This window comes from Dama dama, chromosome 8 (genome assembly GCF_033118175.1).
Source record: "Dama dama isolate Ldn47 chromosome 8, ASM3311817v1, whole genome shotgun sequence".
In the NCBI taxonomy this organism is placed as follows: Eukaryota; Metazoa; Chordata; class Mammalia; order Artiodactyla; family Cervidae; genus Dama; species Dama dama.
In genome coordinates, this window is record NC_083688.1 from 66547542 (window position 1) to 66619630 (window position 72089).

Here is a 72089-nt window from a genome sequence, read left to right on the forward strand (position 1 = left end):
TCCTATTTTTCAGACCGTTTCATGCTCCTCATATTTTTGACACCTCTTTAAGCTCTTCATATTTTTCACACCTTTTGAAGCTCTTCATATTTTTCACACTTTTTCATGCTCTTCATGTTTTTCAACACTTCTTCATGCTCCTCCTGTTTTTCAGAGCGTTTCAAGCTCCTCATATATTTCACACCTTTTGAAGCTCTTCCTTTTTTTCACACCTTTTCAGGCTCTTCATGCTTTTGAACACCGCTCCATGCTCCTCCTATTTTTCAGACCGTTTCATGCTCCTCGTATTTTTCAGACCGTTTCAGCGTGTCCATGTTTTTGAACAACACTTCATGCTCCTATTTTTCAGACCGTTTCATACACCTCATGAATTTCACACCTTTTGAACCTCTTCATATTTTTCACATTTTTGAAGCTCTTCATATATTTCACACCTTTTCAGTCTCTTCTTTTTTTTCAACACCACTTCATGCTCCGCCTATTTTTCAGACCGTTTCGTGTTCATCTCATTTTTGCCACCTTTTGAAGCTCTACGTATTTTTCACACCGTTTGAAGCTCTTCATATTTTTCACACGTTTTCAGGCTCTTCATGTTTTTCAACACCGCCTATTGCTCCTCCTATTTTTCAGACCGTTTCATGCTCATCTCATTTTTGACACCTTTTGAAGCTTTTCATATTTTTCACACATTTTCAGGCTCTTCATATTTTTAAACACCACTTCATGCTTCTCCTATTTTTCAGCCCATTTCATGCTCCTCATGTATTTCACAGCTTTTGATGCTCTTCATATTTTTCACAGCTTTTCAGGCTCTTCATGTTTTTCAAACCTTTTGAAGCTCTTCATATTTTTCACACTTATTCAGGCTCTTCATGTTTTGAACACCGCTTCATGCTCCTCCTATTTTTCAGACCGTTTCATGCTCCTCATATTTTTGAAACCTTTTGAAGCTCTTCATATTTTTCACACCTTTTCAGGCTCTTCATGTTTTTGAACACCGTTTCATGCTGCTCCTATTTTTCAGACTGTTTCATGCTCCTCATATATTTGACACTTTTTGAAGCTCTTCGTATTTTTCAAACCTTTTCAGGCTCTTCATGTTTTTGAAAACCGCCTCATCCTCCTCCTATTTTTCACACCTTTTGAAGCTCTTCATATTTTTCAAACCTTTTCAGGCTCTTCATGTTTTTCAACACCGTTTCATGCTCCTCCTATTTTTCAAACCGTTTCATGTTCCTCATTTTTTGACACCTTTTGAAGATCTTCATAATTTTCACATATTTTCAGGCTCTTCATGTGTTTGAACACCGCTTCATGTTCCTCCTATTTTTCAGACCGTTTCATGCTCCTCATATTTTTTACACCTTTTGAAGCTCTTCATATTTTTCATACCTTTTGAAGCTCTTCATGTTTTTGAACATTGCTTCATGCTCCTCGTATTTTTCAGATCGTTTCATTTTCCTCATATTTTTGACACTTTTTGAGCTCTTCATATTTTTCAAACCTTGTCACGCTCTTCATGTTTTCGAACTCTGCTTCATGCTCCTCCAATTTTTCAAACCGTTTCATGACACTCATGTATTTCACAACTTTGAACCTCTTCATATTTTTCACACCTTTTCATGCTCTTCAAGTTTTTCAACATTACTTCATACTCCTACTTTTTTGCAGACCGTTTCATGCTCCTCATATTTTTGACACCTTTTGAAGCTCTTCATATTTCTCACACCTTTTCAGGCTCTTCATGTCTTTCAACACCGCTTCATGCTCCTCCTATTTTTCAGACGGGTTCATGCTCATCTCATTTTTGACACCTTTTGAAGCTTTTCATATTTTTCACACCTTTTCAGGCTCTTCATGTCTTTCAACACCGCTTCATGCTCCTCCTATTTTTCAGACGGGTTCATGCTCATCTCATTTTTGACACCTTTTGAAGCTTTTCATATTTTTCACACCTTTTCAGGCTCTTCATGTCTTTCAACACCGCTTCATGCACCTCCTATTTTTCAGAACGTTTCATGCTCCTCATATTTTTGACACCTTTTGAAGCTCTTCATATTTCTCACAACTTTTCAGGCTCTTCATGTCTTTCAACACCACTTCATGCTCCTCCTATTTTTCAGACCGTTTCATGCTCATCTCAATTTTGACACCTTTTGAAGCTCTTCATATTTTTCAAACATTTTCAGGCTCTTCATGTTTTTGAACACCGCTTCATCCTCCTCCTATTTTTCAGAGAATTTCATGCTCCTCATGTATTTCACACTTTTTGAAGCTCTTCATATTTTTCACACCTTTTGATGGTCTTCATGTTTCTGAAAACCGCTTCATGATCCTCCTATTTTTCAGACCGTTTCATTCTCCTCATATATTTCACACCTTTTGAAGCTCTTCATATTTTGCACACCTTTTCAGGCTCTTCATGTTTTTCAACACAGCTTCATGCTCCTCCTATTTTTCAGACCGCTTCATTCTCCTAATATTTTTGACAGGTTTTGAAGCTCTTCATATATTTCACACCTTTTCAGGCTCTTCATGTTTTTGAACACCGCTTCATGCTCCTCTTATTTTTCAGACCGTTTTATGCTCCTCATATTTTTGACACCTTTTTAAGCTTTTCATATTTTTCACACCTTTTCAGGCTCTTCAAGTTTTTCAACACCACTTCATGCTCCTCCTTTTTTGCAGACCGTTTCATGCTCCTCATATATTTGACACCTTTTGATGCTCTTCATATTTTTCACACCTTTTCAGGTTCTTCATTTTTCAACACTGCTTCATGCTCCTCCTATTTTTCAGACCGTTTCATGCTCATCACATTTTTGACACCTTTTGAAGCTTGTCATATTTTTCACGACTTTTCAGGCTCTTCATGTCTTTCAACACCGTTTCAGGCTCCTCCTATTTTTCAGACCGTTTCATGCTCCTCATATTTTTGATACCTTTGGAAGTTCTTCATATTTTTCACACCTTTTCAGGCTCTTCATGTTTATGAACACCGCTTCATGATCCTCCTGTTTTTCAGACCGTTTCATGCTCTTCATATTTTTGAAACATTTTGAAGCTCTTCATATTTTTCACACCTTTTCAGGCTCTTCATGTTTTTCACACGTTTTCAGGCTCTTCATGTTTTTCAACACCGTTTCATGCTGCTTCTATTATTCAGACAGTTTCATGCTCCTCATATTTTTGACACCTTTAGAAACTCTTCATTTTTTTCACACCTTTTTAGGCTCTTCATGTTTTTCACACGTTTTCAGACTCTTCATGTTTTTCAATAACGCTTCATGCTCCTGTTATTTTTCAGACCGTTTCATGCTCCTCATATTTTAGACACCTTTAGAAACTTCATATTTTTCACACCTTTTTAGGCTCTTCATGTTTTTCACACGTTTTCAGACTCTTCATGTTTTTCAACACCGCTTCATGCTCCTACTATTTGTCAGACCGTTTCATGCTCTTCATATTTTTGACACATTTTGAAGCTCTTCATATTTTTCACACCTTTTCAGGCTCTTCATGTTTTCAACACCTTTTCATGCTGCTTCTATTATTCAGACAGTTTCATGCTCCTCATATTTTTGACACCTTTTGAAGCTCTTCATATTTTTCACATCATTGAAGCTCTTCATATTTTTCACGCCTTTTCAGGCTCTTCATGATTTTCAACACCGCTTCATGCTCCTCGTATTTTTCGGATCGTTTCATGCTCAACTCATTTTTGACACCTTTTGAAGCTCTTCATATTTTTCACACCTTTTGAAGCTCTTCATATTTTTCATATGTTTGAAGCTGTTCATATTTTCACACGTTTTCAGACTCTTCATGTTTTTCAACACCGCTTCATGCCCCTGCTATTTTTCAGACTGTTTCATGCTCCTCATATTTTTGACAGGTTTTGAGGCTTTTCGTATTTTTCACACCTTTTCAGGCTCCTCATGTTTTTGAACACCGTTTCATAATCCGCCTATTTTTAAGACCATTTCATGCTCCTCATATTTTTGACACCTTTAGAACCTCTTCATATTTTACACAGCTTTTCAGGCTCTTCATGTTTTTCAACACCGCTTCATGCTCCTCCTCTTTTTCAGAACGTTTCATGCTCCTCATATTTTTGACACCTTTTGCAGCTCTTTATATTTTTCACACTATTTCAGGCTCTTCATGATTTTCAACACCGTTTCATGTTATTCCTATTTTTCAGACCGTTTAATGCTCATCTCATTTTTGACACCTTTTGAAGCTTTTCATATTTTTCACAGCTTTTCAGGCTCTTCATGTTTTTGAACAGCGCTTCATGCTCCTCCTATTTTTCAGAGAGTTTCATGCTCCTCATGTATTTCACACCTTTTGAAGCTCTTCATATTTTCCACACCTATTCAGGCTCTTCATGTGTTTGATCACCGTTTGATGCTCCTTCTATTTTTCAGATCGTTTCATGCTCCTCATATTTTTCACACCTTTTGAAGCTCTTCATATTTTTCACACCTTTTCAGTCTCTTCATGTTTTTCGACACAGCTTCATGGTCCTCCTATTTTTCAGACCGTTTCATTCTCCTCATATTTTTGACACCTTTTGAAGCTCTTCATATATTTCACACCTTTTCAGTCTCTTCTTTTTTTTCAACACGACTTCATGCTCCTCCTATTTTTTAGACCGTTTCATGCTCATCTCAAATTTGACACCTTTTGAATCTCTTCATATTTTTCACACATTTTCAGGCTCTTCATGTTTTTGAACACCGCTTCATGCTCCTCCTATTTTTCAGAAAGTTTCATGCTCCTCATATTTTTCACACTTTTTGAAGCTCTTCATGTTTTGCACACCTTTTCAGGCTCTTCATGTTTTTCAACACAGCTTCATGCTCCTCCTATTTTTCAGACCGTTTCATTCTCCTAATATTTTTGACAGCTTTTGAATCTCTTCATATATTTCACACCTTTTCAGGCTCTTCATGTTTTTGAACACCGTTTCATGATCCTCTTATTTTTCAGACCGTTTTATGCTCCTCATATTTTTGACACCTTTTAAGCTTTTCATATTTTTCACACCTTTTCAGGCTCTTCAAGTTTTTCAACACCACTTCATGCTCCTCCTTTTTTGCAGACCGTTTCATTCTCCTCATATTTTTGACACCTTTTGAAGCTCTTCATGTTTTTCACAACTTTTCAGGCTCTTCATGTTTTTCAACACCGCTTCATGCTCCTCCTCTTTTTCAGAATGTTTCATGCTCCTCATATATTTGACACCTTTTGAAGCTCTTGATATTTCTCACACCTTTTCAGGTTCTTCATGTTTTTCAACACCGCTTCATGCTCCTCCTATTTTTCAGACCATTTCATGCTCATCTCATTTTTGACACCTTTTGAAGCTCTTCATATTTTTCACATTTTTGAAGCTCTTCATATTTTTCACACCTTTTCAGGCTCTTCATGTTTTTGATCACCGTTTCATGCTCTTCCAATTTTTCAGACCGTTTCATGCTCCTCATATTTTTGACAACTTTTGATGCTCTTCATATTTTTCACACCTTTTCAGACACTTCATATTTTTCAACATCACTACATGCTCCTCCTATTTTTCAGACCGTTTCATACTCCTCATATTTTTGACACCTTTTGAAGCTCTTCATATTTTCCACACCTTTTCAGGCTCTTCATGTTTTGCAACACCGCTTCATGCTCGTCGTATTTTGCCGACCGTTTCATGCTCCTCATATTTTTGACACCTTTTGAAGCTCTTCAGATATTTCACACCTTTCCAGGCTCTTCATTTTTTCAACACCACTTCATGCTCCTCCTATTTTTCAGATCGTTTCATGCTCATCTCATTTTATCACCTTTTGAAGCTCTTCATATTTTTGACAAATTTTGAAGGTCTTCATATTTTTCACACGTTTTCAGGCTCTTCATGATTTTCAACACCGCTTCATGCTCCTCCTATTTTTCAGAACTTTTCATGCTCATCTCTTTTTTGACACATTTTGAAGCTCTTCATATTTTTCACACCTTTTGAAGCTCTTCATATTTTTCACATTTATGAATCTCTTCATATTTTTCACATGTTTTCAGACAATTCATGTTTTTCAACATCGCTTCATGCTCCTCCTATTTTTCAGACCGTTTCCTTCTCCTCATATTTTTGACACCTTTTCAAGCTCTTCATATATTTCACACTTTTTCAGACTTTTCCTTTTTTTCAACACGACTTCATGCTCCTCCTATTTTTCAGACCGTTTCATGCTCATCTCATTTTCACACCTTTTGAAGCTCTTCATGTTTTTCACATCTTTTGAAGCTCTTCATATTTTTCACAACTTTTCAGGCTCTTTATGATTTTCAACAGCGCTTCATGCTCCTCCTATTTTTCAGACCGTTTCATGCTTCTCATAATTTTGACACATTTTGAAGCTTTCATATTTTTAACACCTTTTCAGGCTCTTCATCTTTTTCAACACCACTTCATGCTCCTCCTTTTTTGCAGACCGTTTCATGCTACTCATATTTTTAACACCTTTTGAAGCTCTTCATATTTCTCACACTTTTTCAGGCTCTTCATGTTTTTCAACAATGCTTCATGCTCCTCCGATTTTTCAGACCGTTTCATGCTCCTCATATTTTGACACCTTTTGAAGCTCTTCATATTTCTCACACTTTTTCAGGCTCTTCATGTTTTTCAACAATGCTTCATGCTCCTCCGATTTTTCAGACCGTTTCATGCTCCTCATATTTTGACACCTTTTGAAGCTCTTCATATTTTTCACACCTTTTCAGGCTCTTCATGTTTTTGAACACCACTTCATGCTCCTCCTTTTTTGCAGACCGTTTCATGCTCCTCATATATTTGACACCTTTTGATGCTCTTCATATTTTTCACACCTTTTCAGGCTCTTCATTTTTCAACACTGCTTCATGCTCCTCCTATTTTTCAGACCGTTTCATGCTCATCTCATTTTTGACACCTTTTGAAGTTTGTCATATTTTTCACGACTTTTCAGGCTCTTCATGTCTTTCAACACCGTTTCAGGCTCCTCCTATTTTTCAGACCGTTTCATGCTCCTCATATTTTTGATACCTTTGGAAGCTCTTCATATTTTTCACACCTTTTCAGGCTCTTCATGTTTATGAACACCGCTTCATGATCCTCCTGTTTTTCAGACCGTTTCATGCTCTTTATATTTTTGAAACATTTTGAAGCTCTTTATATTTTTCACACCTTTTCAGGCTCTTCATGTTTTTCACACGTTTTCAGGCTCTTCATGTTTTTCAACACCGTTTCATGCTGCTTCTATTATTCAGACAGTTTCATGCTCCTCATATTTTTGACACCTTTAGAAACTCTTCATATTTTTCACACCTTTTTAGGCTCTTCATGTTTTTCACACGTTTTCAGACTCTTCATGTTTTTCAATAACGCTTCATGCTCCTGCTATTTTTCAGACCGTTTCATGCTCCTCATATTTTAGACACCTTTAGAAACTTCATATTTTTCACACCTTTTTAGGCTCTTCATGTTTTTCACACGTTTTCAGACTCTTCATGTTTTTCAACACCGCTTCATGCTCCTGCTATTTGTCAGACCGTTTCATGCTCTTCATATTTTTGACACATTTTGAAGCTCTTCATATTTTTCACACCTTTTCAGGCTCTTCATGTTTTTCAACACCTTTTCATGCTGCTTCTATTATTCAGACAGTTTCATGCTCCTCATATTTTTGACACCTTTTGAAGCTCTTCATATTTTTCACATCATTGAAGCTCTTCATATTTTTCACGCCTTTTCAGGCTCTTCATGATTTTCAACACCGCTTCATGCTCCTCGTATTTTTTGGACCGTTTCATGCTCATCTCATTTTTGACACCTTTTGAAGCTCTTCATATTTTTCACACCTTTTGAAGCTCTTCATATTTTTCATATGTTTGAAGCTGTTCATATTTTCACACGTTTTCAGACTCTTCATGTTTTTCAACACCGCTTCATGCCCCTGCTATTTTTCAGACCGTTTCATGCTCCTCATATTTTTACAGGTTTTGAGGCTTTTCGTATTTTTCACACCTTTTCAGGCTCCTCATGTTTTTGAACACCGTTTCATAATCCGCCTATTTTTAAGACCGTTTCATGCTCCTCATATTTTTGACACCTTTAGAACCTCTTCATATTTTACACAGCTTTTCAGGCTCTTCATGTTTTTCAACACCGCTTCATGCTCCTCCTCTTTTTCAGAATGTTTCATGCTCCTCATATATTTGACACCTTTTGAAGCTCTTGATATTTCTCACACCTTTTCAGGTTCTTCATGTTTTTCAACACCGCTTCATGCTCCTCCTATTTTTCAGACCATTTCATGCTCATCTCATTTTTGACACCTTTTGAAGCTCTTCATATTTTTCACATTTTTGAAGCTCTTCATATTTTTCACACCTTTTCAGGCTCTTCATGTTTTTGATCACCGTTTCATGCTCTTCCAATTTTTCAGACCGTTTCATGCTCCTCATATTTTTGACAACTTTTGATGCTCTTCATATTTTTCACACCTTTTCAGACACTTCATATTTTTCAACATCACTACATGCTCCTCCTATTTTTCAGACCGTTTCATACTCCTCATATTTTTGACACCTTTTGAAGCTCTTCATATTTTCCACACCTTTTCAGGCTCTTCATGTTTTGCAACACCGCTTCATGCTCGTCGTATTTTGCCGACCGTTTCATGCTCCTCATATTTTTGACACCTTTTGAAGCTCTTCAGATATTTCACACCTTTCCAGGCTCTTCATTTTTTCAACACCACTTCATGCTCCTCCTATTTTTCAGATCGTTTCATGCTCATCTCATTTTATCACCTTTTGAAGCTCTTCATATTTTTGACAAATTTTGAAGGTCTTCATATTTTTCACACGTTTTCAGGCTCTTCATGATTTTCAACACCGCTTCATGCTCCTCCTATTTTTCAGAACTTTTCATGCTCATCTCTTTTTTGACACATTTTGAAGCTCTTCATATTTTTCACACCTTTTGAAGCTCTTCATATTTTTCACATTTATGAATCTCTTCATATTTTTCACATGTTTTCAGACAATTCATGTTTTTCAACATCGCTTCATGCTCCTCCTATTTTTCAGACCGTTTCCTTCTCCTCATATTTTTGACACCTTTTCAAGCTCTTCATATATTTCACACTTTTTCAGACTTTTCCTTTTTTTCAACACGACTTCATGCTCCTCCTATTTTTCAGACCGTTTCATGCTCATCTCATTTTCACACCTTTTGAAGCTCTTCATGTTTTTCACATCTTTTGAAGCTCTTCATATTTTTCACAACTTTTCAGGCTCTTTATGATTTTCAACAGCGCTTCATGCTCCTCCTATTTTTCAGACCGTTTCATGCTTCTCATAATTTTGACACATTTTGAAGCTTTCATATTTTTAACACCTTTTCAGGCTCTTCATCTTTTTCAACACCACTTCATGCTCCTCCTTTTTTGCAGACCGTTTCATGCTACTCATATTTTTAACACCTTTTGAAGCTCTTCATATTTCTCACACTTTTTCAGGCTCTTCATGTTTTTCAACAATGCTTCATGCTCCTCCGATTTTTCAGACCGTTTCATGCTCCTCATATTTTGACACCTTTTGAAGCTCTTCATATTTTTCACACCTTTTCAGGCTCTTCATGTTTTTGAACACCGCTTCATGCTCCTCCTATTTTCAGACCGTTTCATGCTCCTCATATTTTGGACACCTTTTGAAGCTCTTCATGTTTTTCACAACTTTTCAGGCTCTTCATGTTTTTCAACACCGCTTCATGCTCCTCCTCTTTTTCAGAATGTTTCATGCTCCTCATATATTTGACACCTTTTGAAGCTCTTGATATTTCTCACACCTTTTCAGGTTCTTCATGTTTTTCAACACCGCTTCATGCTCCTCCTATTTTTCAGACCATTTCATGCTCATCTCATTTTTGACACCTTTTGAAGCTCTTCATATTTTTCACATTTTTGAAGCTCTTCATATTTTTCACACCTTTTCAGGCTCTTCATGTTTTTGATCACCGTTTCATGCTCTTCCAATTTTTCAGACCGTTTCATGCTCCTCATATTTTTGACAACTTTTGATGCTCTTCATATTTTTCACACCTTTTCAGACACTTCATATTTTTCAACATCACTACATGCTCCTCCTATTTTTCAGACCGTTTCATACTCCTCATATTTTTGACACCTTTTGAAGCTCTTCATATTTTCCACACCTTTTCAGGCTCTTCATGTTTTGCAACACCGCTTCATGCTCGTCGTATTTTGCCGACCGTTTCATGCTCCTCATATTTTTGACACCTTTTGAAGCTCTTCAGATATTTCACACCTTTCCAGGCTCTTCATTTTTTCAACACCACTTCATGCTCCTCCTATTTTTCAGATCGTTTCATGCTCATCTCATTTTATCACCTTTTGAAGCTCTTCATATTTTTGACAAATTTTGAAGGTCTTCATATTTTTCACACGTTTTCAGGCTCTTCATGATTTTCAACACTGCTTCATGCTCCTCCTATTTTTCAGAACTTTTCATGCTCATCTCTTTTTTGACACATTTTGAAGCTCTTCATATTTTTCACACCTTTTGAAGCTCTTCATATTTTTCACATTTATGAATCTCTTCATATTTTTCACATGTTTTCAGACAATTCATGTTTTTCAACATCGCTTCATGCTCCTCCTATTTTTCAGACCGTTTCCTTCTCCTCATATTTTTGACACCTTTTCAAGCTCTTCATATATTTCACACTTTTTCAGACTTTTCCTTTTTTTCAACACGACTTCATGCTCCTCCTATTTTTCAGACCGTTTCATGCTCATCTCATTTTCACACCTTTTGAAGCTCTTCATGTTTTTCACATCTTTTGAAGCTCTTCATATTTTTCACAACTTTTCAGGCTCTTTATGATTTTCAACAGCGCTTCATGCTCCTCCTATTTTTCAGACCGTTTCATGCTTCTCATAATTTTGACACATTTTGAAGCTTTCATATTTTTAACACCTTTTCAGGCTCTTCATCTTTTTCAACACCACTTCATGCTCCTCCTTTTTTGCAGACCGTTTCATGCTACTCATATTTTTAACACCTTTTGAAGCTCTTCATATTTCTCACACTTTTTCAGGCTCTTCATGTTTTTCAACAATGCTTCATGCTCCTCCGATTTTTCAGACCGTTTCATGCTCCTCATATTTTGACACCTTTTGAAGCTCTTCATATTTTTCACACCTTTTCAGGCTCTTCATGTTTTTGAACACCGCTTCATGCTCCTCCTATTTTCAGACCGTTTCATGCTCCTCATATTTTGGACACCTTTTGAAGCTCTTCATGTTTTTCACAACTTTTCAGGCTCTTCATGTTTTTCAACACCGCTTCATGCTCCTCCTCTTTTTCAGAATGTTTCATGCTCCTCATATATTTGACACCTTTTGAAGCTCTTGATATTTCTCACACCTTTTCAGGTTCTTCATGTTTTTCAACACCGCTTCATGCTCCTCCTATTTTTCAGACCATTTCATGCTCATCTCATTTTTGACACCTTTTGAAGCTCTTCATATTTTTCACATTTTTGAAGCTCTTCATATTTTTCACACCTTTTCAGGCTCTTCATGTTTTTGATCACCGTTTCATGCTCTTCCAATTTTTCAGACCGTTTCATGCTCCTCATATTTTTGACAACTTTTGATGCTCTTCATATTTTTCACACCTTTTCAGACACTTCATATTTTTCAACATCACTACATGCTCCTCCTATTTTTCAGACCGTTTCATACTCCTCATATTTTTGACACCTTTTGAAGCTCTTCATATTTTCCACACCTTTTCAGGCTCTTCATGTTTTGCAACACCGCTTCATGCTCGTCGTATTTTGCCGACCGTTTCATGCTCCTCATATTTTTGACACCTTTTGAAGCTCTTCAGATATTTCACACCTTTCCAGGCTCTTCATTTTTTCAACACCACTTCATGCTCCTCCTATTTTTCAGATCGTTTCATGCTCATCTCATTTTATCACCTTTTGAAGCTCTTCATATTTTTGACAAATTTTGAAGGTCTTCATATTTTTCACACGTTTTCAGGCTCTTCATGATTTTCAACACCGCTTCATGCTCCTCCTATTTTTCAGAACTTTTCATGCTCATCTCTTTTTTGACACATTTTGAAGCTCTTCATATTTTTCACACCTTTTGAAGCTCTTCATATTTTTCACATTTATGAATCTCTTCATATTTTTCACATGTTTTCAGACAATTCATGTTTTTCAACATCGCTTCATGCTCCTCCTATTTTTCAGACCGTTTCCTTCTCCTCATATTTTTGACACCTTTTCAAGCTCTTCATATATTTCACACTTTTTCAGACTTTTCCTTTTTTTCAACACGACTTCATGCTCCTCCTATTTTTCAGACCGTTTCATGCTCATCTCATTTTCACACCTTTTGAAGCTCTTCATGTTTTTCACATCTTTTGAAGCTCTTCATATTTTTCACAACTTTTCAGGCTCTTTATGATTTTCAACAGCGCTTCATGCTCCTCCTATTTTTCAGACCGTTTCATGCTTCTCATAATTTTGACACATTTTGAAGCTTTCATATTTTTAACACCTTTTCAGGCTCTTCATCTTTTTCAACACCACTTCATGCTCCTCCTTTTTTGCAGACCGTTTCATGCTACTCATATTTTTAACACCTTTTGAAGCTCTTCATATTTCTCACACTTTTTCAGGCTCTTCATGTTTTTCAACAATGCTTCATGCTCCTCCGATTTTTCAGACCGTTTCATGCTCCTCATATTTTGACACCTTTTGAAGCTCTTCATATTTTTCACACCTTTTCAGGCTCTTCATGTTTTTGAACACCGCTTCATGCTCCTCCTATTTTCAGACCGTTTCATGCTCCTCATATTTTGGACACCTTTTGAAGCTCTTCATGTTTTTCACAACTTTTCAGGCTCTTCATGTTTTTCAACACCGCTTCATGCACGTCCTATTTTTCAAACCGTTTCATGCTCATCTCATTTTTGACACCTTTTGAAGTTTTTCATATTTTTCACAACTTTTCAGGCTCTTCATGTTTTTGAACACCACTCCATGCTAATCCTATTTTTCAAACCATATCATGCTCCTCATATTTTTCACACCTTTTGAAGCTCTTCATATATTTCACACCTTTTCAGGCTCTTCATGTTTTTGAACACCGTTTCATGCTCCTCCTATTTTTCAGACCATTTCTTGCTCCTCATATTTTTGACACCTTTTGAGGCTTTGCATATTTTTCACAACTTTTCAGTCTCTTCATGTTTTTGAACACCGCTTCATGCTCCCCCTATTTTTCAGACCATATCATGCTCCTCATATTTTTCACACCTTTTGAAGATCTTCATTTTTTCACACCTTTTCAGCCTCTTCATATTTTTGAACACGTCTTCTTGCTCCTCCTATTTTTCAGACCGTTTCATGCTCGTCTCATTTTTGACACCTTTTGAAGCTTTGCATATTTTTCACAACTTTTACGGCTCTTCATGTTTTTGAACACTGCTTCATGCTCCTCCTGTTTTTCAGACCGTATCATGCTCCTCATATTTTTCACAACTTTTGAAGTTCTTCATATTTTTGACACCTTTTCAGGCTCTTCATGTTTTTCAACACTACTTGTTGCTCCTCCTATTTTTTAGAACGTTTCGTACTCATCTAATTTTTGACACCTTTTGAGGCTCTTCATATGTTTTACACCTTTTGAAGCTCTTCATATTTTTGACATTTTTGAAGCTCTTCATATTTTTCACACGATTTCAGACTCTTCATGTTTTTCAAAACCGCTTCATGCTCCTGCTATTTATCATACCGTTTCATACTCCTCATATTTTTGACACGTTTTGAGGCTCTTCATATTTTTCACACCTTTTCAGGCTCTTCATGTTTTTGAACACAGCTTCATGCTCCTCCTATTTTTTCTACCGTATCATGCTCCTCATATTTTTCACACCTTTTGAAGCTCTTCATATTTTTCACACCTTTTCAGGCTCTTCATGTTTTCAACACCGCTTCATGCTCCTCCTATTTTTCAGATCGTTTCATGCTCCTCATATTTTGACACCTTTTGAAGCTCTTCATATTTTTCACACCTTTTCAGGCTCTTCATGTTTTTGAACACTTCTTCATGCTCCTCCTCTTTTTCAGACAGTTTCATGCTCCTCATATTTTTGACATCTTTTGAAGCTCTTCATATTTTTCACACCTTTTCAGACTCTTCATGTTTTTCAACACCGCTTCATGTTCCTCCTATTTTTCAGACCGTTTCATGCTCCTCATGTATTTCACACCTTTTGAAGCTCTTCATATTTTTCACACCTTTTGAAGCTCTTCATATTTTTCACATTTTTGAAGCTCTTCATATTTTCCACACGTTTTCAGACTCTTCATGTTTTTCAAGATCGCTTCATGATCCTCCTATTTTTCAGACCGTTTCATGCTCCTCATATTTTGACACCTTTTGAAGCTCTTCAAATTTTTCACACCTTTTCAGGCTCTTCATGTTTTTGAACACCGCTTCATGCTCCTCCTATTTTTCAGACCGTTTCCTGCTCCTCATATTTTTGACACCTTTGAAGCTCTTCATATATTGCACAACTTTTCAGACTTTTCCTTTTTTTCAACACGACTTCATGCTCCTCCTATTTTTCAGACCGTTTCATGCTCATCTCTTTTTGACACCTTTTGAAGCTCTTCATGTTTTTCACATCTTTTGCATCTCTTCATATTTTTCACACCTTTTCACACTCTTCATGTTTTTGAACACCGCTTCATGCTCCTCCTATTTTTCAGACCGTTTCATGCTCATCTCATTTGTGACACCTTTTGACGCTCTTCATATTTTTCACACCTTTTCAGGCTCTTCATGTTTTTGAACACCGCTTCACGCTCCTCGTATTTTTCAGACCGTATCATGCTCCTCATATTTTTCTCACCTTTTGAAGCTCTTCATATTTTTCACACCTTTTCAGGCTCTTCATATTTTGAACACAACTTCATGCTCCTCCTATTTTTCAGACCTTTTCACTCCTCTCATTTTTGACACCTTTTGAAGCTTTGCATATTTTTCACAACTTTTCAGGCTCTTCATGTTTTTGAACACGGCTTCATGCTCCTCCTATTTTTCAGACCGTATCATGCTCCTCATATTTTTCACACCTTTTGAAGCTCTTCATATTTTTCACACCTTTTCAGGCTCTTCATTTTTTTCAACACTACTTGTTGCTCCTCCTATTTTTTAAACCGTTTCATGCTCATCTAATTTTTGACACCTTTTGAAGCTCTTCATATTTTTTACACCTTTTGAAGCTCTTCATATTTTTAACATTTTTGAAGCTCTTCATAATTTTCAAACGATTTCAGACTCTTCATGTTTTTCAACTCCGCTTCATGCTCCTGCTATTTATCATACCGTTTCATACTTCTCATATTTTTGACACCTTTTGAGGCTCTTCATATTTTTCAAACCTTTTAGGGCTCCTCATGTTTTTGAACTCCGCTTCATGCTCCTCCTATTTTTTCGACCGTATCATGCTCCTCATATTTTTCACACCTTTTGAAGCTCTTTATATTTTTCTCACCTTTTCAGGCTCTTCATGTTTTTGAACAGCACTTCATGCTCCTCCTATTTTTTAGAAAGTTTCATGCTCCTCATGTATTTCACACCTTTTGAAGCTCTTCATATTTTTCACACCTTTTCAGGCTCTTCATGTTTTTCCACACCACTTCATGCTTCTCCTATTTTTCAGACCGTTTCATGCTCCTCATGTATTTCACACATTTTGAAGCTCTTCATATTTTTCACACCTTTTCAGGTTCTTCATGTTTTTGATCACCGTTTCATGCTCCTCCTATTTTTCAGACCCTTTCATGCTCCTCATATTTTTGACAACTTTTGAAGCTCTTCATATTTTTCACACGTTTTCAGGCTCTTCATGTTTTTCAACACCGCTTCATGCTTCTCCTATTTTTCAGATCGTTTCATGCTCCTCATATTTGACACCTTTTGAAGCTCTTCATATTTTTCACACCTTTTCAGGCTCTTCATGTTTTTGACATTTCTTCATGCTCCTCCTCTTTTTCAAACCGTTTCATGCTTCTCATATTTTTGACACCTTTTGAAGCTCTTCATATTTTTCACACCTTTTCAGGCTCTTCATGTTTTTCAACACCACTTCATGCTCCTCCTATTTTTGAGACTGTTTCATGCTCCTCATATTTCTGACACCTTTAGAAACTCTTCATATTTTTCACACCTTTTCAGGCTCTTCATGTTTTTTAACACCTCTTCATACTCCTCCTATTTTTCAGACCGTTTCATTCTCCTCATATTTGTGACACCTTTTCAAGCTCGTCATATATTTCACACCTTTTCACGTTCTTCATTTTTTTCAACACCACTTCTTACTCCTCCTATTTTTCAGAGCGTTTCATGCTCCTCATATTTTTGACAGCTTTTGAAGCTCTTCATATATTTCACACATTTTCAGGCTCTTCATGTTTTTCAACACCGCTTCATGCTCGTCCTATTTTTCCGAACGTTTCATGCTCCTCAAATTTTTGACACCTTTTGAAGCTCTTCATATTTTTCACACCTTTTCAGGCTTTTATGTTTTTGAACACCGCTTCATGTTCCTCCTATTTTTCAGACTGTTTCATGCTCCTCATATTTTTGACACCTTTTGAAGCTCTTCATATATTTCACACCTTTTCAGGCTCTTCATATTTTTGAACACCGCTTCTTGCTCCTCCTATTTTCAGACCGTTTCATGCTCCTCTCATTTTTGACACCTTTTGAAGCTTTGCATATTTTTCACAACTTTTCAGGCTCTTCATGTTTTTGAACACCGCTTCATGCTCCTCCTATTTTTCAGACCGTATCATGCTCCTCATATTTTTCACACATTTTGAAGCTCTTCATATTTTTCACACCTTTTCAGGCTCTTCATTTTTTTGAAGACTACTTGTTGCTCCTCCTATTTTTTAGACCGTTTCATGATCATCTAATTTTTGACACTTTTGAAGCTCTTCATATTTTTTACACCTTTTGAAGCTCTTCATATTTTTCACATTTTTGAAGCTCTTCATATTTTTCACACGATTTCAGACTCTTCATATTTTTCAACACCGCTTCATGCTCCTGCTATTTATCACACCGTTGCATACTCCTCATATTTTTGACATGTTTTGAGGCTCTTCATATTTTTCACATCTTTTCAGGCTCTTCATGTTTTTGAACTCCGCTTCATGCTCTTCCTATTTTTTTCGACCGTATCATGCTCCTCATATTTTTCACACCTTTTGAAGCTCTTTATATTGTTCTCACCTTTTCATTCTCTTCATGTTTTTGAACAGCACTTCATGCTCCTCCTATTTTTTAGAAAGTTTCATGCTCCTCATGTATTTCACACCTTTTGAAGCTCTTCATATTTTTCACACCTTTTCAGGCTCTTCATGTTTTTCCACACCACTTCATGCTTCTCCTATTTTTCAGACCGTTTCATGCTCCTCATGTATTTCACACATTTTGAAGCTCTTCATATTTTTCACACCTTTTCAGGTTCTTCATGTTTTTGATCACCGTTTCATGCTCCTCCTATTTTTCAGACCCTTTAATGCTCCTCATATTTTTGACAACTTTTGATGCTCTTCATATTTTTCACACCTTTTCAGGCTCTTCATGTTTTTCAACACCGCTTCATGCTCCTGCTATTTTTCAGACCGTTTCATCCTCCTCATATTTTTGACAGGTTTTGAGGCTTTTCATATTTTTAACACCCATTCAGGCTCTTCATGTATTTGAACACCGTTTCATAATCATCCTATTTTTCAGACCGTTTCATGCTCCTCATATTTTTGACACCTTTTTAAGCTCTTCATATTTTTCACACCTTTTGAAGCTCTTCATATTTTTCACACGTTTTCAGGCTCTTCATGTTTTTCAATACTGCTTCATGCTCCTTTTATTTTTGAGACCGTTCCTTGCTACTCATTTTTTTGACACCTTTTGAAGCTCTTCATATTTTTCACACCTTTTCAGGCTCTTCATGTTTTTCAACAATGCTTCATGCACCTCCTATTTTTCAGAACGTTTCATGCTCCTCATATTTTTGACACCTTTTGAAGCTCTTCATATTTTTCACACATTTTCTGGCTCTTCATGTTTATGAACATTGCCTCATGCTCCTCCTACTTTTCAGACCATTTCATGCTCCTCATGTATTTCACACCTTTTGAAGCTCTTCACATTTTTCACACCTTCTCAGGTTCTTCATGTTTTTCAACACCGTTTCATGCTGCTTCTGTTTTTCAGACGGTTTCATGCTCCTCATATTTTTCACAGCTTTTAGAGCTCTTCATATTTTTCACACCTTTTCAGGCTCTTCATGTTTTTGAACACCGCTTCATGCTCCTCCTATTTTTAAGACCGTTTCATGTTCCTCATGTATTTCACACCTTTTGAAGCTCTTCACATTTTTCACACCTTCTCAGGTTCTTCATGTTTTTCAACACCGCTTCATGCTCCTCCTTTTTTTCAGACCATTTCATGCTCCTCATATTTTTGACACATTTTGAAGCTCTTCATATTTGTCACACCTTTTCAGGCTCTTCATGTTTTTGAACACCGTTTCATAATCCTCCTATTTTTCAGACCGTTTCATGCTCCTCATAATTTGACACCTTTTGAAGCTCTTCATATTTTTCACACCTTTTCAGGCTCTTCATGTATTTCAACACCGATTCATGATCCTCCTATTTTTCAGAAGGTTTCATGCTCCTCATATTTTTGACACCTTTTGAAGCTCTTCATATTTTTCACACTTTTCAGGCTCTTCATGTTTTTCAACACAACTTCATGCTCCTCCTATTTTTCAGACCGTGTCATGCTCCTCATATTATTGACACCTTTAGAAGCTCTTCATATTTTTCACACTTTTCAGGCTCTTCATGTTTTTCAACACCGCTTCATGCTCCTCTTAATTTTCAGACCGTTTCAAGCTCTTCTCATTTTTGAAACCTTTTGAAGCTCTTCATATTTTTCAAACCTTTTGAATCTCTTCATATTTTTCACATTTTTGAAGCTCTTCATATTTTTCACACGATTTCAGACTCTTCCTGTTTTTCAACAGCGCTTCATGCTCCTGCTATTTATCATACCGTTTCATACTTCTCATATTTTTGACACGTTTTGAGGCTCTTCATAATTTCCACACCTTTTCTGGCTCTTCGTGTTTTTGAACACCGTTTCATAATCCTCCTATTTTTCAGACCGTTTCATGCTCCTCATATTTTTGACACGTTTTGAAGCTCTTCATATTTTTCACACCTTCTCAGGCTCTTCATGTTTTTCAACTCCGCTTCATGCTCCTCCTATTTTTCAGACGGTATCAAGTTCCTCATAGTTTTCACACCTTTTGAAGCTCTTCATACTTTTCATAGTTTGAAGATCTTCATATTTTTCACACGATTTCAGACTCTTCCTTTTTTTTCAACACCGCTTCATGCTCCTGCTATTTATCATACCGTTTCATACTTCTCATATTTTTGACACGTTTTGAGGCTCTTCATATTTTTCACACCTTTTCAGTCTCTGCATGTTTTTGAACACCGTTTCATGCTCCTCATGTATTTCACACCTTTTGAAGCTCTTCATATTTTTCACACTTTTTCAGGCTCTTCATGTTTTTCAACACCTCTTCAGGCTCCTCCTATTTTTCAGACCCTTTCATGTTAATCTAATTTTTGACACTTTTTGAAGATCTTCATATTTTTCACACCTTTTAAGTCTCTGCATGTTTTTGAACACCTTTGCATGCTCCTCATGTATTTCACTCCTTTTGAAGCTCTTCATATTTTGCACACATTTTCAGGCTCTTCATGTTTTTGAACACCGCTTCATCCTCCTCCTATTTTTAAGAGGGTTTCATGCTCATCATATTTTTGACACATTTTGAAGCTCTTCTTATTTTTCACAACTTTTCAGGCTCTTCATGTTTTTGAACACCGCTTCATCCTCCTCCTGTTTTTAAGAGGGTTTCATGCTCGTCATATTTTTGACACATTTAGAAGGTCTTCATATTTTTCACACCTTTTCAGGCTCTTCATGTTTTTGAACACCGCTTCATCCTCCTCCTATTTTTAAGAGGGTTTCATGCTACTCATATATTTGACACCTTTTGAAGCTCTTCATATTTTTCACACCTTTTCAGGCTCTTCATGTTTTTCAACACCGCTTCATGCACCTCCGATTTTTCAGACCGTTTCATGCTCCTCATATTTTTGACACCTTTTGAAGCTCTTCATATTTCTCAAAACTTTTCAGGCTCTTCATGTTTTTCAACACCGCTTCATGCACCTCCTATTTTTCAGACCGTTTCATGCTCATCTCATTTTTGACACCTTTTGAAGCTTTTCATATTTTTCACATATTTTCAGGCTCTTCATGTTTTTGAACACCGCTTCATGCTAATCCTATTTTTCAAACCATATCATGCTCCTCATGTATTTCACACCTTTTGAAGCTCTTCATATTTTTCACACCTTTTCAGGCTCTTCATGTTTTTCCACACCACTTCATGCTTCTCCTATTTTTCAGCCCGTTTCATCCTCCTCATGTATTTCACACCTTTTGAAGCTCTTCATATTTTTCACACCATTTCAGGCTCTTCATGTTTTTCAACAAGACTTCATGCTCCTCGTATTTTTCAGACGGTTTCATTCTCCTCATATTTTTGTAAACTTTTGTAGCTCTGCATATATTTCACACCTTTTCAGGCTCTTCATGATTTTCAACACCACTTCATGCTCCTCCTTTTTTTCAGACCGTTTCATGCTCATCTCATTTTTGACATCTTTTGAAGCTCTTCATATTTTTCACACCTTTTCAAGCTCTTCATAATTTCCATATTTTTGAAGCTCTTCATATTTTTCACACTTTTTCAGGCTCTTCATGTTTTTCAACACCTCTTCAGGCTCCTCCTATTTTTCAGACCCTTTCATGCTAATCTAATTTTTGACACTTTTTGAAGCTCTTCATATTTTCACACCTTTTAAGTCTCTGCATGTTTTTGAACACCTTTTCATTCTCCTCATTTATTTTACTCCTTTTGAAGCTCTTCATATTTTTCACACCTTTTCAGGCTCTTCATGTTTTTGAACACTACTTCATGCTCCTCCAAATTTTCAGACCGTTTCATGCTCCTCATATTTTTGACACATTTTGAAGCTCTTCATATTTTTCACACCTTTTCAGGCTCTTCATGTTTTTGAACACCATTTCATGCTTCTCCTATTTTTCAGCCCGTTTCATCCTCCTCATGTATTTCACACCTTTTGAAGCTCTTCATATTTTTCACACCATTTCAGGCTCTTCATGTTTTTCAACAAGACTTCATGCTCCTCGTATTTTTCAGACGGTTTCATTCTCCTCATATTTTTGTAAACTTTTGTAGCTCTGCATATATTTCACACCTTTTCAGGCTCTTCATGATTTTCAACACCACTTCATGCTCCTCCTTTTTTTCAGACCGTTTCATGCTCATCTCATTTTTGACATCTTTTGAAGCTCTTCATATTTTTCACACCTTTTCAAGCTCTTCATAATTTCCATATTTTTGAAGCTCTTCATATTTTTCACACTTTTTCAGGCTCTTCATGTTTTTCAACACCTCTTCAGGCTCCTCCTATTTTTCAGACCCTTTCATGCTAATCTAATTTTTGACACTTTTTGAAGCTCTTCATATTTTCACACCTTTTAAGTCTCTGCATGTTTTTGAACACCTTTTCATTCTCCTCATTTATTTTACTCCTTTTGAAGCTCTTCTTATTTTTCAAAACTTTTGAAGCTCTTCATATTTTTCACACGTTTTCAGGCTCTTCATGTTTTTGAACACCGTTTCATGCTCCTCCTATTTTTCAGGCCGTTTCATGCTCCTCATATTTTTGACACCTTTTGAAGCTCTTCATATTTTTCAAACATTTTGAAGCTCTTCATATATTCCACACGTTTTCAGGCTCTTCATGTTTTTCAACACTGCTTCATGCTCCTCCTATTTTCCGACCGTTTCATGCTCCTCATATTTTTGACATCTTTTGAAGCTCTATATATTTTTCACACCTTTTCAGCCTCTTCATGTTTTTCAACACCGCTTCATGCTCCTCCTATTTTTCAGAATGTTTCATGCTCCTTATAATTTTGACACCTTTTGAAGCTCTTCATATTATTCACACCTTTTCAGGTTCTTCATGTTTTTCAACACCGCTTCATGCTCCTCCTATTTTTCAGACAGTTTCATACTCTTCTCATTTTTGACACCTTTTGAAGCTCTTCATATATTTCACACCTTTTCAGGCTCTTCATTTTTTTTCAACAACACTTCATGCTCCTCGTATTTTTCAGTCCGTATCATGCTCCTCATATTTTTGACACCTTTTGAAGCTCTTCATATTTCTCACACCTTTTCAGGTTCTTCATGTTTTTCAACACCGCTTCATGCTCCTCTTATTTTTCAGACGGTTTCATGCTCATCTCATTTTTGACACCTTTTGAAGCTCTTCATATTTTTCACATCTTTTGAAGCTGTTCATATTTTTCACACTTTTTCAGGCTCTGCATGTTTTTCAACAACCTTTTTTGCTCCTCCTATTTTTCAGAGCGTTTCATGCTCCTCATATTTTTGACACCTTTTGATGCTCTTCATATTTTTCACACCTTTTCAGACTCTTCATGTTTTTGAACACCGTTTCATAATCCTCTTATTTTTCAGACCGTTTCATGCTCCTTGTAATTTTGACACCTTTTGAAGCTCTTCATATTTTTCACACCTTTTCAGGCTCTTCATGTTTTTCAACACCGCTTCATGCACCTCCTATTTTTCAGAACGTTTCATGCTCATCTCATTTTTGACATCTTTTGAAGCTTTTCATATTTTTCAAATCTTTTCAGGCTCTTCATGTTTTGAACACCGCTTCATGGTAAATCTATTTTTGAAACCATATCATGCTCCTCATATTTTTCACACATTTTGAAGCTCTTCATATTTTTCGCACTTTTTCAGGCTCTTCATGTTTTTGAACACGGTTTCATGCTCCTCCTATTTTTCAGACCGTTTCATGCTCCTCATGTATTTCACACCTTCTGAAACTCTTCATATTTTTCACACGTTTTGAAGCTCTTCATATTTTTACACGTTTTCAGGCTCTTCATGTTTTTCACAACCGCTTCATGCTCCTCCTATTTTTCAAACCGTTTCATGCTCCTCGTATTTTTGACACGTTTGAGGCTCCTCATATTTTTCACACCTTTTCAGGCTCTTCATGTTTTTGAACACCGTTTCATGATACTCCTATTTTTCAAACCGTTTCATGCTCCTCATGTATTTCACATCTTCTGGAGCTCTTCATATTTTTCACACGTTTTGAAGCTCTTCATATTTTTCACAGCTTTTCAGGCTCTTCATGTTTTTGAACACGGTTTCATGCTGCTCCGATTTTTCAGACCGTTTCATGCTCATTTAATTTTTGAGAGCTTTTGAAGCTCTTCATATTTTTCACATCTTTTGAAACTCTTCATATTTTTCACACCTTTTCAGGCTCTTCATGTTTTTGAACTCCGTCATGCTCCTCCAATTTTTCAGACCGTCTCATGCTCCTCATATTTTTGACACCTTTTGAAGCTCTTCGTATAATTCACACCTTTTCAGGCTCTTCATTTTTTTCAACACCACTTCATGCTCCTCCTATTTTTCAGACCATTTCATGCAGATCTCATTTTTGACACCTTTTGAAGCTCTTCTTATTTTTCAAAACTTTTGAAGCTCTTCATATTTTTCACACGTTTTCAGGCTCTTCATGTTTTTCAACACCGCTTCATGCTCCTCCTATTTTTCAGACCGTTTCATGCTCCTCATTTTTTTGACATCTTTTGAAGCTCTTCATATTTTTCACACCTTTTCAGACTCTTCATGTTTTTCCACACCACTTCATGCTTCTCCTATTTTTCAGCCCGTTTCATACTCCTCATGTATTTCACACCTTTAGAAGCTCTTCATATTTTTCACACCTTTTCAGGCTCTTCATGTTTTTGAACACCGTTTCATGCTCCTCCTATTTTTCAGGCCGTTTCATGCTCCTCATATTTTTGACACCTTTTGAAGCTCTTCATATTTTTCAAACATTTTGAAGCTCTTCATATTTTCCACACGTTTTCAGGCTCTTCATGTTTTTCAACACTGCTTCATGCTCCTCCTATTTTTCAGACCGTTTCATGCTCCTCATATTTTTGACATCTTTTGAAGCTCTATATATTTTTCACACCTTTTCAGCCTCTTCATGTTTTTCAACACCGCTTCATGATCCTCCTATTTTTCAGACGGTTTCATGCTCATCTCATTTTTGACACCTTTTGAAGCTCTTCATATTTTTCACATCTTTTGAAGCTGTTCATATTTTTCACACTTTTTCAGGCTCTGCATGTTTTTCAACAACCTTTTTTGCTCCTCCTATTTTTCAGACCGTTTCATGCTCCTCATATTTTTGACACCTTTTGATGCTCTTCATATTTTTCACACCTTTTCAGGCTCTTCATGTTATGAACACCGTTTCATAATCCTCCTATTTTTCAGACCGTTTCATGCTCCTCATATTTTTGACACCTTTTGAAGCTCTTCATTTTTTTAACAACTTTTCAGGCTCTTCCTGTTTTTGAACACCGCTTCATGCTACTCCTATTTTTCAGACCGTTTCATGCTCCTCATATTTTCGACACCTTTTGAAGCTTTCATATTTTTCACACCTTTTCAAGCTCTTCATGTTTTTCAACACCACTTCATGCTCCTCCTTTTTTGCAGACCGTTTCATGCTACTCATATTTTTGACACCTTTTGAAGCTCTTCATATTTCTCACACCTTTTCAGGCTCTTCATGTTTTTCAACACCGCTTCATGCACCTCCGATTTTTCAAACCGTTTCATGCTCATCTCGTTTTTGACACCTTTTGAAGCTTTTCATATTTTTCACATATTTTCAGGCTCTTCATGTTTTTGAACACCGCTTCATTCTAATCCTATTTTTCAAACCATATCATGCTCCTCATGTTTTTCACACCTTTTGAAACTCTTCATATTTTTCACACCTTTTCAGGCTCTTCATATTTTTGAACACCACTTCATGCTCATTCTATTTTTCAGAGAGTTTCATGCTCCTCATGTATTTCACACCTTTTAAAGCTCTTCATATTTTTCACACCTTTTCAGGCTCTTCATGTTTTTCCACACCACTTCATGCTTCTCCTATTTTTCAGCCCGTTTCATCCTCCTCATGTATTTCACACCTTTTGAAGCTCTTCATATTTTTCACACCATTTCAGGCTCTTCATGTTTTTCAACAAGACTTCATGCTCCTCGTATTTTTCAGACGGTTTCATTCTCCTCATATTTTTGTAAACTTTTGTAGCTCTGCATATATTTCACACCTTTTCAGGTTCTTCATGATTTTCAACACCACTTCATGCTCCTCCTTTTTTTCAGACCGTTTCATGCTCATCTCATTTTTGACATCTTTTGAAGCTCTTCATATTTTTCACACCTTTTCAAGCTCTTCATAATTTTCATATTTTTGAAGCTCTTCATATTTTCCACACTTTTTCAGGCTCTTCTTGTTTTTCAACACCTCTTCAGGCTCCTCCTATTTTTCAGACCCTTTCATGCTAATCTAATTTTTGACACTTTTTGAAGCTCTTCATATTTTCACACCTTTTAAGTCTCTGCATGTTTTTGAACACCTTTTCATTCTCCTCATTTATTTTACTCCTTTTGAAGCTCTTCATATTTTTCACACCTTTTCAGGCTCTTCATGTTTTTGAACACTACTTCATGCTCCTCCAAATTTTCAGACCGTTTCATGCTCCTCATATTTTTGACACATTTTGAAGCTCTTCATATTTTTCACACCTTTTCAGGCTCTTCATGTTTTTGAACACCATTTCATGCTCCTCCTATTTTTCAGACCGTTTCATGCTCCTCATATTTTTGACACCTTTTGAAGCTTTCATATTTTTCACACCTTTTCAAGCTCTTCATGTTTTTCAACACCACTTCATGCTCCTCCTTTTTTGCAGACCGTTTCATGCTACTCATATATTTGACACCTTTTGAAGCTCTTCATATTTTTCACACCTTTTCAGGCTCTTCATGTTTTTCAACCCCGCTTTATGCATCTCCGATTTTTCAGACCGTTTCATGCTCCTCATATTTTTGACACCTTTTGAAGCTCTTCATATTTTTCACACCTTTTCAGGCTCTTCATGTTTTTCAACCCCGCTTCATGCACCTCCGATTTTTCAGACCGTTTCATGCTCCTCATATTTTTGACACCTTTTGAAGCTCTTCATATTTCTCAAACCTTTTCAGGCTCTTCATGATTTTCAACACCACTTCATGCTCCTCCTTTTTTGCAGACCGTTTCATGCTACTCATATATTTGACAGCTTTTGAAGCTTTTCATATTTTTCACATATTTTCAGGCTTTTCAAGTTTTGGAACACCGCTTCATGCTAATTCTATTTTTCAAACCATATCATGCTCCTCATGTTTTTCACACCTTTTGAAGCTCTTCATATTTTTCACACCTTTTCAGGCTCTTCTTGTTTTTGAACACCACTTCATGCTCCTTCTATTTTTCAGAGAGTTTCATGCTCCTCATGTATTTCACACCTTTTGAAGCTCTTCATATTTTTCACAACTTTTCAGGCTCTTCATGTTTTTCCACACCACTTCATGCTCCTCCTATTTTTCAGACCGTCTCATGCTCCTCATATTTTTGACACGTTTTGAGGCTCCTCATATCTTTCACACCTTTTCAGGCTCTTCATGTTTCTCAACACCGCTTCATGATCCTCCTATTTTTCAGACCGTTTCATTCTCCTCATTTTTTTGAAACCTTTTGAAGCTCTTCATATTTTTTACACCTTTTCAGTCTCTTCATGTTTTTCAACACAGCTTCATTCTCCTTCTATTTTTCAAACCGTTTCATGCCTCTCATGTATTTCACACGTTTTGAAGCTCTCATATTTTTCACACCTTTTCAGGCTCTTCATGTTTTTGAACACCTTTTCATGCTCCTCCTATTTTTCAGACCGTTTCATGCTCATTTAATTTTTGAGAGCTTTTGAAGCTCTTGATATTTTTCACATCTTTTGAAACTCTTCATATTTTTCACACCTTTTCAGGCTCTTCATGTTTTTGAACCCCGTCATGCTCCTCCTATTTTTCAGACCGTCTCATGCTCCTCATATTTTTGACACCTTTTGAATCTCTTCATATATTTCACACCTTTTCAGGCTCTTCATGTTTTTGAACACCGCTTCATGCTCCTCCTATTTTTCAGACCGTTTCATGCTCCTCATGTATTTCACACCTTTTGAATCTCTTCATATTTTTCACACATGTTCAGTCTCTTCATGTGTTTCAAAACTGTTTCATGCCCCTCCTATTTTTCAGACTGTTTCATGCTCCTCATATTTTGACACGTTTTGAGGCTCTTCATATATTTCACACCTTTTCAGGCCCTTCATGTTTTTGAACACCATTTATGTTCCTCCTATTTTTCAGACCGTTTCATGCTCCTAATATTTTTGACACCTTTTGAAGCCCTTCATATCTTTCACACCTTTTCAGGCTCTTCATTTTTTTGAACACCGCTTCATGCTCCTTTTTTTTTTTTCAGACCGTTTCTTGCTCCTCATATTTTTGACAACTTTTGAAGTTCTTCATATTTTTCGCACATTTTCAGGCTCTTCATGTTTTTGAACACCTCTTCATGCTCCTCTTCTTTTTCAGACCGTTTCATGCTCCTCATATTTTTCACACCTTTTGAAGCTCTTCATATATTTCACACCTTTTCAGGCCCTTCATGTTTTGAACACCGTTTCATGCTCCTCCTATTTTTCTGACCATTTCATACTCGTCATATTTTTGACACCTTTTGAAGCTCCTCATATTTTTCACACCTTTAGAAGCTCTTCATATATTTCACACTTTTTCAAGCTCTTCATGTTTTCCAAACCGCTTCATGCTCCTCCTATTTTTCAGACCGTCTCATGTTCATCTCATTTTTGACAGCTTTTAAAGCTCATCATATTTTTCACATCTTTTGAAGCTCTTCATATATTTCACACCTTTTCAAGCTCTTCATGTTTTCCACACCGCTTCATGCTCCTCCTATTTTTCAGACTGTCTCATGCTCCTCATGTATTTCACACCTTTCAAGCTCTTCATATTTACACACATTTTGAGCCTCTTCATGAATTTCAATACCACTTCATGCTCCTCCTATTGTTGAGACCGTTTCATGTTCCTCATATATTTGACACCTTTTGAAGCTCTTCATATTTTTCACACCTTTTGAAACTCTTCTTATTTTTCACACGTTTTCAGTCTCTAAATGTTTTTCAACACCGCTTCATGTTCCTCCTATTTTTCAGACCGTTTCATGCTCCTCATATTTTTGACACGTTTTGAGGCTTTTCATATATTTCACACCTTTTCAGGCCCTTCATGTTTTTGAACACCGTTTTATGTTCCTGCCATTTTTCAGCCGGGTTCATGCTCATCTCATTTTTGACACCTTTCGAAGCTTTTCATATTTTTCACACCTTTTCAGGCTCTTCATGTCTTTCAACACCGCTTCATGCTCCTCCTATTTTTCAGACGGGTTCATGCTCATCTCATTTTTGACACCTTTTGAAGCTTTTCATATTTTTCACACCTTTTCAGGATCTTCATGTTTTTGAACACAGGTTGATGCTCCTCCTATTTTTCAGAACGTTTCATGCTCCTCATGTTTTTGACACCTTTTGAAGCTCTTCATATTTTTCACATCTTTTCAGGCTCTTCATGTTTTTCAACACCGTTTCATGATCCTCCTATTTTTCAGACCGTTTCATGCTCATTTCATTTTTGACACCTTTTGAAGCTTTTCATATTTTTCACACATTTTCAGGCTCTTCATATTTTTAAACACCACTTCATGCTTCTCCTATTTTTCAGCCCATTTCATGCTCCTCATGTATTTCACAGCTTTTGATGCCCTTCATATTTTTCACAGCTTTTCAGGCTCTTCATGTTTTTCCACAGCACTTCATGCTTCTCTTATTTTTCAGCCCGTTTCATGCTCCTCATGTATTTCACACCTTTTGAAGCTCTTCATATTTTTCACACCTTTTCAGGCTCTTCATGTTTTTGATCACCGTTTCATGCTCCTCCTATTTTTCAGACCGTTTCATGCTCCTCATATTTTTGACACCTTTTGAAGCTCTTCATATTTTTCACACCTTTTCAGGCTCTTCATGTTTTTGAACACCGCTTCATGATCCTCCTGTTTTTCAGACAGTTTCATGCTCTTCATATTTGTGAAACATTTTGAAGCTCTTCATATTTTTCACACCTTTTCAGTCTCTTCATGTTTTTCACCACCACTTCATGCTCCTCCTATTTTTCAGACCGTATCATGCTCATCTCATTTTTGTCACCTTTGAAGCTCTTTATAATTTTCACACCTTTTGAAGCTCTTCATATTTTTCACACGTTTTCAGGCTCTTCATATTTTTCAACACCGTTTCATGCTGCTTCTATTTTTCAGACCGTTTCATGCTCCTCATATTTTTCACACCTTTTGAAGCTCTTTATATTTTTCACACCTTTTCAGGATCTTCATGTTTTGGAACACAGCTTCATGCTCATCCTATTTATCAGACAGTTTCATGCTCCTCATATTTTTGACACCTTGTGAAGCTCTTTATATTTTTCACAGTTTTTCAGGCTCTTCATGATTTTCAACATCGTTTCATGTTATTCCTATTTTCAGACCGTTTCATGCTCATCTCATTTTTGACACCTTTTGAAGCTTTTCATATTTTTCACACCTTTTCAAGCTCTTCGTATTTTTAAACACCACTTCATGCTTCTCCTATTTTTCAGCCCATTTCATGCTCCTCATGTATTTCACACCTTTTGAAGCTCTTCATATTTTTCACCGCTTTTCAGGCTCTTCATGTTTTTCCACAGCACTTCATGCTTCTCTTATTTTTCAGCCCGTTTCATGCTCCTCATGTATTTCACACCTTTTGAAGCTCTTCATATTTTTCACACCTTTTCAGGCTCTTCATGTTTTTGATCACCGTTTCATGCTCCTCCTATTTTTCAGACCGTTTCATGCTCCTCATATTTTTGACACCTTTTGAAGCTCTTCATATTTTTCACACCTTTTCAGGCTCTTCATGTTTTTGAACACCACTTCATGATCCTCCTGTTTTTCAGACCGTTTCATGCTCTTCATATTTGTGAAACATTTTGAAGCTCTTCATATTTTTCACACCTTTTCAGTCTCTTCATGTTTTTCACCACCACTTCATGCTCCTCCTATTTTTCAGACCGTATCATGCTCATCTCATTTTTGTCACCTTTGAAGCTCTTTATATGTTTCACACCTTTTGAAGCTCTTCATATTTTTCACACGTTTTCAGGCTCTTCATATTTTTCAACACCGTTTCATGCTGCTTCTATTTTTCAGACCGTTTCATGCTCCTCATATTTTTCACACCTTTTGAAGCTCTTCATATTTTTCACACCTTTTCAGGATCTTCATGTTTTGGAACAGAGCTTCATGCTCCTCCTACTTATCAGACCGTTTCATGCTCCTTATATTTTTGACACCTTTTGAAGCTCTTTATATTTTTAACAGTTTTTCAGGCTCTTCATGATTTTCAACACCGTTTCATGTTATTCCTATTTTTCAGACCGTTTAATGCTCATCTCATTTTTGACACCTTTTGAAGCATTTCATATTTTTCACACCTTGTCAGGCTCTTCATGTCTTTCAACACCACTTCATGCTCCTCCTATTTTTCAGACGGGTTCATGCTCATCTCATTTTTGACACCTTTTGAAGCTTTTCATATTTTTCACACCTTTTCAGGCTCTTCATGTTTTTGAACACAGGTTGATGCTCCTCCTATTTTTCAGAACGTTTCATGCTCCTCATATTTTTGACACCTTTTGAAGCTCTTCATATTTTTCACATCTTTTCAGGCTCTTCATGTTTTTCAACACCGTTTCATGATCCTCCTATCTTTCAGACCGTTTCATGCTCATCTCATTTTTGACACCTTTTGAAGCTTTTCATATTTTTCACACCTTTTCAAGCTCTTCATATTTTTAAACACCACATCATGCTTCTCCTATTTTTCAGCCCATTTCATGCTCCTCATGTATTTCACACCTTTTGAAGCTCTTCATATTTTTCAACACCGTTTCATGCTGCTTCTATTTTTCAGACCGTTTCATGCTCCTCATATTTTTGACACCTTTTGAAGCTCTTTATATTTTTCACAGTTTTTCAGGCTCCTCATGATTTTCAACACCTTTTCTTGCTATTCCTATTTTTCAGACCGTTTCATGCTCATCTCATTTTTGTCACCTTTGAAGCTCTTTATATTTTTCACACCTTTTGAAGCTCTTCATATTTTTCACACGTTTTCAGGCTCTTCATATTTCTCAACACCGTTTCATGCTGCTTCTATTTTTCTGACCGTTTCATGCTCCTCATATTTTTCACACTTTTTGAAGCTCTTCATATTTTTCACACCTTTTCAGGATCTTCATGTTTTGGAACACAGCTTCATGCTCCTCCTACTTATCAGACCGTTTCATGCTCCTCATATTTTTGACACCTTTTGAAGCTCTTTATATTTTTAACAGTTTTTCAGGCTCTTCATGATTTTCAACACCGTTTCATGTTATTCCTATTTTTCAGACCGTTTAATGCTCATCTCATTTTTGACACCTTTTGAAGCTCTTCATATTTTTCACACCTTGTCAGGCTCTTCATGTCTTTCAACACCGCTTCATGCTCCTCCTAATTTTCAGACGGGTTCATGCTCATCTCATTTTTGACACCTTATGAAGCTTTTCATATTTTGCACACATTTTCAGGCTCTTCATGTTTTTGAACACAGGTTGATGCTCCTACTATTTTTCAGAACGTTTCATGCTCCTCATATTTTTGACACCTTTTGAAGCTCTTCGTATTTTTCACATCTTTTCAGGCTCTTCATGTTTTTCAACACCGTTTCATGATCCTCCTATCTTTCAGACCGTTTCATGCTCATCTCATTTTTGACACCTTTTGAAGCTTTTCATATTTTTCACACCTTTTCAAGCTCTTCATATTTTTAAACACCACTTCATGCTTCTCCTATTTTTCAGCCCATTTCATGCTCCTCATGTATTTCACACCTTTTGAAGCTCTTCATATTTTTCACAGCTTTTCAGGCTCTTCATGTTTTTCCACAGCACTTCATGCTTCACTTACTTTTCAGCCCGTTTCATGCTCCTCATGTATTTCACACCTTTTGAAGCTCTTCATATTTTTCACACCTTTTCAGGCTCTTCATGTTTTTGATCACCGTTTCATACTCCTCCTATTTTTCAGACCGTTTCATGCTCCTCATATTTTTGACACCTTTTGAAGCTCTTCATATTTTTCACACCTTTTCAGGCTCTTCATGTTTTTGAACACAGGTTGATGCTCCTCCTATTTTTCAGAACGTTTCATGCTCCTCATATTTTTGACACCTTTTGAAGCTCTTCATATTTTTCACATCTTTTCAGGCTCTTCATGTTTTTCAACACCGTTTCATGATCCTCCTATCTTTCAGACCGTTTCATGCTCATCTCATTTTTTACACCTTTTGAAGCTTTTCATATTTTTCACACCTTTTCAAGCTCTTCATATTTTTAAACACCACATCATGCTTCTCCTATTTTTCAGCCCATTTCATGCTCCTCATGTATTTCACACCTTTTGAAGCTCTTCATATTTTTCAACACCATTTCATTCTGCTTCTATTTTTCAGACCGTTTCATGCTCCTCATATTTTTGACACCTTTTGAAGCTCTTTATATTTTTCACAGTTTTTCAGGCTCCTCATGATTTTCAACACCTTTTCTTGCTATTCCTATTTTTCAGACCGTTTCATGCTCATCTCATTTTTGTCACCTTTGAAGCTCTTTATATTTTTCACACCTTTTGAAGCTCTTCATATTTTTCACACGTTTTCAGGCTCTTCATATTTCTCAACACCGTTTCATGCTGCTTCTATTTTTCAGACCGTTTCATGCTCCTCATATTTTTCACACTTTTTGAAGCTCTTCATATTTTTCACACCTTTTCAGGATCTTCATGTTTTGGAACACAGCTTCATGCTCCTCCTACTTATCAGACCGTTTCATGCTCCTCATATTTTTGACACCTTTTGAAGCTCTTCATATTTTTCACACCTTGTCAGGCTCTTCATGTGTTTCAACACCGCTTCATGCTCCTCCTAATTTTCAGACGGGTTCATGCTCATCTCATTTTTGACACCTTTTGAAGCTTTTCATATTTTTCACACCTTTTCAGGCTCTTCATGTTTTTGAACACAGGTTGATGCTCCTCCTATTTTTCAGAACGTTTCATGCTCCTCATATTTTTGACACCTTTTGAAGCTCTTCATATTTTTCACATCTTTTCAGGCTCTTCATGTTTTTCAACACCGTTTCATGATACTCCTATCTTTCAGACCGTTTCATGCTCATCTCATTTTTGACACCTTTTGAAGCTTTTCATATTTTTCACACCTTTACAAGCTCTTCATATTTTTAAACACCACTTCATGCTTCTCCTATTTTTTAGCCCATTTCATGCTCCTCATGTATTTCACACCTTTTGAAGCTCTTCATATTTTTCACAGCTTTTCAGGCTCTTCATGTTTTTCCACAGCACTTCATGCTTCACTTATTTTTCAGCCCGTTTCATGCTCCTCATGTATTTCACACCTTTTGAAGCTCTTCATATTTTTCACACCTTTTCAGGCTCTTCATGTTTTTGATCACCGTTTCATACTCCTTCTATTTTTCAGACCGTTTCATGCTCCTCATATTTTTGACACCTTTTGAAGCTCTTCATATTTTTCACACCTTTTCAGGCTCTTCATGTTTTTGAACACCGCTTCATGATCCTCCTGTTTTTCAGACCGTTTCATGCTCTTCATATTTGTGAAACATTTTGAAGCTCTTCATATTTTTCACACCTTTTCAGTCTCTTCATGTTTTTCACCACCACTTCATGCTCCTCCTATTTTTCAGACCGTATCATGCTCATCTCATTTTTGTCACCTTTGAAGCTCTTTATAATTTTCACACCTTTTGAAGCTCTTCATATTTTTCACACGTTTTCAGGCTCTTCATATTTTTCAACACCGTGTCATGCTGCTTCTATTTTTCAGACCGTTTCATGCTCCTCATATTTTTCACACCTTTTGAAGCTCTTCATATTTTTCACACCTTTTTAGGATCTTCATGTTTTGGAACACAGCTTGATGCTCATCCTATTTATCAGACCGTTTCATGCTCCTCATATTTTTGACACCTTTTGAAGCTCTTTATATTTTTCACAGTTTTTCAGGCTCTTCATGATTTTCAACACCGTTTCATGTTATTCCTATTTTTCAGACCGTTTCATGCTCATCTCATTTTTGACACCTTTTGAAGCTTTTCATATTTTTCACACCTTTTCAAGCTCTTCGTATTTTTAAACACCACTTCATGCTTCTCCTATTTTTCAGCCCATTTCATGCTCCTCATGTATTTCACACCTTTTGAAGCTCTTCATATTTTTCACAGCTTTTCAGGCTCTTCATATTTTTCCACAGCACTTCATCCTCCTCCTATTTTTCAGACCGTTTCATGCTCCTCATATTTTTGACACCTTTTGAAGCTCTTCATATTTTTCACACCTTTCAGGCTCTTCATGTTTTTGAACACCGCTTCATGGTCCTCCTGTTTTTCAGACCGTTTCATGCTCTTCATATTTGTGAAACATTTTGAAGCTCTTCATATTTTTCACACCTTTTCAGTCTCTTCATGTTTTTCACCACCACTTCATGCTCCTCCTATTTCTCAGACCGTATCATGCTCATCTCGTTTTTGTCACCTTTGAAGCTCTTTATATTTTTCACACCTTTTGAAGCTCTTCATATTTTTCACACGTTTTCAGGCTCTTCATATTTTTCAACACCGTTTCATGCTGCTTCTATTTTTCAGACCGTTTCATGCTCCTCATATTTTTCACACCTTTTGAAGCTCTTCATATTTTTCACATCTTTTCAGGATCTTCATGTTTTGGAACACAGCTTCATGCTCCTCCTACTTATCAGACCATTTCATGCTCCTCATATTTTTGACACCTTTTGAAGCTCTTTATATTTTTAACAGTTTTTCAGGCTCTTCATGATTTTCAACACCGTTTCATGTTATTCCTATTTTTCAGACCGTTTAATGCTCATCTAATTTTTGACACCTTTTGAAGCTTTTCATATTTTTCACACCTTGTCAGTCTCCTCATGTTTTTCAACACCGCTTCATGCTCCTCCTAATTTTCAGACGGGTTCATGCTCATCTCATTTTTGACACCTTTTGAAGCTTTTCATATTTTTCACACCTTTTCAGGCTCTTCATGTTTTTGAACACAGGTTGATGCTCCTCCTATTTTTCAGAACGTTTCATGCTCCTCATATTTTTGACACCTTTTGAAGCTCTTCGTATTTTTCACATCTTTTCAGGCTCTTCATGTTTTTCAACACCGTTTCATGATCCTCCTATCTTTCAGACCGTTTCATGCTCATCTCATTTTTGACACCTTTTGAAGCTTTTCATATTTTTCACACCTTTTCAAGCTCTTCATATTTTTAAACACCACTTCATGCTTCTCCTATTTTTCAGCCCATTTCATGCTCCTCATGTATTTCACACCTTTTGAAGCTCTTCATATTTTTCACAGCTTTTCAGGCTCTTCATGTTTTTCCACAGCACTACATGCTTCTCTTATTTTTCAGCCCGTTTCATGCTCCTCATGTATTTCACACCTTTTGAAGCTCTTCATATTTTTCACACCATTTCAGGCTCTTCATGTTTTTCAACAAGACTTCATGCTCCTCGTATTTTTCAGACGGTTTCATTCTCCTCATATTTTTGTAAACTTTTGTAGCTCTGCATATATTTCACATCTTTTCAGGCTCTTCATGATTTTCAACACCACTTCATGCTCCTCCTTTTTTTCAGACCGTTTCATGCTCATCTCATTTTTGACATCTTTTGAAGCTCTTCATATTTTTCACACCTTTTCAAGCTCTTCATAATTTCCATATTTTTGAAGCTCTTCATATTTTTCACACTTTTTCAGGCTCTTCATGTTTTTCAACACCTCTTCAGGCTCCTCCTATTTTTCAGACCCTTTCATGCTAATCTAATTTTTGACACTTTTTGAAGCTCTTCATATTTTCACACCTTTTAAGTCTCTGCATGTTTTTGAACACCTTTTCATTCTTCTCATTTATTTTACTCCTTTTGAAGCTCTTCATATTTTTCACACCTTTTCAGGCTCTTCATGTTTTTGAACACTACTTCATGCTCCTCCAATTTTTCAGACCGTTTCATGCTCCTCATATTTTTGACACATTTTGAAGCTCTTCATATTTTTCACACCTTTTCAGGCTCTTCATGTTTTTGAACACCATTTCATGCTCCTCCTATTTTTCAGACCGTTTCATGCTCCTCATATTTTTGACACCTTTTGAAGCTTTCATATTTTTCACACCTTTTCAAGCTCTTCATGTTTTTCAACACCACTTCATGCTCCTCCTTTTTTGCAGACCGTTTCATGCTACTCATATATTTGACACCTTTTGAAGCTCTTCATATTTTTCACACCTTTTCAGGCTCTTCATGTTTTTCAACACCGCTTCATGCACCTCCGATTTTTCAGACCGTTTCATGCTCCTCATATTTTTGACACCTTTTGAAGCTCTTCATATTTCTCAAACCTTTTCAGGCTCTTCATGTTTTTCAACACCGCTTAATGCACCTCCTATTTTTCAGACCGTTTCATGCTCATCTCATTTTTGACACCTTTTGAAGCTTTTCATATTTTTCACATATTTTCAGGCTCTTCATGTTTTTGAACACCGCTTCATGCTAATTCTATTTTTCAAACCATATCATGCTCCTCATGTTTTTCACACCTTTTGAAGCTCTTCATATTTTTCACACCTTTTCAGGCTCTTCTTGTTTTTGAACACCACTTCATGCTCCTTCTATTTTTCAGAGAGTTTCATGCTCCTCATGTATTTCACACCTTTTGAAGCTCTTCATATTTTTCACACCTTTTCAGGCTCTTCATGTTTTTCCACACCACTTCATGCTTCTCCTATTTTTCAGCCCGTTTCATCATCCTCATGTATTTCACACCTTTAGAAGCTCTTCATATTTTTCACACCTTTTCAGGCTCTTCATGTTTTTGAACACCGTTTCATGCTCCTCCTAATTCTCAGACCGTTTCATGGTCCTCATATTTTTGACACCTTTTGAAGCTCTTCATATTTTTCACACCTTTTCAGGCTGTTCATGTTTTTGAACACCGTTTCATGCTCCTCCTAATTCTCAGACCGTTTCATGGTCCTCATATTTTTGACACCTTCTGAAGCTCTTCATATTTTTCACACCTTTTCAGGCTCTTCATGTTTTTCAACCCCGCTTCATGCTCCTCCTATTTTTCGGACCGTTTCATGCTCCTCATATTTTTGACACCTTTTAAAGCTCTTCGTATAATTCACACCTTTTCAGGCTCTTCATTTTTTTCAACACCACTTCATGCTCCTCCTATTTTTCAGACCATTTCATGCAGATCTCATTTTTGACACCTTTTGAAGCTCTTCTTATTTTTCAAAACTTTTGAAGCTCTTCATATTTTTCACACGTTTTCAGGCTCTTCATGTTTTTGAACACCGTTTCATGCTCCTCCTATTTTTCAGGCCGTTTCATGCTCCTCATATTTTTGACACCTTTTGAAGCTCTTCATATTTTTCAAACATTTTGAAGCTCTTCATATATTCCACACGTTTTCAGGCTCTTCATGTTTTTCAACACTGCTTCATGCTCCTCCTATTTTCCGACCGTTTCATGCTCCTCATATTTTTGACATCTTTTGAAGCTCTATATATTTTTCACACCTTTTCAGCCTCTTCATGTTTTTCAACACCGCTTCATGCTCCTCCTATTTTTCAGAATGTTTCATGCTCCTTATAATTTTGACACCTTTTGAAGCTCTTCATATTATTCACACCTTTTCAGGTTCTTCATGTTTTTCAACACCGCTTCATGCTCCTCCTATTTTTCAGACAGTTTCATACTCTTCTCATTTTTGACACCTTTTGAAGCTCTTCATATATTTCACACCTTTTCAGGCTCTTCATTTTTTTTCAACAACACTTCATGCTCCTCGTATTTTTCAGTCCGTATCATGCTCCTCATATTTTTGACACCTTTTGAAGCTCTTCATATTTCTCACACCTTTTCAGGTTCTTCATGTTTTTCAACACCGCTTCATGCTCCTCTTATTTTTCAGACGGTTTCATGCTCATCTCATTTTTGACACCTTTTGAAGCTCTTCATATTTTTCACATCTTTTGAAGCTGTTCATATTTTTCACACTTTTTCAGGCTCTGCATGTTTTTCAACAACCTTTTTTGCTCCTCCTATTTTTCAGACCGTTTCATGCTCCTCATATTTTTGACACCTTTTGATGCTCTTCATATTTTTCACACCTTTTCAGACTCTTCATGTTTTTGAACACCGTTTCATAATCCTCTTATTTTTCAGACCGTTTCATGCTCCTTGTAATTTTGACACCTTTTGAAGCTCTTCATATTTTTCACACCTTTTCAGGCTCTTCATGTTTTTCAACACCGCTTCATGCACCTCCTATTTTTCAGAACGTTTCATGCTCATCTCATTTTTGACATCTTTTGAAGCTTTTCATATTTTTCAAATCTTTTCAGGCTCTTCATGTTTTGAACACCGCTTCATGGTAAATCTATTTTTGAAACCATATCATGCTCCTCATATTTTTCACACATTTTGAAGCTCTTCATATTTTTCGCACCTTTTCAGGCTCTTCATGTTTTTGAACACGGTTTCATGCTCCTCCTATTTTTCAGACCGTTTCATGCTCCTCATGTATTTCACACCTTCTGAAGCTCTTCATATTTTTCACACGTTTTGAAGCTCTTCATATTTTTACACGTTTTCAGGCTCTTCATGTTTTTCACAACCGCTTCATGCTCCTCCTATTTTTCAAACCGTTTCATGCTCCTCGTATTTTTGACACGTTTGAGGCTCCTCATATATTTCACACCTTTTCAGGCTCTTCATGTTTTTGAACACCGTTTCATGATACTCCTATTTTTCAAACCGTTTCATGCTCCTCATGTATTTCACATCTTCTGGAGCTCTTCATATTTTTCACACGTTTTGAAGCTCTTCATATTTTTCACAGCTTTTCAGGCTCTTCATGTTTTTGAACACGGTTTCATGCTGCTCCGATTTTTCAGACCGTTTCATGCTCATTTAATTTGTGAGAGCTTTTGAAGCTCTTCATATTTTTCACATCTTTTGAAACTCTTCATATTTTTCACACCTTTTCAGGCTCTTCATGTTTTTGAACCCCGTCATGCTCCTCCTATTTTTCAGACCGTCTCATGCTCCTCATATTTTTGACACCTTTTGAAGCTCTTCGTATAATTCACACCTTTTCAGGCTCTTCATTTTTTTCAACACCACTTCATGCTCCTCCTATTTTTCAGACCATTTCATGCAGATCTCATTTTTGACACCTTTTGAAGCTCTTCTTATTTTTCAAAACTTTTGAAGCTCTTCATATTTTTTACACGTTTTCAGGCTCTTCATGTTTTTCAACACCGCTTCATGCTCCTCCTATTTTTCAGACCGTTTCATGCTCCTCATTTTTTTGACATCTTTTGAAGCTCTTCATATTTTTCACACCTTTTCAGACTCTTCATGTTTTTCCACACCACTTCATGCTTCTCCTATTTTTCAGCCCGTTTCATACTCCTCATGTATTTCACACCTTTAGAAGCTCTTCATATTTTTCACACCTTTTCAGGCTCTTCATGTTTTTGAACACCGTTTCATGCTCCTCCTATTTTTCAGGCCGTTTCATGCTCCTCATATTTTTGACACCTTTTGAAGCTCTTCATATTTTTCAAACATTTTGAAGCTCTTCATATTTTCCACACGTTTTCAGGCTCTTCATGTTTTTCAACACTGCTTCATGCTCCTCCTATTTTTCAGACCGTTTCATGCTCCTCATATTTTTGACATCTTTTGAAGCTCTATATATTTTTCACACCTTTTCAGCCTCTTCATGTTTTTCAACACCGCTTCATGATCCTCCTATTTTTCAGACGGTTTCATGCTCATCTCATTTTTGACACCTTTTGAAGCTCTTCATATTTTTCACATCTTTTGAAGCTGTTCATATTTTTCACACTTTTTCAGGCTCTGCATGTTTTTCAACAACCTTTTTTGCTCCTCCTATTTTTCAGACCGTTTCATGCTCCTCATATTTTTGACACCTTTTGATGCTCTTCATATTTTTCACACCTTTTCAGGCTCTTCATGTTATGAACACCGTTTCATAATCCTCCTATTTTTCAGACCGTTTCATGCTCCTCATATTTTTGACACCTTTTGAAGCTCTTCATTTTTTTAACAACTTTTCAGGCTCTTCCTGTTTTTGAACACCGCTTCATGCTACTCCTATTTTTCAGACCGTTTCATGCTCCTCATATTTTCGACACCTTTTGAAGCTTTCATATTTTTCACACCTTTTCAAGCTCTTCATGTTTTTCAACACCACTTCATGCTCCTCCTTTTTTGCAGACCGTTTCATGCTACTCATATTTTTGACACCTTTTGAAGCTCTTCATATTTCTCACACCTTTTCAGGCTCTTCATGTTTTTCAACACCGCTTCATGCACCTCCGATTTTTCAAACCGTTTCATGCTCATCTCGTTTTTGACACCTTTTGAAGCTTTTCATATTTTTCACATATTTTCAGGCTCTTCATGTTTTTGAACACCGCTTCATTCTAATCCTATTTTTCAAACCATATCATGCTCCTCATGTTTTTCACACCTTTTGAAACTCTTCATATTTTTCACACCTTTTCAGGCTCTTCATATTTTTGAACACCACTTCATGCTCATTCTATTTTTCAGAGAGTTTCATGCTCCTCATGTATTTCACACCTTTTAAAGCTCTTCATATTTTTCACACCTTTTCAGGCTCTTCATGTTTTTCCACACCACTTCATGCTTCTCCTATTTTTCAGCCCGTTTCATCCTCCTCATGTATTTCACACCTTTTGAAGCTCTTCATATTTTTCACACCATTTCAGGCTCTTCATGTTTTTCAACAAGACTTCATGCTCCTCGTATTTTTCAGACGGTTTCATTCTCCTCATATTTTTGTAAACTTTTGTAGCTCTGCATATATTTCACACCTTTTCAGGTTCTTCATGATTTTCAACACCACTTCATGCTCCTCCTTTTTTTCAGACCGTTTCATGCTCATCTCATTTTTGACATCTTTTGAAGCTCTTCATATTTTTCACACCTTTTCAAGCTCTTCATAATTTTCATATTTTTGAAGCTCTTCATATTTTCCACACTTTTTCAGGCTCTTCTTGTTTTTCAACACCTCTTCAGGCTCCTCCTATTTTTCAGACCCTTTCATGCTAATCTAATTTTTGACACTTTTTGAAGCTCTTCATATTTTCACACCTTTTAAGTCTCTGCATGTTTTTGAACACCTTTTCATTCTCCTCATTTATTTTACTCCTTTTGAAGCTCTTCATATTTTTCACACCTTTTCAGGCTCTTCATGTTTTTGAACACTACTTCATGCTCCTCCAATTTTTCAGACCGTTTCATGCTCCTCATATTTTTGACACATTTTGAAGCTCTTCATATTTTTCACACCTTTTCAGGCTCTTCATGTTTTTGAACACCATTTCATGCTCCTCCTATTTTTCAGACCGTTTCATGCTCCTCATATTTTTGACACCTTTTGAAGCTTTCATATTTTTCACACCTTTTCAAGCTCTTCATGTTTTTCAACACCACTTCATACTCCTCCTTTTTTGCAGACCGTTTCATGCTACTCATATATTTGACACCTTTTGAAGCTCTTCATATTTTTCACACCTTTTCAGGCTCTTCATGTTTTTCAACCCCGCTTCATGCACCTCCGATTTTTCAGACCGTTTCATGCTCCTCATATTTTTGACACCTTTTGAAGCTCTTCATATTTCTCAAACCTTTTCAGGCTCTTCATGTTTTTCAACACCGCTTAATGCACCTCTTATTTTTCAGATCGTTTCATGCTCATCTCATTTTTGACACCTTTTGAAGCTTTTCATATTTTTCACATATTTTCAGGCTTTTCAAGTTTTTGAACACCGCCTCATGCTAATTCTATTTTTCAAACCATATCATGCTCCTCATGTTTTTCACACCTTTTGAAGCTCTTCATATTTTTCACACCTTTTCAGGCTCTTCTTGTTTTTGAACACCACTTCATGCTCCTTCTATTTTTCAGAGAGTTTCATGCTCCTCATGTATTTCACACCTTTTGAAGCTCTTCATATTTTTCACACCTTTTCAGGCTCTTCATGTTTTTCCACACCACTTCATGCTCCTCCTATTTTTCAGACCGTCTCATGCTCCTCATATTTTTGACACGTTTTGAAGCTCTTCATATTTTTCACACCTTTTCAGGCTCTTCATGTTTTTCAACACAGCTTCATTCTCCTTCTATTTTTCAAACCGTTTCATGCCTCTCATGTATTTCACACGTTTTGAAGCTCTCATATTTTTCACACCTTTTCAGGCTCTTCATGTTTTTGAACACCGTTTCATGCTCCTCCTATTTTTCAGACCGTTTCATGCTCATTTAATTTTTGAGAGCTTTTGAAGCTCTTGATATTTTTCACATCTTTTGAAACTCTTCATATTTTTCACACCTTTTCAGGCTCTTCATGTTTTTGAACCCCGTCATGCTCCTCCTATTTTTCAGACCGTCTCATGCTCCTCATATTTTTGACACCTTTTGAATCTCTTCATATATTTCACACCTTTTCAGGCTCTTCATGTTTTTGAACACCGCTTCATGCTCCTCCTATTTTTCAGACCGTTTCATGCTCCTCATGTATTTCACACCTTTTGAATCTCTTCATATTTTTCACACATGTTCAGTCTCTTCATGTGTTTCAAAACTGTTTCATGCCCCTCCTATTTTTCAGACTGTTTCATGCTCCTCATATTTTGACACGTTTTGAGGCTCTTCATATATTTCACACCTTTTCAGGCCCTTCATGTTTTTGAACACCATTTATGTTCCTCCTATTTTTCAGACCGTTTCATGCTCCTAATATTTTTGACACCTTTTGAAGCCCTTCATATCTTTCACACCTTTTCAGGCTCTTCATTTTTTTGAACACCGCTTCATGCTCCTTTTTTTTTTTCAGACCGTTTCTTGCTCCTCATATTTTTGACAACTTTTGAAGTTCTTCATATTTTCGCACATTTTCAGGCTCTTCATGTTTTTGAACACCTCTTCATGCTCCTCTTCTTTTTCAGACCGTTTCATGCTCCTCATATTTTTCACACCTTTTGAAGCTCTTCATATATTTCACACCTTTTCAGGCCCTTCATGTTTTGAACACCGTTTCATGCTCCTCCTATTTTTCTGACCATTTCATACTCGTCATATTTTTGACACCTTTTGAAGCTCCTCATATTTTTCACACCTTTAGAAGCTCTTCATATATTTCACACTTTTTCAAGCTCTTCATGTTTTCCAAACCGCTTCATGCTCCTCCTATTTTTCAGACCGTCTCATGTTCATCTCATTTTTGACAGCTTTTAAAGCTCATCATATTTTTCACACCTTTTGAAGCTCTTCATATATTTCACACCTTTTCAAGCTCTTCATGTTTTCCACACCGCTTCATGCTCCTCCTATTTTTCAGACTGTCTCATGCTCCTCATGTATTTCACACCTTTTCAAGCTCTTCATATTTACACACATTTTGAGCCTCTTCATGAATTTCAATACCACTTCATGCTCCTCCTATTGTTGAGACCGTTTCATGTTCCTCACATATTTGACACCTTTTGAAGCTCTTCATATTTTTCACACCTTTTGAAACTCTTCTTATTTTTCACACGTTTTCAGTCTCTAAATGTTTTTCAACACCGCTTCATGTTCCTCCTATTTTTCAGACCGTTTCATGCTCCTCATATTTTTGACACGTTTTGAGGCTTTTCATATATTTCACACCTTTTCAGGCCCTTCATGATTTTCAACACCGTTTTATGTTCCTGCCATTTTTCAGCCGGGTTCATGCTCATCTCATTTTTGACACCTTTCGAAGCTTTTCATATTTTTCACACCTTTTCAGGCTCTTCATGTCTTTCAACACCGCTTCATGCTCCTCCTATTTTTCAGACGGGTTCATGCTCATCTCATTTTTGACACCTTTTGAAGCTTTTCATATTTTTCACACCTTTTCAGGATCTTCATGTTTTTGAACACAGGTTGATGCTCCTCCTATTTTTCAGAACGTTTCATGCTCCTCATGGTTTTGACACCTTTTGAAGCTCTTCATATTTTTCACATCTTTTCAGGCTCTTCATGTTTTTCAACACCGTTTCATGATCCTCCTATTTTTCAGACCGTTTCATGCTCATTTCATTTTTGACACCTTTTGAAGCTTTTCATATTTTTCACACATTTTCAGGCTCTTCATATTTTTAAACACCACTTCATGCTTCTCCTATTTTTCAGCCCATTTCATGCTCCTCATGTATTTCACAGCTTTTGATGCCCTTCATATTTTTCACAGCTTTTCAGGCTCTTCATGTTTTTCCACAGCACTTCATGCTTCTCTTATTTTTCAGCCCGTTTCATGCTCCTCATGTATTTCACACCTTTTGAAGCTCTTCATATTTTTCACACCTTTTCAGGCTCTTCATGTTTTTGAACACAGGTTGATGCTCCTCCTATTTTTCAGACCGTTTCATGCTCCTCATATTTTTGACACCTTTTGAAGCTCTTCATATTTTTCACACCTTTTCAGGCTCTTCATGTTTTTGAACACCGCTTCATGATCCTCCTGTTTTTCAGACAGTTTCATGCTCTTCATATTTGTGAAACATTTTGAAGCTCTTCATATTTTTCACACCCTTTCAGTCTCTTCATATTTTTCACCACCACTTCATGCTCCTCCTATTTTTCAGACCATATCATGCTCATCTCATTTTTGTCACCTTTGAAGCTCTTTATAATTTTCACACCTTTTGAAGCTCTTCATATTTTTCACACGTTTTCAGGCTCTTCATATTTTTCAACACCGTTTCATGCTGCTTCATTTTTCAGACCGTTTCATGCTCCTCATATTTTTCACACCTTTTGAAGCTCTTTATATTTTTCACACCTTTTCAGGATCTTCATGTTTTGGAACACAGCTTCATGCTCATCCTATTTATCAGACAGTTTCATGCTCCTCATATTTTTGACACCTTGTGAAGCTCTTTATATTTTTCACAGTTTTTCAGGCTCTTCATGATTTTCAACACCGTTTCATGTTATTCCTATTTTTCAGACCGTTTCATGCTCATCTCATTTTTGACACCTTTTGAAGCTTTTCATATTTTTCACACCTTTTCAAGCTCTTCGTATTTTTAAACACCACTTCATGCTTCTCCTATTTTTCAGCCCATTTCATGCTCCTCATGTATTTCACACCTTTTGAAGCTCTTCATATTTTTCACCGCTTTTCAGACTCTTCATGTTTTTCCACAGCACTTCATGCTTCTCTTATTTTTCAGCCCGTTTCATGCTCCTCATGTATTTCACACCTTTTGAAGCTCTTCATATTTTTCACACCTTTTCAGGCTCTTCATGTTTTTGATCACCGTTTCATGCTCCTCCTATTTTTCAGACCGTTTCATGCTCCTCATATTTTTGACACCTTTTGAAGCTCTTCATATTTTTCACACCTTTTCAGGCTCTTCATGTTTTTGAACACCACTTCATGATCCTCCTGTTTTTCAGACCGTTTCATGCTCTTCATATTTGTGAAACATTTTGAAGCTCTTCATATTTTTCACACCTTTTCAGTCTCTTCATGTTTTTCACCACCACTTCATGCTCCTCCTATTTTTCAGACCGTATCATGCTCATCTCATTTTTGTCACCTTTGAAGCTCTTTATATGTTTCACACCTTTTGAAGCTCTTCATATTTTTCACACGTTTTCAGGCTCTTCATATTTTTCAACACCGTTTCATGCTGCTTCTATTTTTCAGACCGTTTCATGCTCCTCATATTTTTCACACCTTTTGAAGCTCTTCATATTTTTCACACCTTTTCAGGATCTTCATGTTTTGGAACACAGCTTCATGCTCCTCCTACTTATCAGACCGTTTCATGCTCCTTATATTTTTGACACCTTTTGAAGCTCTTTATATTTTTAACAGTTTTTCAGGCTCTTCATGATTTTCAACACCGTTTCATGTTATTCCTATTTTTCAGACCGTTTAATGCTCATCTCATTTTTGACACCTTTTGAAGCATTTCATATTTTTCACACCTTGTCAGGCTCTTCATGTCTTTCAAAACCACTTCATGCTCCTCCTATTTTTCAGACGGGTTCATGCTCATCTCATTTTTGACACCTTTTGAAGCTTTTCATATTTTTCACACCTTTTCAGGCTCTTCATGTTTTTGAACACAGGTTGATGCTCCTCCTATTTTTCAGAACGTTTCATGCTCCTCATATTTTTGACACCTTTTGAAGCTCTTCATATTTTTCACATCTTTTCAGGCTCTTCATGTTTTTCAACACCGTTTCATGATCCTCCTATCTTTCAGACCGTTTCATGCTCATCTCATTTTTGACACCTTTTGAAGCTTTTCATATTTTTCACACCTTTTCAAGCTCTTCATATTTTTAAACACCACATCATGCTTCTCCTATTTTTCAGCCCATTTCATGCTCCTCATGTATTTCACACCTTTTGAAGCTCTTCATATTTTTCAACACCGTTTCATGCTGCTTCTATTTTTCAGACCGTTTCATGCTCCTCATATTTTTGACACCTTTTGAAGCTCTTTATATTTTTCACAGTTTTTCAGGCTCCTCATGATTTTCAACACCTTTTCTTGCTATTCCTATTTTTCAGACCGTTTCATGCTCATCTCATTTTTGTCACCTTTGAAGCTCTTTATATTTTTCACACCTTTTGAAGCTCTTCATATTTTTCACACGTTTTCAGGCTCTTCATATTTCTCAACACCGTTTCATGCTGCTTCTATTTTTCAGACCGTTTCATGCTCCTCATATTTTTCACACTTTTTGAAGCTCTTCATATTTTTCACACCTTTTCAGGATCTTCATGTTTTGGAACACAGCTTCATGCTCCTCCTACTTATCAGACCGTTTCATGCTCCTCATATTTTTGACACCTTTTGAAGCTCTTTATATTTTTAACAGTTTTTCAGGCTCTTCATGATTTTCAACACCGTTTCATGTTATTCCTATTTTTCAGACCGTTTAATGCTCATCTCATTTTTGACACCTTTTGAAGCTCTTCATATTTTTCACACCTTGTCAGGCTCTTCATGTCTTTCAACACCGCTTCATGCTCCTCCTAATTTTCAGACGGGTTCATGCTCATCTCATTTTTGACACCTTATGAAGCTTTTCATATTTTGCACACCTTTTCAGGCTCTTCATGTTTTTGAACACAGGTTGATGCTCCTACTATTTTTCAGAACGTTTCATGCTCCTCATATTTTTGACACCTTTTGAAGCTCTTCGTATTTTTCACATCTTTTCAGGCTCTTCATGTTTTTCAACACCGTTTCATGATCCTCCTATCTTTCAGACCGTTTCATGCTCATCTCATTTTTGACACCTTTTGAAGCTTTTCATATTTTTCACACCTTTTCAAGCTCTTCATATTTTTAAACACCACTTCATGCTTCTCCTATTTTCAGCCCATTTCATGCTCCTCATGTATTTCACACCTTTTGAAGCTCTTCATATTTTTCACAGCTTTTCAGGCTCTTCATGTTTTTCCACAGCACTTCATGCTTCACTTACTTTTCAGCCCGTTTCATGCTCCTCATGTATTTCACACCTTTTGAAGCTCTTCATATTTTTCACACCTTTTCAGGCTCTTCATGTTTTTGATCACCGTTTCATACTCCTCCTATTTTTCAGACCGTTTCATGCTCCTCATATTTTTGACACCTTTTGAAGCTTTTCATATTTTTCACACCTTTTCAGGCTCTTCATGTTTTTGAACACAGGTTGATGCTCCTCCTATTTTTCAGAACGTTTCATGCTCCTCATATTTTTGACACCTTTTGAAGCTCTTCATATTTTTCACATCTTTTCAGGCTCTTCATGTTTTTCAACACCGTTTCATGATCCTCCTATCTTTCAGACCGTTTCATGCTCATCTCATTTTTGACACCTTTTGAAGCTTTTCATATTTTTCACACCTTTTCAAGCTCTTCATATTTTTAAACACCACATCATGCTTCTCCTATTTTTCAGCCCATTTCATGCTCCTCATGTATTTCACACCTTTTGAAGCTCTTCATATTTTTCAACACCGTTTCATTCTGCTTCTATTTTTCAGACCGTTTCATGCTCCTCATATTTTTGACACCTTTTGAAGCTCTTTATATTTTTCACAGTTTTTCAGGCTCCTCATGATTTTCAACACCTTTTCTTGCTATTCCTATTTTTCAGACCGTTTCATGCTCATCTCATTTTTGTCACCTTTGAAGCTCTTTATATTTTTCACACCTTTTGAAGCTCTTCATATTTTTCACACGTTTTCAGGCTCTTCATATTTCTCAACACCGTTTCATGCTGCTTCTATTTTTCAGACCGTTTCATGCTCCTCATATTTTTCACACTTTTTGAAGCTCTTCATATTTTTCACACCTTTTCAGGATCTTCATGTTTTGGAACACAGCTTCATGCTCCTCCTACTTATCAGACCGTTTCATGCTCCTCATATTTTTGACACCTTTTGAAGTTCTTCATATTTTTCACACCTTGTCAGGCTCTTCATGTGTTTCAACACCGCTTCATGCTCCTCCTAATTTTCAGACGGGTTCATGCTCATCTCATTTTTGACACCTTTTGAAGCTTTTCATATTTTTCACACCTTTTCAGGCTCTTCATGTTTTTGAACACAGGTTGATGCTCCTCCTATTTTTCAGAACGTTTCATGCTCCTCATATTTTTGACACCTTTTGAAGCTCTTCATATTTTTCACATCTTTTCAGGCTCTTCATGTTTTTCAACACCGTTTCATGATACTCCTATCTTTCAGACCGTTTCATGCTCATCTCATTTTTGACACCTTTTGAAGCTTTTCATATTATTCACACCTTTACAAGCTCTTCATATTTTTAAACACCACTTCATGCTTCTCCTATTTTTTAGCCCATTTCATGCTCCTCATGTATTTCACACCTTTTGAAGCTCTTCATATTTTTCACAGCTTTTCAGGCTCTTCATGTTTTTCCACAGCACTTCATGCTTCTCTTATTTTTCAGCCCGTTTCATGCTCCTCATGTATTTCACACCTTTTGAAGCTCTTCATATTTTTCACACCTTTTCAGGCTCTTCATGTTTTTGATCACCGTTTCATACTCCTTCTATTTTTCAGACCGTTTCATGCTCCTCATATTTTTGACACCTTTTGAAGCTCTTCATATTTTTCACACCTTTTCAGGCTCTTCATGTTTTTGAACACCGCTTCATGATCCTCCTGTTTTTAAGACCGTTTCATGCTCTTCATATTTGTGAAACATTTTGAAGCTCTTCATATTTTTCACACCTTTTCAGTCTCTTCATGTTTTTCACCACCACTTCATGCTCCTCCTATTTTTCAGACCGTATCATGCTCATCTCATTTTTGTCACCTTTGAAGCTCTTTATAATTTTCACACCTTTTGAAGCTCTTCATATTTTTCACACGTTTTCAGGCTCTTCATATTTTTCAACACCGTGTCATGCTGCTTCTATTTTTCAGACCGTTTCATGCTCCTCATATTTTTCACACCTTTTGAAGCTCTTCATATTTTTCACACCTTTTTAGGATCTTCATGTTTTGGAACACAGCTTGATGCTCATCCTATTTATCAGACCGTTTCATGCTCCTCATATTTTTGACACCTTTTGAAGCTCTTTATATTTTTAACAGTTTTTCAGGCTCTTCATGATTTTCAACACCGTTTCATGTTATTCCTATTTTTCAGACCGTTTCATGCTCATCTCATTTTTGACACCTTTTGAAGCTTTTCATATTTTTCACACCTTTTCAAGCTCTTCGTATTTTTAAACACCACTTCATGCTTCTCCTATTTTTCAGCCCATTTCATGCTCCTCATGTATTTCACACCTTTTGAAGCTCTTCATATTTTTCACAGCTTTTCAGGCTCTTCATATTTTTCCACAGCACTTCATGCTCCTCCTATTTTTCAGACCGTTTCATGCTCCTCATATTTTTGACACCTTTTGAAGCTCTTTATATTTTTAACAGTTTTTCAGGCTCTTCATGATTTTCAACACCGTTTCATGTTATTCCTATTTTTCAGACCGTTTAATGCTCATCTAATTTTTGACACCTTTTGAAGCTTTTCATATTTTTCACACCTTGTCAGTCTCCTCATGTTTTTCAACACCGCTTCATGCTCCTCCTAATTTTCAGACGGGTTCATGCTCATCTCATTTTTGACACCTTTTGAAGCTTTTCATATTTTTCACACCTTTTCAGGCTCTTCATGTTTTTGAACACAGGTTGATGCTCCTCCTATTTTTCAGAACGTTTCATGCTCCTCATATTTTTGACACCTTTTGAAGCTCTTCATATTTTTCACATCTTTTCAGGCTCTTCATGTTTTTCAACACCGTTTCGTGATCCTCCTATCTTTCAGACCGTTTCATGCTCATCTCATTTTTGACACCTTTTGAAGCTTTTCATATTTTTCACACCTTTTCAAGCTCTTCATATTTTTAAACACCACTTCATGCTTCTCCTATTTTTCAGCTCATTTCATGCTCCTCATGTATTTCACACCTTTTGAAGCTCTTCATATTTTTCACAGCTTTTCAGGCTCTTCATGTTTTTCCACAGCACTTCATGCTTCTCTTATTTTTCAGCCCGTTTCATGCTCCTCATGTATTTCACACCTTTTGAAGCTCTTCATATTTTTCATACCTTTTAAGACTCTTCATGTTTTTGATCACCGTTTCATGCTCCTCCTATTTTTCAGACCGTTTCATGCTCCTCATATTTTTGACACCTTTTGAAGCTCTTCATATTTTTCACACCTTTTCAGGCTCTTCATGTTTTTGAACACCGCTTCATGATCCTCCTCTTTTTCAGACCGTTTCATGCTCTTCATATTTGTGAAACATTTTGAAGCTCTTCATATTTTTCACAACTTTTCAGGATCTTCATGTTTTGGACCACAGCTTCATGCTCATCCTATTTATCAGACCGTTTCATGCTCCTCATATATTTGACACCTTTTGAAGCTCTTTATATTTTTCACAGTTTTTCAGGCTCCTCATGATTTTCAACACCGTTTCATGTTATTCCTATTTTTCAGACCGTTTCATGCTCATCTCATTTTTGACACCTTTTGAAGCTTTTCATATTTTTCACACCTTTTCATGCTCTTCGTATTTTTAAACACCACTTCATGCTTCTCCTATTTTTCAGCCCATTTCATGCTCCTCATGTATTTCACACCTTTTGAAGCTCTTCATATTTTTCACAGCTTTTCAGGCTCTTCATGTTTTTCCACAGCACTTCATGCTTCTCTTATTTTTCAGCCCGTTTCATGCTCCTCATGTATTTCACACCTTTTGAAGCTCTTCATATTTTTCACACCTTTTCAGGCTCTTCATGTTTTTGATCACCGTTTCATGCTTCTCCTATTTTTCAGACCGTTTCACGCTCCTCATATTTTTGACACCTTTTGAAGCTCTTCATATATTTCACACCTTTTCAGGCTCTTCATGTTTTTGAACACCGCTTCATGATCCTCCTGTTTTTCAGACCGTTTCATGCTCTTCATATTTGTGAAATATTTTGAAGCTCTTCATATTTTTCACAGCTTTTCAGGCTCTTAATGTTTTTCCACAGCACTTCATGCTTCTCTTATTTTTCAGCCCGTTTCATGCTCCTCATGTATTTCACACCTTTTGAAGCTCTTCATATTTTTCACACCTTTTCAGGCTCTTCATGTTTTTGATCACCGTTTCATGCTCCTCCTATTTTTCAGACCGTTTCACGCTCCTCATATTTTTGACACCTTTTGAAGCTCTTCATATTTTTCACACCTTTTCAGTCTCTTCATGTTTTTCACCACCACTTCATGCTCCTCCTATTTTTCAGACCGTATCATGCTCATCTCATTTTTGTCACCTTTGAAGCTCGTTATAATTTTCACACCTTCTGAAGCTCTTCATATTTTTCACACGTTTTCAGGCTCTTCATATTTTTCAACACCGTTTCATGCTGCTTCTATTTTTCAGACCGTTTCATGCTCCTCATATTTTTCACACCTTTTGAAGCTCTTCATATTTTTCACACCTTTTCAGGATCTTCATGTTTTGGAACACAGCTTCATGCTCCTCCTGCTTATCAGACCGTTTTATGCTCCTCATATTTTTGACACCTTTTGAAGCTCTTTATATTTTTAACAGTTTTTCAGGCTCTTCATGATTTTCAACACCGTTTCATTTTATTCCTATTTTTCAGACCGTTTAATGCTCATCTCATTTTTGACACCTTTTTAAGCTTTTCATATTTTTCACACCTTGTCAGGCTCTTCATGTCTTTCAACACCACTTCATGCTCCTCCTATTTTTCAGACGGGTTCATGCTCATCTCATTTTTGACACCTTTTGAAGCTTTTCATATTTTTCACACCTTTTCAGGCTCTTCATGTTTTTCAACACCGTTTCATGATCCTCCTATCTTTCAGACCGTTTCATGCTCATCTCATTTTTGACACCTTTTGAAGCTTTTCATATTTTTCACACCTTTTCAAGCTCTTCATATTTTTAAACACCACTTCATGCTTCTCCTATTTTTCAGCCCATTTCATGCTCCTCATGTATTTCACACCTTTTGAAGCTCTTCATATTTTTCACAGCTTTTCAGGCTCTTCATGTTTTTCCACAGCACTTCATGCTTCTCTTATTTTTCAGCCCGTTTCATGCTCCTCATGTATTTCACACCTTTTGAAGCTCTTCATATTTTTCACACCTTGTCAGGCTCTTCATGTCTTTCAACACCACTTCATGCTCCTCCTATTTTTCAGACGGGTTCATGCTCATCTCATTTTTGACACCTTTTGAAGCTTTTCATATTTTTCACACCTTTTCAGGCTCTTCATGTTTTTGATCACCGTTTCATGCTCCTCCTATTTTTCAGACCGTTTCATGCTCCTCATATTTTTCACACCTTTTGAAGCTCTTCATATTTTTCACAGCTTTTCAGGCCCTTCATGTTTTGAACACCGTTTCATGCTCCTCCTATTTTTCTGACCATTTCATGCTTGTCATATTTTTGACACCTTTTGAAGCTCCTCATATTTTTCACACCTTAGAAGCTCTTCATATATTTCACGCTTTTTCAAGCTCTTCATGTTTTCCAAACCGCTTCATGCTCCTCCTATTTTTCAGACCGTCTCATGTTCATCTCATTTTTGACAGCTTTTAAAGCTCATCATATTTTTCACACCTTTTGAAGCTCTTCATATATTTCACACCTTTTCAAGCTCTTCATGTTTTCCACACCGCTTCATGCTCCTCCTATTTTTCAGACTGTCTCATGCTCCTCATGTATTTCACACCTTTTCAAGCTCTTCATATTTACACACATTTTGAGCCTCTTCATGAATTTCAATACCACTTCATGCTCCTCCTATTGTTGAGACCGTTTCATGTTCCTCATATATTTGACAACTTTTGAAGCTCTTCATATTTTTCACACCTTTTGAAACTCTTCTTATTTTTCACACGATTTCAGTCTCTAAATGTTTCAACACCGCTTTATGCTCCTTTTATTTTTCAGACCGTTTCTTGCTCCTCATATTTTTGACACGTTTTGAGGCTTTTCATATATTTCACACCTTTTCAGGCCCTTCATGTTTTTGAACACCATTTATGTTCCTCCTATTTTTCAGACCGTTTCATGCTCCTCATATTTTTGACACTTTTTGAGCTCTTCATATTTTTCAAACCTTTTCAGGCTCTTCATGTTTTCGAACTCTGCTTCATGCTCCTCCAATTTTTCAAACCGTTTCATGATCCTCATCTATTTCACAACATTGAACCTCTTCATATTTTTCACACCTTTTCATGCTCTTCAAGATTTTCAACATCACTTCATGCTCCTACTTTTTTGAAGACCGTTTCATGCTCCTCATATTTTTGACACCTTTTGAAGCTCTTCATATTTCTCACACCTTGTCAGGCTCTTCATGTCTTTCAACACCGCTTCATGCTCCTCCTATTTTTCAGGCGGGTTCATGCTCATCTCATTTTTGACACCTTTTGAAGCTTTTCATATTTTTCACACCCTTTCAGGCTCTTCATGTTTTTGAACACAGGTTGATGCTCCTCCTATTTTTCAGAACGTTTCATGCTCCTCATATTTTTGACACCTTTTGAAGCTCTTCATATTTTTCACATCTTTTCAGGCTCTTCATGTTTTTCAACACCGTTTCATGATCCTCCTATCTTTCAGACCGTTTCATGCTCATCTCATTTTTGACACCTTTTGAAGCTTTTCATATTTTTCACACCTTTTCAAGCTCTTCATATTTTTAAACACCACTTCATGCTTCTCCTATTTTTCAGCCCATTTCATGCTCCTCATGTATTTCACACCTTTTGAAGCTCTTCATATTTTTCACAGCTTTTCAGGCTCTTCATGTTTTTCCACAGCACTTCATGCTTCTCTTATTTTTCAGACCGTTTCATGCTCCTCATATTTTTGACAACTTTTGAAGCTCTTCATATTTTTCACACCTTTTCAGGCTCTTAATATTTTTGAACACCGCTTCATGATCCTCCTGTTTTTCAGACCGTTTCATGCTCTTCATATTTGTGAAACATTTTGAAGCTCTTCATATTTTTCACACCTTTTCAGGCTCTTCATGTTTTTCACCACCACTTCATGCTCCTCGTATATTTCAGACCGTATCATGCTCCTCATATTTTTGACACCTTTCGAAGCTCTTCATATTTTTCACACCTTTTCAGGCTCTACATGTTTTTGAACACAGGTTGGTGCGCCTCCTATTTTTCAGAACGTTTCATGCTCCTCATATTTTTGACACCTTTTGAAGCTCTTCATATTTCGCACACCTTTTCAGGCTCTTCATGTCTTTCAACACCACTTCATGCTCCTCCTATTTTTCAGACCGTTTCATGCTCATCTCAATTTTGACACCTTTTGAAGCTCTTCATATTTTTCACACATTTTCAGGCTCTTCATGTTTTTGAACCCCGTCATGCTCCTCCTATTTTTCACACCCTCTCATGCTCCTCATATTTTTGACACGTTTTGAGGCTCTTCATATTTTTCACACCTTTTCAGGCTCTTCATGTTTCTCAACACCGCTTCATGATCCTCCTATTTTTCAGACCGTTTCATTCTCCTCATTTTTTTGAAACCTTTTGAAGCTCTTCATATTTTTTACACCTTTTCAGTCTCTTCATGTTTTTCAACACAACTTCATTCTCCTTCTATTTTTCAAACCGTTTCATGCCTCTCATGTATTTCACACGTTTTGAACCTCTCATATTTTTCACACCTTTTCAGGCTCTTCATGTTTTTGAACACCGTTTCATGCTCCTCCTATTTTTCAGACCGTTTCATGCTCATTTAATTTTTGAGAGCTTTTGAAGCTCTTGATATTTTTCACATCTTTTGAAACTCTTCATATTTTTCACACCTTTTCAGGCTTTTCATGTTTTTGAACCCCGTCATGCTCCTCCTATTTTTCAGACCGTCTCATGCTCCTCATATTTTTGACACCTTTTGAATCTCTTCATATATTTCACACCTTTTCAGGCTCTTCATGTTTTTGAACACCGCATCATGCTCCTCCTACTTTTCAGACCGTTTCATGCTCGTCATGTATTTCACACCTTTTGAATCTCTTCATATTTTTCACACGTGTTCAGTCTCTTCATGTGTTTCAACACTGTTTCATGCTCCTCCTATTTTTCAGACTGTTTCATGCTCCTCATATTTTGACACGTTTTGAGGCTCTTCATATATTTCACACCTTTTCAGGCCCTTCATGTTTTTGAACACCATTTATGTTCCTCCTATTTTTCAGACCGTTTCATGCTCATCTCAATTTTGACACCTTTTGAAGCTCTTCATATTTTTCACACATTTTCAGGCTCTTCATGTTTTTCAACACCGTTTCATGCTCCTCCTATATTTCTGACCGTTTCATGCTCCTCATATTTTTGACACATTCTGAAGATCTTCATATTTTTCACATCTTTTCAGACTCTTCATGTTTTTGATCACCGTTTCATGCTCCTCCTAATTTTTAGACCGTTTCCTGCTGCTCATATTTTTGACACCTTTTGAAGCTCTTCACATTTTTCACACCATTTCAGGCTCTTCATGTTTTTCAACACCGCTTCCTGATCCTCCTATATTTCAGACCGTTTCATGCTCCTCATATTTTTGACACGGTTTGAAGCTCTTCGTATTTTTCACACCTTTTCAGGCTCTTCATGTTTTTGAACACTGCTTCATGCTCCTCATCTTTTTCAGATCGTTTCATGCTCCTCATATTTTTGACACCTTGTGACGCTCTTCATATTTTTCACACCTTTTCAGGCTCTTCATGCTTTTAAACACCGCTCGATGCTCCTCCTATATTTCAGACCGTTTCATGCTCCTCGTATTTTTCAGACCGTTTCAGGGTGTCCATGTTTTTGAACACCATTTCATGCTCCTCCTATATTTCAGACAGTTTCATGCTCCTCATACTTTTGACATGTTTTGAAGCTCTTCATATTTTTCACAACTTTTCAGGCTCTTCATGTTTTTGAACACAGTTTCATGCTCCTCCTATTTTTCAGACCATTTCATGCTCCTCATGTTTTTGACACCGTTGAAGCTCTTCATAATTTTCACACCTTTTCATGCTTCTCATGTTTTTGAACACCGCTTCATGATCCTCATATTTTTCAGATTGTTTCATGCTCCTCATATTTTTGACACCTTTTGACGCTCTTCATATTTTTCACACCTTTTCAGGCTCTTCATGTTTTTGAACATCACTTCATACTTCTACTATTTTCAGACCGTCTAATGCTCCTCATGTATTTCACACCTTTTGACGCTCTTCATATTTTTCACACCTTTTCAGGCTCTTCACTTTTTTCAACACCGTTTCATGCTCCTCCTATCTTTCTGACCGTTTCATGCTCCTCATATTTTTGACACATTCTGAAGATCTTCATATTTTTCACATCTTTTCAGACTCTTCATGATTTTGATCACCGTTTCATGCTCCTCCTAATTTTCAGACCGTTTCCTGCTGCTCATATTTTTGACACCTTTTGAAGCTCTTCACATTTTTCACACCATTTCAGGCTCTTCATGTTTTTCAACACCGCTTCCTGATCCTCCTATTTTTCAGACTGTCTCATGCTCCTCATGTATTTCACACCTTTTCAAGCTCTTCATATTTACACACATTTTGAGCCTCTTCATGAATTTCAATACCACTTCTTGCTCCTCCTATTGTTGAGACCGTTTCATGTTCCTCATATATTTGACAACTTTTGAAGCTCTTCATATTTTTCACACCTTTTGAAACTCTTCTTATTTTTCACACGTTTTCAGTCTCTAAATGTTTTTCAACACCGCTTCATGTTCCTCCTATTTTCAGACCGTTTCATGCTCCTCATATTTTTGACACGTTTTGAGGCTTTTCATATATTTCACACCTTTACAGGTACTTCATGTTTTTGAACACCGTTTTATGTTCCTCCTATTTTTCAGACCGTTTCATGCTCCTCATAATTTGACACCTTTTGAAGCTCTTCATATTTTTCACACATTTTCAGTCTCTTCATTTTTTTGAACAGCGCTTCATGCTCCTCCTATTTTTCAGACCGTTTCAGGCTCCTCATATTTTTGACACCTTTTGAAGCTCTTCATATTTTTCAATACCTTTTCAGGCTCTTCATGTTTCTCACCACCGCTTCATGCTCCTCCTATTTTTCAGACCGTTTCATGGTCCTCTAATTTCTGACACCTTTTGAAGCTCTTCATATATTTCACACCTTTTCAGGCTCTTCATGTTTTTCAACACCGCTTCATGCTCCTCCTATTTTTCAAACCGTTTCATGCTCATCTCATTTTTGACACCTTCTGAAGCTCTTCATATTTTTCACACCTTTTGAAGCTCTTCATATTTTTCACACCTTTTCAGTCTCTTCATGTTTTTCGACACAGCTTCATGCTCCTTCTATTTTTCAAACCGTTTCATGCTTCTCATGTATTTCACACCTTTTGAAGCTCATCATATTTTTCAAACGTTTTCAGGCTCTTCATTTTTTGAACACCATTCATGCTCCTGCTATTTTTCAGACCATCTCATGCTCCTTATATTTTTGACACATTTTGAATCTCTTCATATTTTTCACACCTTTTAAGGCTCTTCATGTTTTTCAACACCGCTTCATGCTCCTCCTATTTTTCAGACCGTTTCATGCTCCTCTTGTATTTCACACTTTTTGAAGCTCTTCATATTTTTCACACATTTTCAGGCTCTTCATGTTTTTCAACACCGCTTCATTCTCTTCCTATTTTTCAGACCATTTCATGCTCCTCATAGTTTTGATACCATTCGAAGCTCTTCATATTTTTGACACCTTTTCATGCTCTTCATGTTATTCAACACCGCTTCATGCTCCTATTATTTTTCAGAACATTTCATGCTCCTCCTATTTTTCAGACCGTTTCATGCTCCTCATATTTTTGACACCTTTTGAAGCTCTTCATGTATTTCACAACTTTTCAGGCTCTTCATGTTTTTCAACACCGCTTCATGCTCCTCCAATTTTCAGACCGTTTCATGCTCCTCATATTTTTGACATCTTTTGAATCTCTTCATATTTTTCGCACCTTTTCAGGCTCTTCATGTTTTTGAACACGGTTTCATGCTCCTCCTATTTTTCAGACCGTTTCATGCTACTCATGTATTTCACACCTTCTGAAGCTCTTCATATTTTTCACACGTTTTGAAGCTCTTCATATTTTTACACGTTTTCAGGCTCTTCATGTTTTTCACAACCGCTTCATGCTCCTCCTATTTTTCAAACCGTTTCATGCTCCTCGTATTTTTGACACGTTTGAGGCTCCTCATATTTTTCACACCTTTTCAGGCTCTTCATGTTTTTGAACACCGTTTCATGATCCTCCTCTTTTTCAAACCGTTTCATGCTTCTCATGTATTTCACACCTTCTGGAGCTCTTCATATTTTTCACACGTTTTGAAGCTCTTCATATTTTTCACACCTTTTCATGCTCTTCATGTATTTGACCACCGCTTCATGCTCCTCCTATTTTTCAGACCGTTCCATGCTCCTCATATTTTTGACACCTTTTGAAGCTCTTCGTATTTTTCACAAGTTTTCAGGTTCTTCATGATTTTCAACACGACTTCATGCTCCTCCTATTTTTCAGACTGTTTCATGCTCCTCATATATTTGACACCTTTTGAAGCTCTTCACATATTTCAAACAATTTCAGAATCTTCATCTTTTTCAGAACCGTTTCATTCTCCTCCTATTTTTCAGACCGTTTCATGCTCCACATATTTTTGTCACCTTTTGAAGCTCTTCATATTTTTCACACCTTTTCAGGATCTTCATGTTTTTAAACACCGCTTCATGCTCTTCCTATTTTTCAGAGCTTTTCATTCTCCTCCCATTTTTGACACATTTTGAAGCTCTTCATATTTTTCACAATTTTTCAGGCTCTTCATATTTTTGAACACCGCTTCATGCACCTCCTATTTTTCAGACCCTTTCAGATTACTCATATTTTTGACACCTTTTGAAGCTCTTCATATATTTCACACCTTGTCAGGCTCTTCATGTTTTTCAACACCGCTTCATGCTCCTCCTATTTTTCAGACCATTTCATGCTCCTCATATTTTTGACACCTTTTGAAGCTCTTCATAATTTTCACACCTTTTCATGCTCTTCATCTTTTTCAAAACAGTTTCACTCTCATCCTAATTTTCAGACTGTATCTTGCTCCTCATATTTTTGACAGCTTTTGAAGCTCTTCATATTTTTCACACCTTGTCAGGCTCTTCATGTTTTTCAACACCGCTTTGTGCTCCTCCTATTTTTCAGTCATTTCATGCTTCTCATATATTTGACACCTTTTGAAGCTCTTCATATTTTTCACACCTTTTCAGGCTCTTCATGTTTTTCAACACCGCTTTGTGCTCCTCCTATTTTTCACTCATTTCATGCTTCTCATATTTTTGACACCTTTTGAAGTTCTTCATATTTTTCACAGATTTTCATTCTCTTCATCTTCTTCAAAACCATTTCATGCTCATCCTATTTTTCAGACTGTTTCATGCTCCTCATATATTTGACAATTTTTGCAGCTCTTCATATTTTTCACACCGTTTCAGGCTCTTCATGTTTCTCATCAAAGCTTCAGGCTCCTCCTATTTTTCAGACCGTTTCATGCTCCTTATATTTTTGAGAACTTTTGAAGCTCTTCATGTTTTTCACACATTTTCAGGCTCTTCATGTTTTTGAGCCCAGCTTCATGCTCCTCAGATTTTTCAGACCGTTTCATGCTCCTCATATTTTTGACACCTTTGAAGCTGTTCATATATTTCAAACCTTTTCAGGCTCTTCATGTTTTTCAACACCGCTTCATTCTCCACCTATTTTTCAGTCGTTTCATGCTTCTCATATTTTGGACACCTTTTGAAGCTCTTCATATTTTCACACCTTTTCATGCTCTTCATCTTTTTCAAAACCGTTTCATGCTCATCCTATTTTTCAGGCTGTTTCGTGCTCCTCATATTTTTGACACATTTTGACGCTCTTCATATTTTTCAAACCTTTTCAGGATCTGCATGTTTTTGAAGACCGATTCATGCTCCTCCTATTTTTCAGACCGTTTCATGCTCCTCATATTTTTGACACCTTTTGAAGCTCTTCATATATTTCACACCTTTTCAGGATTTCATGTTTTTCAACACCGCTTCATGCTGCTTCTATTTTCATACCGTTTCATGCTTCTCATATTTTTGATAACTTTTGAACCTCTTCATAATTTTCACACGTTTTCTTACTCTTCATCTTTTTCAAAACAGTTTCATTCTCATCGTAATTTTCAGACTGTTTCATGCTCCTCATATTTTTGACAACTTTTGAAGCTCTTCATATTTTTCACACCTTTTCAGGCTCTTCATGTTTTTCAACACCGCTTTGTGCTCCTCCTATTTTTCAGTCATTTCATGCTTCTCATATTTTTGACACCTTTTGAAGCTCTTCATATTTTTCACACCTTTTCAGGCCATTCATGTTTTTCAGCACCGCTTCATGCTCCTCCTATTTTTCAGTCATTTGATGCTTCTCATATATTTGACACATTTTGAAGCTCTTCATATTTTTCACACCTTTTCAGGCTCTTCATGTTTTTGAACCCCGCTTCATGCACCTCATATTTTTCAGACCGTTTCAGGCTTCTCCTAATTTTGACACCTTTTGAAGCATTTCATATATTTCACACCTTGTCATGCTATTCATGTTTTTCAACAGCGCTTATTGCTCCTCCTCTTTTTCAGACCGTTTCATGCTCCTCATATTTTTCACAACTTTTGAAGCTCTTCATATTTTTCATACATTTTCAGGCTCTTCATGTTCTTGACCACCGCTTCATGCTCATCCTATTTTTCAGACCGTTTCATGCTCCTCGTATTTTTGACACCTTTTCAAGCTCTTCATATTTTTCACACGTTTTCAATCTCTTCATGTTTTTCAACACCACTTCATGCTCCTCCTATTTTTCAGACTGTTTCATGCTCCTCATATTTTTCACACCTTTTGAAGCTCTTCATATTTTTAACACCTTTTCAGGCTCTTCACCTTTTTCACAACAGTTTCTTGCCCATACTATTTTTCAGACCGTTTCGTGCGTCTCATGTTTTTGACAACTTTTGAAGCTCTTCATATTTTTCACACGTTTTCAGTCTCTTCATGTTTTTCAACACCGCTTCATGCTTCTTCTCTTTTTCAGACCGTTTCATGCTCCTCCTATTTTTGACACGTTTTGAAGCTCTTCATATTTTTCACACCTTTTAGGCCATTCATGTTTTCCAACACAGTTTCATGCTCCTCCTATGTTTCAGACCGTTTCATGCTCCTCATAATTTTGACAACTTTTGAAGATCGTCATATTTTTCACACCTTCTCAGGCTCTTCATGTTTTTGAACACCACTTCATGTTCCTCTTGTTTTTCAGACCGTTTCACGCTCCTCATATTTTTGACACATTTTGAAGCTCTTCATATTTTTCACACCTTTTCAGGCTCTTCATGTTTTTGAACACCGCTTCATGCTCCTCATATTTTTCATATAGTTTCATGCTCTTCATATTTTTGACACCTTTTGAAGCTCTTCATATTTTTCACACCTTTTCAGTCTCTTCATGTTTTTCAACACCGGTTCTTGCTCCTCCTGTTTTGCAGTCCGTTTAACGCTTCTCATATTTTTGACACGTTTTGAAGCTCTTCATATTTTTCACACCTTTTCAGGCTCTTCATATATTTGACTACCGTTTCATGTTCCTCCTATTTTTCAGACCGTTTCATGCTTCTCATATTTTTGACAATTTTGAAGCTCTTCATATTTTTCACACCTTTTCAGACTCTTCATGTTTTTTATCACTTCTTCATGCTCCTCCTATTTTTCATTTCGTTTCATGCTCCTCATATTTTTGACATCTTTTGTGCTCTTCATATTTTTCAAACCTTTTCAGGCTCTTCATGTTTTTGAACACTGCTTCATGCTCTTAGTATTTTTCAAACCGTTTCATTGTCGTCATGTATTTCACACCTTTGAACCTCTTCATATTTTTCACACCTTTTCAGTCTCTTTGTGTATTTCAACACTACTTCATGTTCCTCCTATTTTTCAGAACGTTCCATGGTCCTCGTATTTTTCACACCTTTTAAAGCTCTTCATATTTTTCACATTTTTTCAGGCTCTTAATGATTTTTCACACCGCTTCATGCTCCTCCTTTTTTTCAGACCGTTTCATGCTCCTCATGTATTTCACACCTTTTGAAGCTCTTCATATTTTTCACACCTTTTCAGGCTTTCATGTTTTTGAACACAACTTCATGCTCCTCCTATTTTTCAGACCGTTTCATGCTCCTCATGTATTTCACAACTTTTGAAGCTCTTCCTATATTTCACACCTTTTCAGACTCTTCATGTTTTTCAAAACCATTTCATGCTCATCCTATTTTTCAGACCATTTCATGCTCCTCATATTTTTACACCTTGAAGCTCTTCCTAATTTTCACACCTTTTCAGACTCTTCATGTTTTTCAAAACCGTTTCATGCTGCTCCTATTTTTCAGACCATTTCATGCTACTCATATATTTGCCACCTTTTGAAGCACTTCATATTTTTCACACCTTTTCAGGCTGTTCATGTTTTTCAACACCACTGCATGATTCTCCTATTTTTCAGACCATTTCATGCTCCTCATACTTTTGACACCTTTTGAAGCTCTTCATATTTTTCACATCTTTTCAGGCTCTTCATGTTTTTGAACACCACTTCATGCTCCTGCTGTTTTTCCGACCGTTTCATGCTCCTAATATTTTTCACACCTTTTGAAGCTCTTCATATTTTTCACACCTTTTCAGACTCTTCATGTTTTTCAATACTGTTTCAGGCACATCCTATTTTTCAGATCGTTTCATGCTTCTCATATTTTTGACACCTTTTCAAGCTCCTCATATATTTCACACCTTTTCAGTCTCTTCATGTTTTTCAACACAACTTCAATCTCCTCATATTTTTCAGACTGTTTCATGCTCATCTCATTTTTGACACATTTTGAAGGTCTTCATATTTTTCACACCTTTTGAAGCTCCTCATATTTTTCACACCTTTTCAGGCCTTCATGTTTTTGAACACCGGTTCATGCTCCTAATATATATTTCAGACCGTTTCATGCTCCTCATATTTTTGACACCTTTTGAAATCTTCATATATTTCACACCATTTCAGGCTCTTCATTTTTTTGAACACAACTTCATGCTCCAACTATTTTTCAGACCGTTTCATGCTCATCTCTTTTTTAACACCTTTTAAAGCTCTTCATATTTTTCATATCTTTTGAAGCTCTTCATATTTTTCACACCTTTTCAGGCTCTTCATGTTTTTCAACAACGCTTCATGCTCCTCCTATTTTTCAGACCGTTTCATTCTCCTCATAATTTTGACACCCTTTGAAGCTCTTCTTATATTTCAAACATGTTCTGGCTCTTCATGTTTTTGAACACCGCTTCATGTTCCTCCTATTTTTCCTACCGTTTCATGCTCCTCTTATACTTGACACCTTTTGAAACTCTTCATATTTTTCACACCTTTTCAGGCTCTTCATGTTTTTGAACACCCCATCATGCTCCTCCTATTTTTTAGACCGTTTCATACATCTCATGAATTTCACACCTTTTGAACCTCTTCATATTTTTCACACCTTTTCAGGTTCTTCATGTTTTTCAACACCACTGCATGTTCCTCCTATTTTTCAGACCATTTCATGCTCATCTCATTTTTGACACATTTTGAAGCTCTTCATAGTTTTCACATATTTTCAAGCTCTTCATATTTTTCACACATTTTCAGGCTCTTCATGTTTTTCAACAACGCTTCATGCTCCTCCTATTTTTTCAGACCTTTTAATGCTCTTCATATTTTTGATACATTTTGAGTCTCTTCATATTTTTCCCACATTTTCAGGCTCTTCATGTTTTTGAACACCGCTTCATGCTCCTCCTATTTTTCAGACCATTTCATGCTCCTCATGTATTTCACACCTTTTGAAGCTCTTCATATTTTTCACACTTTTCAGTCTCTCAGGTTTTTGAACACAGCTTCATACTCCTCCTATTTTTCAGACCGTTTCATGCTCCTCATATATTTGACACATTTTGAATATCTTCATATTTTTCACACCTTTTCAGTCTCTTCATGTTTTAGAACATGGCTTCATGCTACTAGTATTTTTCAGACCGTTTCATGCTCCTCATATTTTTGACAACTTTTGAAGCTCTTCATATATTTCACACCTTTTCAGGCTCTTCATGTTTTTCAACACCACTTCATGCTCCTGCTATTTTTCAGACCGTTTCAGGCTCATCTCAATGTTAACATCTTTTGAGCTCTTCATATTTTTCACACCTTTTCAGGCTCTTCATGTTACTGAACACTTCTTCATGCTCCTCCTACTTTTCAGACCGTTTCATGCTCCTCATGTATTTCACACCTTTTGAATCTCTTCATAATTTTCCCACCTTTCAGGCTCTTCATGGTTTTGAACACCGTTTCATGGTCTTCCTATTTTTCAGACCGTTTCATGCTCCTCATATTTTTGACACCTTTAGAAACTCTTCATATTTTTCACACCTTTTCAGGTTCTTCATGTTTTTGAACACCGTTTCATGCTCCTCCTATTTTTCAGACCGTTTCATGCTCCTCATATTTTTGAGACATTTTGAAGCTCTTCATATTTTTCACACCTTTTCAGGCTCTTCATGTTTTTGAACACCGCTTCATGCTCCTCCTATTTTTCAGACCGTTTCATACTATTCATGTATTTAACACCTTTTGAAGCTCTTCATATTTTTCACACCTTTTCAGGCTCTTCATGTTTTTCAACACCACTTTATGCTCCTCCTATTTTTCAGACTGTTTCATGCTCCTCATATTTTTGACAACTTTTGAAGCTCTTCATATTTTTCAAACCTTTTGTAGCTCTTCATATTTTTCACACCATTTCAGGCTCTTCATGATTTTCAACACCACGTCATGCTCCTCCTATTTTTCAGATCGTTTCATGCTTCTCATATTTTTCACACATTTTCAAGGTCTTCATGTTTTCAACACCGTTTCATGCTCCTCCTATTTTTCAGACCGTTTCATGCTCCTCATGTTTTTCACACCTTTTGAAGCTCGCTTTATTTTTCACACCTTTTCAGGCTCTTCATGTTTCTGAACACCGTTTCAGGCTCCTCCTATTTTTCAGACCGTTTCATGCTCCTCATATATTTCACACCTTTTGAAGCTCTTCATATTTTTCACAGCTTTTCAGGCTCTTCATGTTTTTGAACACCGCTTCATGCTCCTCCTATGTTTAAGATCGATTCATGATCCTCTTATTTTTGACACCTTTTGAAGCTCTTCATATTGTTCACACCTTTTCAGGCTCTTCATGTTTTTGAACACCGTTTCATGCTCCTCATATTTTTCAGACCGTTTCATGATCCTCATATTTTTGACACCATTTGAAGCTCTTCATATATTTCCCCCCTTTTCAGGCTCTTCATGTGTTTCACACCTTTTCAGGCTCTTCATGTTTTGCAACACCGCTTCATGCTCCTCCTATTTTTCAGACCGTTTCATGCTCCTCATATTTTTGACACTTTTGAAGCTCTTCATATATTTCACACCTTTTCAGGCTCCTCATGTTTTTCAACACCGCGTCATGCTCCTCCTGTTTTTCAGACCGTTTCATGCTCCTCATATTTTTGACACATTTTGAAGCTCTTCATATATTTTACACATTTTCAGGCTCTTCATGTGTTTCACACCTTTTCAGGCTCTTCATGTTTTTGAACACCGCTTCATGCTCCTCCTATTTCTGAGACCGTATCATGCTCCTCATATTTTTGACACATTTTGAAGCTCTTCTTATTTTTCACACCTTTTCAGGCTCCTCATGTTTTTCAACACCGCTTCATGCTCCTCCTATTTTTCAGACAGTTTCATGCTCCGCATATATTTGACTCCTTTTTAAGCTCTTTATATTTTTCACACCTTTTCAGGCTCTTCATGTTTTTGAACACCGCTTCATGCTCCTCCTATTTTTGAGACCGTATCATGCTCCTCATATTTTTGACACATTTTGAAGCTCTTCATATTTTTCACACCTTTTCAGGCTCTTAATGATTTTGAACACCATTTCATTTTCCTCCTATTTTTCAGACCGTTTCATGCTCATCATATTTTTGACACCTTTTGAAGCTCTTCGTATTTTTCACACCTTTTCAGTATCTTCAAGTTTTTGAACACCGCTTCATGCTCCTCATATTTTTCACACCTTCTGAAGCTCTTCATATTTTTCACAACTTTTCAGGCTCTTCATGTTTTTGAACACCGTTTCATGCTCCTCCTATTTTTGACAAATTTGAAGCTTTTCATGTTTTTCACACCTTTTCAGGCTCTTCACTTTTCAACACCGCTTCATGCTCCTTCTATTTTTCAGACCGTATCATGCTCCTCATACTTTTGAAAACTTTTGAAGCTCTTCATATATTTCACACCTTTTCAAGCTCTTCATGTTTTGCAACACCGTTTCATGCTCCTACTATTTTTCAGACCGTTTCATGCTCCTCCTATTTTTCAGACAGTTTCATTCTCCTCATATATTTGACTCCTTTTGAAGCTCTTCATATTATTCACACCTTTTCAGGCTCTTCGTCTTATTCAACACCGTTTCATGCTCCTCCTATTTTTCAGAACGCTTCATGCTCCTCATATTTTTGACACCTTTTGAAGCTCTTTATATTTTTCACACCATTTCATGCTCTTCATGTTTCTGAACACCGTTTCATGCTCCTCATATTTTTACATGTTTTGAAACTCTTCATATTTTTCACACCTTTTCAGGCTCTTCATATTTTTCAACACCGCTTCATGCTCCTCCTATTCTTCAGACCGTTTCATGCTTCTTATATTTTTGACTTCTTTTGAAGCTCTTCATATATTTCACTCCTTTTTAGGCTCTTCGTGTTTTTCAACACTGTTTCATGCTCCTCCTATTTTTCAGAACGCTTCATGCTCCTCATATTTTTGACACATTTTGTAGCTCTTCATATATTTCACACCTTTTCAGGCTCTTCATGTTTTTCAACACCGCCTCATGCTCTTCCTATTTTTAAGACAGTTTCATGCGCATCATAATTTTGAAACCTTTTGAAGCTCTTCATATTTTTCACACATTTTCAGTCTCTTCATGTTTTTCCACACCGTTTCATGCTCCTCCTATTTTTCAGACCGTTTCATGCTCCTCATGTTTTTCACACGTTTTGAAGCTCTTCAAATATTGCACACCTTTTCAGGTTCTTCATGTTTTTGAACACCGTTTCATGCTACACCTATTTGACACATTTTGAAGCTCTTCATATTTTTCACAAATTTTCAAGCTCTTCATGTATTGAAACACCACTTCATGCTCCTCATATTTTTCAGACCGTTTCATGCTCCTCATATTTTTCACACCGTTTCAGGCTCTTCATGTTTTTGAACACCGCTTCATGCTCCTCCTATTTTTCAGACCGTTTCATGCTCCTCATAATTTTGACACTTTTTGAAGATCTTCTTATATTTCATGCCTTTTCAGGCTCTTCATATTTTTGAACACCGTTTCATGCTCCTCCTATTTTTCAGACCATTTTATCCTCCTCATATTTTTGACACATTTTGAAGCTCTTCATATTATTCACACCTTTTCATGCTCTTCATGTTTTTCAAAACCGTTTCATACTCCTCTTATTTTTCAGACAGTTTCATGCTCCTCATATTTTTGACACCTTTTGAAGCTCTTCATATATTTCACACCTTTTCATGCTCTTCATGTTTTTCAGACCATTTCATGCTCTTCATATTTTTGACACCTTTTAAGCTCTTCATATTTTTCACAGATTTTCAGGCTCTTCAAGTTTTTGTACACCGCTTCATGCTACTCCTATTTTTCAGACCGTTTCATGCTCCTCATATTTTTGACACCTTTTGAAGATCTTCATATATTTCCCTCTTTTCAGGCTCTTCATGTTTTTCAACACCGCTTCATGCTCCTCTTATTTCAGACCGTTTCATGCTCCTCATATGTTTGACACCTTTTGAAGCTCTTTATATATTTCACATCTTTACAGGTTCTTCAAGTTTTTGAACTCCGTTTCATGCTCCTCCTATTTTTCAGACCATTTCCTGCTCCTCATATTTTTGACAACTTTTGGAGCTCTTCATACATTTCACACATTTTCAGACCCTTCATGTTTTTCAACACCGCTTTATGCTGCACCTATATTTCAGAACAGTTTCATGCTCCTCATATTTTTGACACTTTTTGAAACTCTTCTTATTTTTCACACCTTGTCAGGCTCTTCATGTTTTTGAACACCGCTTCATGCTCCACATATTTTTAAGACCGTTTCATGCTCCTCATATTTTTCACACATTTTCAGGCTCTTCATGTTTTTGAACACCATTTCATACTTCTCATATTTTTGACACCTTTTGAAGCTCTTCATATATTTCACTCCTCTTCAGGCTCTTCGCGGTTTTCAACACCATTACATGCTCCTCCTGTTTTTCAGACCGTTTCATGCTCCTCATATTTTTGACACCTTTTGAAGCTCTTCATATTTTTCAAACCTTTTCAGGCTCTTCATGTTTTTCAGCACCATTTGATGCTCCTCCTATTTTTCAGACCGTTTCATGCTCCTCATATTTTTGACACCTATTGAAACTCTTCATATATTTCACACCTTTTGAGGCTCTTCATCTTTTTCACACCTTTTCAGGCTCTTCATGTTTTTCACACATTTTCAGGCTCTTCATGGTTTTCAGACCTTTTCAGGCTCTTCATATTTTTCAACACCGTTTCATGCTCCTTCTATTTTTCAGACTGTTTCATGTTCCTCATCTTTTTGACACCCTTGAAGCTCTTCATATATTTCACACCTTTTCAGGCTCTTCATGGTTTTGAACACCGCTTCATGCTCCTCGTATTTTTTAGACTGTTTCGTACTCCTCATATTTATGACACGTTTTGAAACTCTTCATATATTTCACACCTTTTCAGCCTCTTCATGTATTTCAACACCACTCATGCTCCTCCTATTTTTCAGACCGTTTCATGCTCCTCATATTTTTGACACCTTTTCAAGCTCTTCATATTTTTCACACCTTTTCAGGCTCTTCATGTTTTTCAACACCCCTTCATGCTATTCCTATTTTTCAGACCGTTCGTGCTCCTCATATTTTTGACACCTTTTGAAGCTCTTCAAATATTTCACACCTTTTCAGGCTCTTCATGTTTTTCAACAACGCTTCATGCTCCTCATATTTTTGACACCTTTTGAATCTCGTCATATATTTCACTTCTTTTCAGGATCTTCATGTTTTTCAACACCGCTTCATGCTCCTCATATGTTTGACACCTTTTGAAGCTCTTCTTATGTTTCACACATTTTCAGGCTCTTCATGTTTTCAACACCGCTTCATGCACCTCCTATTTTTCAGATTGTATCATGCACCTCATATTTTTTACAGCTTTTGAAGCTCTTCATATATTTCACACCTTTTCAGGCTCTTCATGTTTTTGAACAACGCGTCATGCTTTTCCTATTTTTCAGACTGTTTCATGCACCTCATATTTTTGACACTTTTTGAAGCTCTTCATATTTTTCACACCTTTTCAGGCTCTCCATGTTTTTCAACACTGTTTAATGCTCCTCCTATTTTTCTGACCGTTTCATGCTCCTCATATTTTTCACACCTTTTGAAGCTCTTCATATTTTTCACACCATTTACTGCATCATTTTTTTGAACACCACTTCATGCTCCTCCTGTTTTTCAGACCGTTTCATGCTCCTCATATTTTTGACACCTTTTGAAGCTCTTCATATTTTTCACACCTTTTCAGGCTCTTCATGTTTTTGAGCACCGTTTCATGTTCCTCCAATATTTCAGACCGTTTCATGCTCCTCATATTTTTGACACTTTTTGAACCTCTTCATATTTTCCTATCCTTTTCAGGCTCTTCATGTTTTGAGCACCGTTTCATGTTCCTCCAATATTTCAGACCGTTTCATGCTCCTCGTATTTTTGACACTTTTTGAACCTCTTCATATTTTCCAATCCTTTTCAGGCTCTTCAAGTTTTTCAACACTTTTTCATGCTCCTCCTGTTTTTCAGAACGTTTCGTGATCCTCATATTTTTCAGACCGTTTCATGCTCCTCATATTTTTACACCTTTTGAAGCTCTTCACATTTTTTGCACTTTTTAATGCTCTTCATATTCTTGAAAACCGCTTCATGCTCCTCATATTTTTGACACCTTTTGAAGCTCTTCATATTTTTCACACTTTTTCAGGCTCTTCATATTTTTCAACACCGCTTCATGGTCCTCTTATTTTTCAGACCGTTTCATGCTCCTCATATTTTTCACACATTTTGAAGCTCTTCATATTTTTCACACCTTTTCAGGCTCTTCATGTTTTTCAACACCGCTTCATGCTCTCCTATTTTCAGACCGTTTCATGCTCCACATATTTTTGACACCTTTTGAAGCTCTTCTTATTTTTCACACCTTTTCAGGCTCTTCATGTTTTTGAACACAGCTTCATGCTCCTCCTATTTTTCAGACCGTTTCATGCTCCTCATATTTTTGACACCTTTTGAATCTCTTCATATTTTTCACACCTTTTCATGCTCTTCATGGTTTTCAACACCAATTCATGCTCCTCCTATTTTTCAGACCGTTTCATGCTCCTCATATTTTTGACACCTTTTGAATCTCTTCATATTTTTCACACCTTTTAAGGCTCTTCATTTTTTTCAACACCGCTTCATGCTCC